The sequence below is a fragment of the Pangasianodon hypophthalmus genome, chromosome 14 (assembly GCF_027358585.1).
Source record: "Pangasianodon hypophthalmus isolate fPanHyp1 chromosome 14, fPanHyp1.pri, whole genome shotgun sequence".
Taxonomy (NCBI): domain Eukaryota; kingdom Metazoa; phylum Chordata; class Actinopteri; order Siluriformes; family Pangasiidae; genus Pangasianodon; species Pangasianodon hypophthalmus.
The window spans coordinates 5,716,356-5,788,444 of NC_069723.1; the positions used below are offsets into that span (position 1 = coordinate 5,716,356).

At 39.2% G+C, this 72,089-nt stretch overlaps 2 protein-coding genes across 3 annotated transcripts; one reads left to right on the forward strand and one right to left on the reverse strand.

Annotated features, from left to right (window-relative positions):
* Positions 1 to 6,803: 6,803 nt before the first annotated feature.
* Positions 6,804 to 35,210, forward strand: c2cd3 (C2 domain containing 3 centriole elongation regulator). Of its 2 annotated transcripts, none has more exons than XM_034310634.2 (33): positions 6,804 to 7,766; positions 8,687 to 8,962; positions 9,406 to 9,563; positions 13,042 to 13,244; positions 13,396 to 13,547; positions 13,665 to 13,797; positions 15,029 to 15,163; positions 15,738 to 15,885; positions 16,170 to 16,240; positions 16,408 to 16,611; positions 16,720 to 16,829; positions 16,920 to 17,038; positions 17,134 to 17,265; positions 17,590 to 18,051; positions 18,194 to 18,345; positions 20,752 to 20,995; positions 21,720 to 21,903; positions 22,150 to 22,333; positions 24,315 to 24,487; positions 25,289 to 25,424; positions 25,693 to 25,946; positions 26,328 to 26,408; positions 26,512 to 27,132; positions 29,580 to 29,912; positions 30,322 to 30,460; positions 30,538 to 30,602; positions 30,749 to 30,954; positions 31,291 to 31,421; positions 32,164 to 32,307; positions 32,564 to 32,652; positions 32,739 to 33,540; positions 33,965 to 34,073; positions 34,893 to 35,210. In XM_034310634.2, the coding sequence occupies exons 1-33, from the start codon at positions 7,715 to 7,717 to the stop codon at positions 35,016 to 35,018; spliced, it is 6,528 nt and encodes a 2,175-aa protein (XP_034166525.2). In that variant the 5' UTR covers positions 6,804 to 7,714; the 3' UTR covers positions 35,019 to 35,210. The 2 variants fall into 2 exon arrangements, with proteins under 2 accessions (XP_034166525.2, XP_026780026.3); XM_026924225.3 differs by having other exon boundaries at positions 6,806 to 7,766; positions 32,459 to 32,652.
* A 20,169-nt stretch (positions 35,211 to 55,379) lies between these two features.
* On the reverse strand, positions 55,380 to 66,102 carry ywhag2 (3-monooxygenase/tryptophan 5-monooxygenase activation protein, gamma polypeptide 2). The gene is made up of 2 exons (XM_026924970.3): positions 65,845 to 66,102; positions 55,380 to 57,464 (listed from the first exon to the last, which is right to left on the reverse strand). Exons 1-2 carry the CDS (start codon positions 65,929 to 65,931, stop codon positions 56,808 to 56,810), a joined length of 744 nt encoding a protein of 247 aa, XP_026780771.1. The 5' UTR covers positions 65,932 to 66,102; the 3' UTR covers positions 55,380 to 56,807.
* Between the last annotated feature and the right edge of the window lie 5,987 nt (positions 66,103 to 72,089).

Here is a 72,089-nt window from a genome sequence, read left to right on the forward strand (position 1 = left end):
AACGAAGTCAGGGTTTCGAAGGACCGGGGAACTTGTTAGAGTTCTTCTTCAGCTCTTCATACGACTGCTCCGACTCCAGTACACCCGGTCTGGTTGGCCCTTCCTGGTGAGATCTGAGAGGGGAGAAGCAATCGAGGAGAAGTTGGGCACAAATCTTCTGTAATACCCTGCCAACCCCAGGAAGGCATGTACCTGTTTCTTGATGGTGGATAGTGGGTACTCTTTTACTGCATCAATCCTTTTTTCCTGTGGCATCAGCAGCCCTCGGCCGATGCGGTACCCCAGGTACTGTGCCTCTGTGAGCCTCAAGTGACACTTTTTGGGGTTGACGGTTAGCCCAGACTTCCGGAGCACCCCTATGACCTCCCTAAGGTGCTGCAGATGGTCTGACCAGGTGGAAGAGTGCATACTGGCGATGGGGCCACAGGACAAAGTCCATGAGGTGCTGGAAGGTCGCAGGTGCCCCATGCAGCCCAAAGGGGAGAACCTGGTACTGCCAGTGGCCTCCAGTGGTCGAAAAGGCTGTCTTGGGCTTGGCATCTGGGCTTAGGGCCAATAGCCCTTGGTCAAGTCGAGGGATGAGATGAACTGGGCCCTCCCCAGCCACTCCACCAGGTTATTGACCCTCGGGAGGGGGTAACCGTTGAACTCAGAGACCTGGTTCAGCTTCCGGAAGTCATTACACAGCCGGATGCTCCCGTCGGGCTTGGGTACCACGACAATGGGTCTGGACCAGGGTCTGGTGGACACCACAATAATACCATCTCGGAGCATCAGGCTGATCTCCTCCTCGATTGCTCTCTGGCAGGCCTCTGGGATCCGGTAGGACTGCTGTCTGACCACGACTCCCAGTGAGGTCTTGATCTTGTGGTGGACCAGATGTGTGAGGCTGGGGCTGGAGGAGAAGACATCAGCAAACTGGTCCACCAGCTCAGATAGTTTCTGGCTCTGGGCCAGTGTGAGCTCCTCTCCTCGCTGGACCAAGGCACGCTCCGATGGATCTGCGGAAAGGCTTGCAAAAGCAGACACAACAGGGGCAGGCTCCATCCATTTCTTAAGCAAATTGATAAGGTAAACCTGGGTGTCTGCACACTTAACTGGCTGTTGCAGGTGGTAGTTGACTGGACCCACCCTCTTGAGGACTGTCACCGAGCCAGGAACTTACAAGTGGCATCTGGAAGGAAGAGGAGGACCTTGTCGCCGGGCTAGAACTCACGCTTTTGGGCTGGACGTTTGTAGGCCCTCCTTTGTTCTCATTGAGCAGCCTCCAGATGTTCCTTCACAATTGGCATCACCTTGTTGATTCTCTCTTGCATCTCCTGGACGTAGTCGACAAGGGAGCAATAGGGGAAGGGCTGTTCATCCCATCCCTCCCGGGCCATGTCCAGCAGTCCCCGAGGTCACCATCCAAAGAGCACCTCAAACGGTGTGAAGCTGGTGGATGCTTGTGGAGTCTCTCAGGTGGCAAAGAGGACTTAGGGGAGTAACAAATCCCAGTTTCTCCCCTCCTCATCTACCACTTTCCAGAGCATTCTCTTTAGCGTCTTGTTGAAACGTTCCACCAACCCCGTCGGCCGGGGGTGGTAGATAGAAGTCCTCAGGTGGGCAACCTGCAACAAACGACACAGATCTGCCATTAGTTTGGACATAAAAGGCGTACCTTGGTCAGTGATGATGTCCTTTGGTATTCCAACCTGGCTGAAGAGGAGTAGGAGCTCACGGGCGATGTTCCGGAAGGTGGCCTTTCGAAGTGGTACTGCCTTGGGGTAACAGGTGGCATAGTCCACAATGGCCAGAACATATTCATGGCCCCGGGCTGACTTCTGAAACTGCCCTACGAGGTCCATGCCAATCCACTCGAAAGGGACGGATGCACATGCTATGAAAAGGGCGTGAAGGGAGCTTATCAAAATTTCTTTTGAGCCTAATAAACTATTGTTAGAATAGGGACAAAGTTTTTCAGTGGAAATGGCAAGGGGAAGTAGTCTAGGTTTTAAAAACACTTTGAAACGTAGCCTGTATTTCTGGTTCTGGTTTCCTTTGGTTTTTCAAACGTGGCATTAATTAGAAATTTTTGGTATTCATTTCACCTGATTTCTTTCCATTCTTACTAATTTTGGACATTATTTGGGGGCTTTTGCTAGTATTTATATAGGAATGGACTTTAAAGGACCATGAATCAAACTTACTTAACCTTATGTAATTCATGCATTGGGCAGATATCTGTTTTCCTGGAGAAGAAACAGTTCTCTGGGACCTTAATTACTGGCCAAAGATGACTGAAACTGAAGATGACTGTTGAATGGTTGCATTTATATCAGTGACACTTAGCAGGTAGTGACTTACCCATAAAAAAAGCCAAGCAAAGAGCTAAGAGCTGACACTGATACAAATGCTATAATAAATGCTGAAAATAAACAAGTGATAGACACTCATATGGCACAGAGTAAGTACTGATACTCAGGAAAGTTATAGTCATAAATCAGCCAGTCAAATCTAATTCAGATTAGATTAGATTAAATTAGGTTTTATTGTCATTCTACCCATATACAAGTATACTGTAGAACAAAATAGTGTTTTCCAATACTCCAGCACCATCACACTAAGCACCGGCACACCTCAGGGCTGAGTGCTCGGCCTTTTGCTGTTATGATGATGCATGACTGTACTGTGAGGCATATCTCACACTGCATTATCAAGTTTGCAGATGATACACAGTAGTAGGACTCAACAGTAACAACAATGAGACAGCATACAGAGCTGATGTAGAGTAGCTAGTGGACTGGTGTCAGCTCAAAAATCTGTCTCTAATTGTTGACAGGACAAATGAGATGACTGTGGACTTTAGGAAGATCAGTGTGCACCACTCAACACTGCTCATCCATGTCTTTCCTATAGAGACAGTGTCAACCTGTAAGTTTCTTGGAGTGCACGTCTGATGACCTAACCTGGTCTCACAACATCATGTCCCTGATCTTACGAGCCAAAGAAGTCTAATTTTATAAGAGTAATATATGTAACAATGAGATTCACAGTAACAGCACACCTGAATGGACAAGGAGGACAAAGAATAAAAGTAGGCAAAATCACACACACACACACACACACACTTAGATAGTAAGTGTGTTTCCGTAACTAAACTATGTGTGTTCAGATTTGCTGAGTCTTAACAAAAACACTTCAATTTACGTTTATTTATTTATTTGCTTGTAGAGTATTACAGAATGTTAAAGGACAGATTTGTTTTGAGATCGTAGTCTGTAATTTTACAGGATTTATTTTTACATTTTTTTTTACATTTTAATGTCATGTATTACATTTTCTTATCACTATAACATTTTCATGTTTCTATGCATTTCATATATGCCTACATGAAGATCTGTTTCTAAAGACATGACAATATAAGAACTCGCTTACAAATTTCTTTGCACAATTATGTGTTATAATTTTTAAAAAAGCAGGAAATGCTTGTGGAAATTAAAGAATCATTACATTTTAATAAATTATACCACAGGTTCCCAACCCTGGTCCTGGAGTACTCCTTGTCCTGCACATATTATTTTATTTATTTATTTATTTTTACCCCTAACACTCCCACTTCTACTCATTTTTAAATTTTCAAATTTGCTGGACAGGGGGTACTCCAGGATCAGGGTTATATAAATGAAGCCCAGGCATCATAATATAGATTACTACTGTAGCTACCACTGACCACCAATTACCAGGAGATACTCCTGGAGCTAGGCCTGGAGTTGGTGTCTGCAGGTGAATGTCTGGTGACCAGGCCACCAACATAATCCCATCTGGCTCAGTGTGGAGCCATCTTGTAGGTTGGGTGTAATGCCAGTCACACAGTAGCTTTACAGAAATTCAGATATAAATTTCTGTATCTCCAAAACAGCAGGTCTTGTGGGGTGTTCCTGGTATGCAGTGGTTAGTACCTAGCAAAAGTGGTCCCAAGAAGGACAACCGGTGAACCGGCGAACCGGCGATATGGTCATGGGCACCCAAGGCTCACTGATGCGCATGGGGATCGAAGGCTAGCCCATCTGCTCTGATCCCACAGAAGAGCTACTGTAGCACAAATTGCTGAAAAAGTTAATGCTGGCTATGATAGAAAGGTGTCAGAACATACAGTGCATCGCAACTTGCTGCATATAGGGTTGTGTAGCTGCAGACTGGTCAGAGTGCCTATGCTGACCCCTGTCCACTGCCAAAAGCACCTACAATGGGCACGTGAGCATCATAAGTGGACTATGGAGCAATGGAAGAAGGTGCCCTGGTCTGATGAATCATGTTTTCTTTTACATCATGTGGAAGGCCGGGTGCACGTGCATCACTTTTCAGGGGAAGAGATGGCACTAGGATGCACTATGGGAAGAAGGCAAGCTGACGGAGGCAGAGTGATACTCAGAGCAATGTTCTCCTGGGAAGACCGTGAGTCCTGTTATTCATGTGGATGTTACTTTGACACCTATCACCTACCTAAACATTGTTGCAGACCAAGTACACCCCTTCATGGCAACAGTATTCCCTAATGGCAACAGTATTCCCTAATGGCAGTGCGATGCCCTGTATGTTCTGACACACTTTTAATCTTAAAAGATGAAGTGTTTAGCTTTTTAGTTCTTTAATAACCATGTAGAAAGACGTAAGATTAAAAGAACTGTTGCCAATCATATAACATGTTAGAAACATTATAATCACTCTAATAATGATCCATTCATAGACTTTTATGTATTTGCCTATTTAAATCTAAACAGCGACTTTTTTTTTGGCCGGGCAGTGTATATTGTAAATATTTTTGCAGTGTGGCAGGGGTCATTATCCTGCTGAAAGAGGCCACTGCCATTAGGGAATACTGTTACGGATGATTGGTGTATGTATGCACACACACACACACACACATATAGTGTTGCTATATGTATATAATGTGTGTGTGTGCGTGTGTATATATACAGTGGATATAAAATGTCTACACACCCCTGTTAAAAATGGTAGGTTTTTGTGATTTAAAAAAAAAAAAAATGAAACCAAGATAAATCATGTCAGAACTTTTCCCATCGTCAGTGTGAAATTACAACATATAAAAATTAGGTGAAAAACAATCAGAAACTTTTTAGGGAAAATTAGGAAAAAGAAACAACTTACAATAACGTGGTTGCATAAATGTGCACACCCTTAAACTAATATCTTGACTTGGCAATATTTTCTCACTCTTTCTTGCAAAAACATTCTAGCTCCATCAAATTGGGTGTAGTGGTAGCTCAGTGGTTAAGCTGTTGGCTTACTGATTGGAAGGTTATGAGTTCAATCCCCAGCACCACCAAGCTGCCAATGCTGGGCCTTTAATCCTCAGTTGTATAAAAAAGAAATGTGATAAATGTAAATTTATGCCAAATGCCATAAATGTAAATTGTAAGGGCCTCTCCTGTGCACAGCCAGCTTCATGTCACTCCACAGACTTTTAGTTGGATTCAGGTCTGGGCTCTGGCTAGGCCATTCAGAAACATTGATCTTTTGGTTAAGCCATTCCTTTGTTGATTTGGATGTATGCTTTGGGTCATTTTCATGCTAAAAGGGGAAATTCCTTTTCATCTTCACTAAAATCGACTGGCCTTTGTAGCTATTCATGATTCTCTCCACCTTGATAAAAGCCCCAGTTCTGGCTGAAGAAAAGCAGCCCTAAAGCACAATGCTTCCACCACCATGCTTCACTGTGGGTATGGTGTTCTTCTGGTGACGTGCTCTTTGCACCAAACATACCTTTTGTAATTATGGAATTATTATACCTTTTGGAATTGGTCTCATCAGACCATAACACATTTTGCCACATGGTTTGGGGTGATTCAGTTGAGCTTGGATTTTTTTATTTTTTGTGAGAAAGGGCTTCCATCTAGCCATCCTACCCCATAACCCAGACATGTGAAGAATACAAGAGATTGTTGTCACATACAGACAGTACTCAGTACTTGTCAGATATTCCTGCAGCTCCTTTAATGTTGCTGAAGGTCTTGGCAGCCTCCCTGGTAAGTTTTTGTCTTGTCCTTTTATACATTTTGGAGGGACGTCCTGTTCTTGGCGATGTCACTGTGGTGCTCCATTTTCTCCACTTGTTGATGATGTACCATGGTGTTCCATGGTACATGTAATGTTTTGGAAATTTTTTTTACCTCTCTCTTGATTGATACCATTCAACAGTGGGACTCTGTACAGGCTTTGTAAGCTCTTAGCAGACTATGGCTACAGCAGTCAGATGAAACCAAGAAGATGTGAAGAAAATCCTATAGAAACAGCTAGTCTTTATTTTGGGTTAGTCAGAATAATTTTATTGATGACAGTTGTATGATAATTACTTTTGAACATGAAACTGAATGTGATTGGTTCATTCTGAACTCTCATACACTTATGCAACCAGGTTATTGTAACTTTTTTATTTTTCCTATTTTTCCCTAAAATGTTTCTGATTGGTTTTCACTTAATTTTTATATGTTGTACTTTGACATTGGGGTGGAAAAAGTTCAGACATGATTTATCTTGGTTTCATTTTTTTACATCACAAAAACCTGCCATTTTAAGAGGAGTATATAAATATATATTTACAGTGTCATGGAAAAAGAACCCATCCTTCCATTCTATGTCTTTATTTATCAGGGCCTAAATAACAATTGTGTGGTCCTCACCAATTCTATAAACAAATAAATAACCTCAGGTGGCAAAATGAATAAATAAATAAATTTAAAAAATAATAAAAAAAAAAGATTTCAATATATAGTCATTTTTTATTTTCCAGATAAAGTAAGCCAACATTCAGAAACCAGGTGGGAAAAAATAAGCACACCCTATAATTTAGTAACATGTAGAACCACCTTTAGCAACAATAACTTGAAGTAAACATTTTCTGTTGGTCCACTTTTCTTTACAACATAGCTTCAGTTCATTGATGTTTGAGGGCATTTGTTTATGCACAGCTCTAAAAACATAGAATTGAAGGAGGGTGGACATTCTTTTTCCCATGAAAGTATATACAAGGTACATTATATGGACTTTGGAAAGTGGCTGTGGGGATTTGTGCTCATTCAACCACAAGAGCATTACTGAGGTCAGGCACTGATGTTGGACGAGGAGGTGAAGTCATCATTCCAGTTCATCCCAAAGGTGTTCAGTGGGGTTGAGGTCAGGGCTCTGTGCAGGCCAGAGTTTAGGATTGTAGTGTAGAAGATGGAACATTTGAAATGATCTACTTTTCACCTTGAACTTTTAAATGTATGTTACAAATTCCATTCAGTTGTTTCCATATCTTGGTGTAATACAGGAATAGTTCTGGGCTAGAACCTATAGTACATTAAACTGTAAAAGGTTTTGAGGGGTACTCAATAAAACAGAGATAACTCTCTACGTACTTACTTAATCATTATTCATATACCATAACAATACAGACACAACACTGAAAAGCCAAGTATTTCTAAAGTCTGCCACAACGTTGAAGTGAACATGTTGACTCGCTCTGTTGTGTATTTTGGTGTAGTGTTAATTCGCGCGTCCCTCTAGGTGGCGGTAAGGAACGAGTCGATATTATTTCCCCACCGTCAGTAGAAGAAGAAGTAGAAGGCGGTAGTTGTGATTGGTAATTTCGTTGCCGAGTTGCGTTATGTAAACAGAAGTTGTCAAAATACTATGATAACCTGAAACTTAAAGTTTACACGTTAAAAAGATGAAGAACAAAAGGGTAAAAGCTACCAAGTTTGGAGGTAAAAGAAAGAAAGGTAGGTTAGACCTGAATATCCTGTGGACAGAGCGGCGCAGGGATAAAAGAGCCGTTGAGCTTTGTTGACAGTTGATCGTTAATCCGTTCGCCATCCAGATACTTAAACTAAACCCCAGATGGACCTCGACTCCAGATCTAACTGCACTTTATATGAAATACGGGCTTCTGTAATATTGTACTGCGTTATCTGGCTAATAACCGCTTGGGATTCGAGTTTAGCTAATTGTCAGCTGGCTAGCTAACGACCCTGCTGAAAAATTCAGCAGGCTGAGCTGGTAGATTATCTCTGCCCATTTCAAATATATATACGATCAGTTTAGTCATGTAGTAAGAAAGCTTGAACTTTGGACCTTTCAGCAGGGAAAATGAAAACATAGTTATATTGATGTATCTTATCAACCTTATAAAAGATTCTCTACATTATGAATAACAAAAGCGTTGTTGTAACAAAATGCTGTGCTCAAAATAGCAGCTTTATTGACTCCGGTTACTATTTGTTGTAGATGCAAATGGATAAATAATAGTGCACTAGGTATGTACCAGGTAAATAAAACTGCACTAAGTGAGTAAGCGGTACACACTATTGTTTCATACAAATGTATGTTAATGTATGTAGAGAGCTGTGGAAATTTTTCACGAACTCCATAATAAATGGCATTTTAAGTAATCAGATAATAGAACTGAGTGGTGTTTTCAAAGCAGAAATATACAAAACAGACAATGCTTCAGGACACTATTAGAGTTTCATCATTATTTCCAAATCTGATTGTGTGCAGTTGACATTAATGGGTTATTCAGCAAATGCATGAGTAAATACACCACCAAGCAGACTAAAACCTATGCTCTGCATATAACACAGACCTGTCTGTGCTATTGCTTTTTTTGCTCCAAAACTGAAGAGACTTTTTTCTTTGCCAGCTGTCAGTGAAGTGGCCCCTTCGACAAGCATTCCTCCTCTTGTGGAGGGCCATGTGCGATGTTTCCTCAGAGTCACATTAAGCAGAGTGCTGTGGACAGCAGCCAAGCCGCCGCCGCCGCCACTGACCCTGATCCGATTACGATGGTGGGGTGAGACAACCAGCGGCACTGTGTTTTGTCCTAGAGACGGATCCCTAGATAGAGAGAAAGATGTGAAATCCACAACCAGATTTCCAGTTCGGTGTGGCCCAAAGCAATTTACTTCATATTTAACAGGTAATGTTATCAGACTTAAAATTTTTACAAACCTGATCATTGTAAGATGTTAAATATCATTGTTATATTAGGGCTGTGTGATAAGACAATTGAATGTTGATAACATGACAAAGGGCATCACACTATACTTTTCTGACAGTATTTTGGGTGACGTCAGTACGTTTATAATATTGCTCCACTAATACAGTTGCAATTAGCTTATAAGAGTGTATATATATATTTTTTTTTTACTGAAGAAGTCAACTCCCTGGTACATTGTTAGAAAAATGAAATAGTTTTATTTATTTGTTTGTTTATTTATTTGATGTATGTTGTTGGTACCATATTGCCTACTCCTAATTCATACTTTCTACTTTTGGTGTGCTTATAGTTCTTTTCTGCTTTTTATGATTCAGTTCACTGTTTTCTTGTGCATTCTTTTTTATGCCTTATGTTCTTTACAGATATGGGCTCACTGGTGCTGGATGTTCTTACAAAGCCTGATCACTTACCCATAGCGCGAGTTCAAATAGCTGGGATTGCTAAATTGTCTCTGTCTCATTCCATTAATGGATATTTTACACTTGTGTCACCAATGTCTGAAAAGCTTGGTGAACTACAGGTGGGTAAAATCCAATTTCAGATGAGCCCTACTGCATACACTATATGGCCAAAAGTATGTGGACACCGGACCATCACACCCAAATGTGCTTGTTGAACTTCCCAATCCAAAACCATGGGCATTGATATGGGGATGGTCTCCTTTTTTCTGTTATAATAACTTCCAATCTTCTGGGAAGGCTTTCCACTAGAATTTGGAACATAGCTGTGGGGATGTGTGCTCATTCAGGTATAAGAGCATTAGTGAGCACTAATGTCAGGCGAGGAGGCCTGGCACAAAGTCGGTGTTCCAGTTCATCCCAAAGGTATTCAGTGAAGTTGAGGTCAGGGCTTATTGAAGGTTATTGGCAACTTTTTTTTATTGGCCAACCTTGGCAAACCATGTTTTCATGGACCTCGCTTTGTGCACAGGGACATTGTCATTCAGTTCAATTCAATTAAATTTAATTTGTATAGGACTTTTAACAATGGACAATGTCACAAAGCAGCTTTACAGAAATATATAAATTCCAGATATAAATTTTAAATTTATAAATTTATCCCTAATGAGCAAGCTATAGGCAAGATTGACAAGGAAAAAACCCCTGAGATGATATGAGGAAGAAATCTTGAGAGGAACCAGACTCAACAGGGAACCCATCCTCATCTGGGTGACAACTGATAGTGCAATTATAAATAATTCCCTTCTATAACTGTGTACTACATGGTCAAAAAGTGCAATTGTGTAACCAGGAACTTATGAGCTTATGAGCAACTTATGAATTGGAGCATCAGAGTTATTTCTGAATTCATTGTAGTTTTAACATGAAGTCTATTTTGTTGAAGTTATCAACTGTTCAGTGATAGAGACTTGAGTACAAAACTGTTCGTAGCAATTGCAGTCCTAAGGCTATTGTTGCAGTTGTAGTCCTAAGCCACCGTAGCAAAACTGTCCATAGCAATTGAAGTCCTAAGCCACCTTTATGGTTTCTAAGTGGTACCATCCACAGTAATCTCATTCATCTTTAGGTTATCCATATGGGGCCACCCTCAGTGCAGCGAGTGGTTTTTAGGTGATGAGAACTCCAACTAGAAGTGAGGCGTCAGAATGGATCAGGCAGGTCCAGAGAGCAGAAAGGGTCAGGATCAGTGGTATCTCAGGAGTAGCATGTGTAGTTCGACAGAGAGAGAGAGAGCTAGAGAGAGAAACACAGATTATGAGGCCCACTCAACCATCCAGATTTGCTTCTTTACCTAAGAAAAAACTATTAACAAAAGGCTTGACTAAACAAATATATTTCAGCCTAGACTTAAAGACTGAGACTGTGTCTGAGTCCTGGACACTAATTGGAAGGCTCTTCCATAACTATGCGGCTTTGTAAGAGAAAGCTCTGCCCCCTGCTGTAGCCTTCGCTATTCGATTTACCAACAAAGAGCCTGCACCTTTTGATCAAAGTAGGCGTGGCGTAACTCAGAGGCCATCCAGAGATACTATATAATCAGAAAGCTTACTTCTAGCTGCATGTGGTCCTAGTAGAAGTACTTCTGACTTCTGACAGAATTAAGTAGAAGGAAGTTAATAAACATCCAGTGTTTAATGTTCTTTACACATTCCTTAACTTTATTAAGCTGGTGTCTCTCATCTGGATTTGCTGAAACATACAACTGTATGTAATCTGCATAACAGTGGAAGCTAATACCATGTTTATGAATAGTAGAGGGTTAGACGTCAGGTTTTTTAATCAGCAGTTTAAGTACTGCTAGTTTAAAAGATTTAGGGGCATATCCAGTGCTAAGGGAAGAATTTATTATTTTTAGAGATTTGATTGCTTCTGGTAGTATCTGTTTGAAGAAAAGTGTAGGTAAGGGATGTAGTACACAAGTTGAGTATTTTGATGAGGAAATTACTGAAGTTATTTCGGTCTCTTGAAGGGGAGTAAAACACTCTAATCACTGATCTGATATAGTTATGTTGTTATCCACCTTGTTAGTTATTGAATTGTCTGGCTTTAAATTTACAGTCTGAATTTTTTACCTGATATTTTCAATTTTGTCACTGAAAAAATTCATGAAGTCATCACTACATATGTTGATTCTATGGTGTATTAAATAAGTATTAAATAAGAATCTAGGTTTATTTTTGTTATCTTATATTAGGGTGGAGAGATACATTGATCTAGTAGCACTAAGAAATTTTCTATTGCTTAGGAGGCTCTCATTCCATGCTGTTTAAAATACTAACAATTTTGTTTGAGGCCATTTATCTTCTACAAGTGGTCTGATTTAAGGTGCATGGGTGATCATTATACCAGGGTGCTGTTTTTTTCTCTTAAGTTATTTTTCTATTAAGTGAAAAACGAAACGATAACGATAAACGAAAAACGATAGTACAACGATAGTACAACGAAACGATAGTACAACGATAGTACAACAAAACGTTGAATCTAAGCATCCGGCCCCATGATCAAGTTCTGTGTGTTCAGACGGTTATCCAGTCAAAGTTGATAACTCTGGGAGATTATTGATAAAACTATGTGCGTTAGCTGACGTGAATGTACAGTTGACGTGGTAGCATGGCAAGGTGTATATATTATGACTAAGACACATTTTTAGTGAGTAGACAATGATCTGAGATAGCTGCAGACAGAGGAAATGTGACTATATTTTTTATATTTAATCTGAATATTAGTATTAGATCAAGAGTGTGACCACCGTTATGAGTGGGTCCTATTATGTTCTGATTAACCTCTATGGTTATCTGATTAACCTCTATGGTTATCAACATGAATATTAAAGCCTCCAACAATTAATGCTTTGTCTAAAGCAACAACCAGGTTTGAGATGAAATTGGCGAAATCACAAAGGAGTTCAGAATATGCCCCTGGGGGCCTGTAAATAATAATTAGTGGAATCAACTGGGTAGAATTAGTTTTTATGGCTACATATGTTAGTATAAAGAACTTCAAAAGCTTTGAATTTATGTCTAAGTTTTTGTGTGCCACCTAGATTATCATTATAAATAACTGCGACACCTCCTCCTCTGCCAGTTAGACGGGGCTGATGTATATAACTATATCCAGGAGGACTAGCTTCATTTAATGCTACATACTCATTAGGTTTAATCCACGTTTTTGTTAAACACAGTACATTAAACTCTAACTTCATTAACAATTGTCATGCTCAAACAGATTTGGCCTACTCCTCTTAGTTCCAATTAAGGGAAACCTTAATGTTGCAGCATACAAAGACATTCTAGACAGCTGTGTGCTTCCAAGTTGTGGCAACAGCATGGGGAAGGCTCACAATATGGGTGTTATGGTCAATATGGGTGTTATGGTATCCACATACCTTTGGCCATATAGTGTATTATTATTCTCCTTTACTTTGCAACGCCAAGTTATAATTCTCTACAGCTTTTTGGACGAAATCTGCAGATTATTATGCCTGTGTTGTAAAGTTTAATTTTTGTAAATTGTTTTTACTTTGTTTTCCCACAATAGGCCACACTGGCTTTAGAGCCACTGACAGAAAACTATGATAGCAGCAGCTCACTACCAACTGCAGACATGAGCAGTGATATAGCAGTTTCTGCTCCAGGACTCGTATCTGACCAAAACATGCTGCTGCCATCTTCGTCCCACTTTGGTTCAAAAATCAGTGGAAATGAGTCAGATCCTGGAGGCAGTTCCAGGGGCACGCCAATGTGTGTTTTACTTTCTTCTTGAATAATTTTAGAGCCTGGATAATGTTTGCGCTTAAATCACAAACATCTACTTCTGTTTTCTCAATTTAAGTAAATAAATAACCTTGCCTTTCTTGAATTAAATGGTTGTACTTCTTACATTATTTTTTAGAGGAAAGGACCACTTATACTTTCAAGAGAAAGGAAAACCACATTCTTTTCAATCTAATGCTGAAATAGGAGTTTCAGTAAATAGAAATTTGCAGGAGAAAAGTGTTGAACCAGATGCCCATATTCCCTCTGCATCAGTGGACCTTCTTTCTGGTAGAGTTCAGAAGCAAGATATTTCTTTCATTACAATCTTTTGCATTTGGATGAAATCACAATTAAAGTGTTTTCTTATTTAATTAATTTAATGATATCTGTCTTGTTTTCTCCTAGTTCTTCTTGAGCGTGGTAGCAAGCTTAGAAATGCCATGGTGGTTTCTGCATTGCAGTCTGATATTGATTCTGACATGGGTCTGCAGGACACTGCCCGGCACCTACCGATAGACACCGGAGCCCGTCCTTTACTGTACACCTGCATGTCTACTTTAAAATTTCATAAAATGTTTAAAAGTTATGTGGTGCCCTCCAGAATTATTGGCACTCTTCAGGAAACGCAAGCATTAAATAAATAAAGCAATACCTGATCATCTGAGCTCACAAAATACAAAACACAAAACGTTTAAGAAGTTTCAAAATTATTGCCACCCTTTGAAAAGAATAAGCATTGTGTCTTATTTTGTAATGCTTAACAAGGTTGGAGATATCTTGGTTCACTCCTCCATGCAGTACATTTTGTGTTTCTTTAACCATTTCTCTGTTGATTTAGAAGTATGTTTGACTCATCATCTTGTTCTTTACACGAGCCCCAAAGCATCACTGATCAAGCACCGTATTTAACAGTGGATATCTGATGCTTTTTTTTGTACGCAGACCCCTTTTGTGAACAAACATGCTGATGGTGTGCATGACCAAGAAGTTTGATTTTGGTTTCATTTGAGCACAACACACAACGCCAATTCTAATGACACTTGGTAAAATTCAGGCTCTGTATTTTGTGAGATACTCTCCTGCAGGGCTTCTAAGCAGTTTGTTGCTATGAAAGTGGAATTTAACAGTTAATTTTGATACTTCACAACCCCGAGAATCAGTTAAACTTTGCAATTGTGAAATTGCAATTGTAAAGCTGTAATCTTTGGGTGCTTTATTCCTCCTGCACCACCCCCCTCACTATATGCTTGGACATTGTGCTCATGGGTTTAATTCGTGGCAAATTTCTAACTGTTTCAGACATGTGAAACTTTTTGTTATGGTCCTAATTTTGCTTAATGATATTTTTTAACTGTTAGTGTATTTTTTTATATCCTTTACCTTCTTTGTACAGGTCAGCAAGCATCAGTTGAAAGTTCTTTGGATGACAAAGGGATTTATTTATACCAGTTCTGACTGAAAGCAAATAAAAAAAGAAAAATTAGATTTTCCAAGAATTATAGTTTGTTTCCATTTATTTAAAATATTCATTAGCAATGGTAATAATTATGGCATATATTAATATTGATAGATTAATGTATTCTTAATAGTGTTATTCAGTTGTTTGAACAGAGACTTTAAATAATTTAATTTAATTAATTTAATATTTATTTTCTGCAATAATGTCTGCTTTTTTTGGGAAGGGTACCAGTAATTCTGGAGTGCAGTCAAACTGTGTCTACTGTCTGCCAGATTTAAGGTTTTTGTTTTTTGTTTTTTTTTTCCCCAAGGCCCCCAATTCCATTGTCAGGGCAGCTGATGCAGGACATCCTCCACTCAGATATTCATGTTCAGCATTCAACTCATAGCCCGGGTCTCCTCAGGCCAGACATGCATGACACATCTGTGGAGCAGCTTCTGGGGAGGTAATGAATTTATTCTATTTAAGGAATATGTGCATGTTTTAGAGCCTAGTTGTCCTGTATTGCACCTGTAGCACATACGCAATTATCATAGGCGATATCAACACTTTTTGTTGTGGTGAGCAAGTAATGGAAAACCTGCTTTATAAGCTTGCTTAGAACCTCAAAATCCTCTCTCTGAAATTAGACTAATAGCTTACTTTACACAATTCATTTGTTGGGGAATTAATCAAATACTTTTCAAAGATGATTTTCACATAAACATTTCTGACAGCTCCAACAAGTGCCTGTCAACTTATTATAAGGGAGTTATGAGTCAGTATGCTTACTGATCACTACAGGGCAATGTGGTTGAGTGACTATATAATGACACATAGGTAGATAGGATTGAAAAATACTGGAGTGATACTTTAGGGTATAATTTGTAATATTTGCATGAAGATACCTACTTTTTCACAGTTTTGGATAAGGGTTTGTGGTAAGACATGTTCAAGTAATATAATTTGATATCATGTGTAAATCTTAAGCTGCGTACACTGTTCAGACATTAGGTACTTTGTAAATTCTTTGTTTTCAGTGTTAATGGGTCCGTGCTTGCCTTATGGGATGGAGAAGGACCTCTTCCAGGCTCTCTCTCTGGTTGCAGCAGTGTACTTATGGACAGTGAGCTCAGTGATCCTCAATATGACCAGAGTCTACTGGAGAATCTGTTCTACAAGTCTTCAGTAAGTTCTATGTAGGCAGTGGTAGCTCAGTGGTTAAGGCATTGAGGCTAGTGTCCAAAAGGTTGTGAGTTCAAATCCCAGCACTGCCAAGCTGCCTTAGGCAAGACCCTTAACCCTCAACTGCTCAGTCGTATCCTGTCTGAATTGTTGGTTGCTTTGGGTAAAAGCGTCAGCCAAATAAATGTATGTCTTACGTTTTGGTGTAGTTTTATGCACTATCCGTATATTACGAGCTCCATTTTAGTTTAGGACTGCTTTGTTTTATGTGGGTTTTCTGATTTCAGATGACTGATGGCTGTTTGGGTACAGGGAATGATGAGCATGAGCAGCAAATGAGTTTGGAAAAAAATGCCAGGTAAACATTTGGATGAGCATTCATTCACAGCATCAGTCGGCCAATTGGCAAAATGCTCTGTGGTTAACAAACGAGCTTTTTGCAAACCTGACATAGTGACAGTCAGAGGAATTTCACCCCAGTCTTTATTAACTGCAGCTTATCCTATTTCCTGTACATCTTTGAAGGCTAGACTTGGGTGTCATGCCACATGAAGGACACAAGAATTCATTCCTTGGGCTAAGTGTGGACAGGATTTCACTTCTTGGAAGCATCAATTTAGCTAGAATTATAGTCATTCAGTTATCAGTTCCCACAGACAATACTTCTAATATACCAAGGAGGCACTCAGGGAAAGGAAGACCACCGCTACCTCTTACTACTAAGAAATGGTATGGCCCAAAGTTCAAAAATGTTTTTAATATCTTACATAGTGTGTAGTGATAGAAATTATTACTTCTGTATACATTTACCAATATTTCATTGTATCTCTTTTCCAGCTCATATTTTGTTGAATATCTCTTTCTATTGCCATCTACTAATAATGATACTGGGAAGGCAATTCCTGTAGAGGTCACACGAGTTGTCTCTAATAAAGTTGTGGGTGGAGGTGAGTGTTTTTTGTATCCATGAGTTATTACCAGAATGGAGTGTAAATAATAAAATGATACAAGAATGAATCATTTTCTTTCTTTTTCAGTGGTGAAATTTCAGCATCAGAGTGTCTTTTCAGTGCGCTTCAGTGGCTCCACTATCAAACAATGGTGGGACACTAACCTTAGCTTTACAGTCTACTTGAGGAAGAGTCATCAAAAGAAAGTAAATATGGGTATCTGTAATCTTTCATTGTAGAATAAATTATGTCCACTGGTCAAATATAAGGAGTCTCACTTTAATCCCTCTTTCTGCTTTAGCCTGTTCAAATAGGGACAGCTGTATTCCCCTTACGAACTTTGCTTCAGAGTGATCGGCTGAGTATCACCACTTCACTTCCTGTCCAAAGACTTGACGGAGACTTCACCAATCAGGACATAGGGCCTCTCAAGGTAACATACCCTTCAACTATTATAACTTTTGGAGGACCTTTTAAGCATCTGTTCCCAGTGTTGTAAAATTGTAGTTTAATGTTGTAAAATATTTAATTTTTTGATTTTATGATAATTTCAACAGCCTGCTCAGCTTTGCACAATTAATCAAGCTTATTTAGAAGATGCCTCTATGTATCAGTTTAGCTAGCATATACTTGTTAAACTGTTTGCACTTTATGTAGTCCTGTGTGCAGAACCCATCTATTGTCCTGAAGAGATGATATCACTGTATGTGTGTATATGGATGAATAACAACAGTGAAGTCATTTTTATGCCCCAAAGGTCTCACTTGAACTAGCTGCAAACAAGAAAGACTTCACTTCCAAAAGCAGATTAGGGAAAATGGCAACAAGTACAGGCACATCTCCACTGAAAGCAGACATCTCTATTGGACAACCAGATGATGGAGACGCTACTGATTTTCCACATGTTACTAACAGTGCTCCCAAGAGAGACACCTCACCCATGGCAGTTCATTCATCCCCGAACATCCTGATGCCTGAGGCCAGGTCTGTTTCACCACAGAGAGCCCAAAACTTTCCCCATAAACCTGCTCAACTCACAGAGGAGGAAGAGAGTCATATTTTGTTCCATATCCTGCTCATGGTGCCAGATGGAAAAGATTTCAATTGTGCACCTTTGCAGCCCAATGTCTACTTAAACTGTAAGCTCTTTGGATCTGATGGGACGACTCAGTCTGTGGTCAGCTGGGGTCAGACACACCCAACATTCAGCTTGGTTCAAGTAAGTGCACTGAGGTAGAGTCTGTATTTTGGAAAGAAATTTAGAAAATAAATTTCAAATATAGATGGTGCACCAGTTTGCTGATGTGTATGCATGTGTCTGTGTGCGTGTGTCTGTGTGCGTGTGTCTGTGTTTTCTGCAGGTGGCACCCGTGCCTCTCTCTTCCAAACTAATAGAGAGGATGAGAAATAATGTGATGGTCATAGAGGTTTGGCTTAGAGCAAGCTCTGCACATAATGATAAACTCCTTGGGCTGGTCAAACTACCTCTACACCAGTTTTATATGTCATTCAGGTTGGTGTCAAATTTATTATGGCATTTAGCTCACAAGTTTACTACAGCATGTGCACCATGTCTGTAGCATAGGGGCAGTTACTACAGCCCTTGAATTTCAGGACCTTGCCCTGTACTAAGAAAAGCACAGAACACCTATTTACTGAAAACAGCTGTGTACTGGAAGTTTTGTTGAATTCTGACAATAAATTAAAATATGCAACAATATAACACTAATGAAAAATTACACTGCCTCTCTATTTATCCAGTCATTTGCTTTTTATATGATGTTTGTTGGGATTTGCTTATGGTGAATTAAAAAGTATCCCCTTTATAAAGCCTTCATTTACATAAAGCTACATTGACCATTATAAGAGAAATTCTGTTGATTGATGAACAAAAAACCGCCTTCCTATAGTCAAATGGTAATAATAAGCTGGGCCTACGTGTTAAACCTTCCAGAAAGACATGACCCCAGGCCTGCTTTCATTTTTTTGTTGACCCATGCTTCTAAGATTGGGTGTGCTGAACAATCTAGGTTTCTCGGATTGATACATACTCTTACCCCCTAACACCCAAGCTCTTTACCAGAAGTCACATCATAATAAAATCCACTTTGTTCACTTCAATGGACACAGTACACAAAAATGGGATTCCCTTCTATTATAAAATTCATATCTAGATGAATCCAACAATCTGAGATGCATAGGCCAACAGAAAAAGAGTGCAGACCAGGGTTTACATCTTTTTTGAAAACTCTTATTACTGTTTTGCTATGTCAAGAACAGTTTTCTGCTCATCAACATAATTTCTCTTAACAAGCAACAAACTAGCTGCTTAGCTGTTTAAAGAACCAGTACTTTTCCTCCAGAAGGACATCACACAAGAACCACTCGTCATAGCCTGATTTTGCTCCACCCTATCCACCTTGAAATTCACGAGATAAACATCTGGTATGACCGCTTTAGGATGAGATAAGGAGAAACTCATACCAAAGTTTTTCTTTTTACAGTCCTGTATTTTAATATGAGCTATGTTTTCTATGCGGTTAACAATGACAAATTCTGAAAAAATGCTCCCATCTCTAAAAATACAAATTATACAGATTTGAAGCTTAATTTACAATTTATTGATTAAAGAATTCCTGAATGCTTTCTATAAAAAAATATGTTTTTGTATCACATAAACATTTATTGATGGCCCTGACCACTGCACTTAGGCTTCCATTATAAGTGCGTAGTAAGTGATGGGTGAGTTTTTGTTTTCAGTACAGGACATGCTGAACTTCTTGTCCATAATCACATATAATTCAGAGATACTGTTCCTTGAAAGTGGTGGACAAATCATAAATTCCTTAGCTCCAGTGTGTTGCCCAGTCCCATGTTTTCCTGGGCCAGAAATCTAATGGTCTAGACTAAAACGTGGTAACTAACATAATGTAATATTGTATGATCAGCTAGTTAGCAAGTTAAGTGCATTAACACTGGGTAAAATCTATGAATATCTATGAGTATATGATCATGCAGCATGTGTCAAGGAGTGAGACCGATGTGTACCCATGGCAAAAAAGATATTGAGAAACAGTTTGGCTATGAAATATGGTGTTCTGTATGAAATGTTCTCACAGTATACACAAACTATATGATTCTAGTTAGTGTCTTTATCTGCTTTGTATAATCACGGGAAAAAGAAAGTACACCCTTTTTCAATTCTGTGTTTTATTTATCAGGGCCTTAATAACAATTGCACTGTCCTCACCGACTTCTATAAGCAAACAACTAACCTCAGGTGACCAGAAAAAAATAAATAAATAAATAAATTATTAGGAGGGTAATTAGTGTGACCACCTCTATAAAATCAGAACTTCTGGCAGTTAGATGTTCTGGGGCACAAAGGTATGTCTACTTCATGCTAAGAAGAAAGGACATCAGCATGATCTCAGCCATGACCTTTTGTCAGTGTTTCCACATACCTGCATGATCCTGAAAAAAAAGATCATATGTTATCTGTGCATGCTAATTAATCCGCTTACTGAAAAACATTCAAACGTCAATCCGAGCACTCCTCAACCGATGTGTGTAGTTCAGTAGACAGTGGGATTCAGAGCAGACACTTTTCCCCTGGACAACTATGAATTAAAAAAAAATTAAAAAATAATTCCCAGATACGAAATCTGCTTGTCCTGGGTGATCAGGAAAGTGATTTGTCCACTCCTTGTATTTATGTTGAAAAATACTGTAGTTTTCTTAAAAACTTTTATTCTCAGTCTTACTTACCTGTTCCCTTCTTCTGTTTGTACTTTTAGTGCTATTTTGTATTACATTTTTTTTTATCATTGGATCATTTTTTGAAATACACTGTTTTGTGAAATACACAATTGTTAGTGGATAATAATGCATCCTGATGTCACTCAATCCCCCCCAACAGAGACCCCAAAATTTGCCAGCTTCTTCTGCAGGCACAGTATCCGGTGGTGGCAGTGGACAGCTATATGCCCGTAGTGGACATTTTCAGTGGTGGAACCCGTGGGAGTCTGAGGGTGTTTTTGGCGATGGGCACGTCCCAGCAGATCACTGCTCTGCAGCGCATGAGAGACGAGGAACTGAGCTCTGTGTCTCAGTTGTCCAGACCAGTCCACTTGCTAGACCACAGACCAATGGAAGACATGAAGGTGTGTTTTCTTTAAATGTTTAAAAGCATGTGTGTCACAGTCTAATCCAGGATGGCCACAGCATGAGGGATTTTAGGTATTTTCCTTTAAGTAACACCCTGATATAGCCCCTCATGATAGGCATCTGCGGCTATACACTGTAAATTCTGAATTGGTCAGGATCATGATTCAGCATTACTGATTTTATGCAGTGTTTACTCCATTTAAAACTCATTTTTACACTTGCAGTGACAAAGCAATGACATCTACAGCTATGGCCTCAAAAAAGTTTTTTTGTCATTATCGCAGTGAAAATAATGAAAATAAAATAATAAAACGTATCACTTAAAATTAAATTACTTGCCCAAACAAGTAGTTTTATTTGTGCTTGGCGTATTTGGGAACTTTAAGAAAAGCCTCCTGACTGAAGCTCCCTCATAAAAATGGTTGAGAAGATATAGAGTGTGCAAAGGTTTACCAGGAATTCTGTTAAGAATTTAAAATGTGAAATTGTTTTATTTTACAGATAGCACATGTGTGCTATTTCATAGTGTTAAATGTCTTCATTAATATTCTAAAATAGTAAAAGGAAGAAAACCCTTCTATGATCAGGTGTTTCCAAACTTTTGACTGGTAGGCTAAGTGAAACAAATAAAATCACAGATCTCATAGCCATACATCAAGGTCCGTAGACTTTACTTTGAGAACCATGATGATAATGCATTTTCCAATTTTCTTTGTGCAGGTGAATGCTCCTTCCTCTGCCCAGGCTATGGATGAGCATGTGTTTTTGCTACGGATTGAGAGAGTAAAGGGATTAACTCCACTACAGTCTACTATCTGGGGAGAAGCAGATTGTTATATCCAGTACTCATTTCCCACTCAGGAGGAGGCCTGGCAGGACATGGACCCACATGTTGTGGAAAGCCGTAAGCATCTGTAGCTTGTCAGTTGCAATGAATGTTTCAACCAAACATTCTAATGTGGTCTAATCATGAATGCCAGCTTGTAGAGGTTTCTTAGCATCCTACTAACCAGAACCCATTGGCTTTTTTCATGTCAGCATTTTTTATTGGAAAAATTGTGTTAACACTGTACCCACATTTAAAGGGGGGATTTTCATTAATTTTTAGTTTTATTTTTTGCAAAACATAATTTTATTTCTTCTTACTCAGATGTACATCTGAAGTCATATCGTACTGCTACTACACTGGGCATGCCCGATCCCATTTTTGGCCACTGTGAGACGCATGTGCTAGTGGCACCCTCTGGTGTTCCAGTGCAGAGACTGTTGCTCAGCTCTCTGGCCAGTCAGGGTTTCAGCAGTGGAGGAGGAATCCAGTTTGAAGTGTGGTGCAGGTAAAGAACTGTGCATTCTCCCTCTCAGTTTGTCCATAGAAACTCAGTTCATCAGAAAATACCCTATTCGTGAACATCAGACTCAGGACTGAGATTAGTGACAATATTATAGTTGGGGTTACATTGCTAGATTTTGTGATTGGTACATTTTATACCCTACATGGCCCGTGCATAACAAGTAGGTTTGATTTGGCCTCACTGGCCACTTGAGTCTGGTGTTGCCCAGATGAGGATGGGTTCCCTTTTGAGTCTGGTTCCTCTCAAGGCTTCTTCCTCATGATGTCTCAGGGGGTTTTTCCTTCCTTGCCACCGTTGTTTCTGGCTTGTTTATTAGGGATAAATAAAAAAAAAAATATATATATATATATATATATATATATATATATATATGTGTGTGTGTGTGTGTGTATATAACTTTTATAAGAACACCTGTACATCTGTTCATTCTTGCAATTATCCAATCATGTGCCAGCAGTGCATAAACTGCACTATTGAAGAATGTCACTGGTAAGTCATGGAACCTGATACGCTCCAATGCTGTTGTAGCCAGTCTGCCTCAAGGTTCGACGAGTTGTACATTCTGAGAAGCTTTTCTGCTCACCACAGTTGTAAAGAATGGTTACCATAGCCTTCCTGTCAGCTTAAGCAGTCTGATCACTTTCCACTGACCTCTCTGAACAAGGTGTTTCCGCCTGCAGAACTGCCACTTAATGGATGTTTCTTCTGTTTTTCGCACCATATTGTATGAACTCTAGAGACTGTTTTATATTAAAATTCCAGGAGATCAGCAGTTTCTGAAATACTCAAACCAGTCTGTTTGAGGAAAAATGCACTGATTAAATACAATATTGATAAGCTTGAGGATGCACTGGCTAATACTGGGTTCTGCGTGGAATGCCATAGCCAGTTTACAAACAAGACAAACACTGATCAAGAACAGAGGAGAAAAGATTTGTATTTAGCATGACAAAAAAAATCTGCTTACACTCTACCTATGTAATGTAACTTGCTTATATGCTTTAATAAGAAAAGGGCATTATTATTATCATTATTATTATTATTAACAACATCAACCTATAGCTAGCAGTTTGCTCAGCTTACTAATTGGCAAGCTAAATATAGACTCTAGATCCTCCCAGGCATGAGAACTGGTGGAATAGTGCAACTAATAGCATTAACTGAAGCTCTTAACCTGTATCTGCATGATTTTTTGTATTGTGCTGCTGCCACATGACTGGCTGATTACTAAATGCATGAATGTGCAGGTGTACAGGTGATCCTAAGTGAACAGTGAGTGTATACTAAGCGTAAATTTATAATGAATCAAATTGCATACCAAGCTGTCTAAATTGGATTACATGCTAACTACATGCTAACACAACTTTCTGTTTACTTCTGAGGTTTGCCGTACTAATGGTGTTTTGCTGGGGGAAAAAAATGGGCGTGACCGCTGACTGGTCATTTTGTTTAGTAGCCAGTGGAGATTGCCTGATTAACTTTGAGTTATTATAAAGTTTACGAAACAATCACCACTGCAATCACACACGCAAAAAAACCCCAAACAGTATGAACCATTTTTTTTCTCAATTCTGATCCAGGCATTGATCAGCTTGAATACTAAGACACATAGCGACACTCGGTCAACCATCTGATGTTTTATTCTTGTTATATCTTACATTTTGTTCATTTTTACAAAAGGGTGACACTACTGGAGAGCACTGTACAGGGGTAATGCATGTTTGTAATGATCTGACAATCAGTAAAGGTATTTGCACATTATATGTACTAAACTAGTGCAAGATAGTACAGAAACTTAATCCTCCTCTCCTTGAGTGCTGCACCAGGTGCAGTTGTGGTGTGCTACACAAACCATTGCTTCTGATGTTTTTGCACAATTACACACACCGGATTCTTTTGATAAATTAACTCTATTTACTGAACAAACAAACATGGCAGTGCTGTCCTTGTGAAACATTGGCAGGTATTATTACCCGAATGTGCGTGAGCAGCTGGTAGCCAGAGGACTGCTGCCCATGGCCAAGCTGTGTGCCATGGTGACAATGCAGAGGCAAGGCCAAATGGAAGCACAGCTCTTCTGTCTCCCACTTGTTCCAAGGTCTGACAAGCCTGCCGATGTCCAGACACAGCCCTCAGGTACACTTCATCAACACATTCATTAATATACAGTCCTGTGTAGGCATTTAAGCAGCCTGTTCAAATTGTTGGCTTCAGGATCTCTAAAGTCACACTAACTTTATATAATGTGTTTGTTACTGAAATCAGTGGAATGAGTAGACCTGAAGTGTTAAAATTGACATGGCAGTGATTTTGCCACATTCTTTCATGGGAGCTAGAATCTGGATTTCTTGATTGTTATATGTCATATGCATTAGCTGCTAGTATATAGAGAACATTATCGGATCATTTATGAGTATATTTATTTATTTGGTAAAATCTAATGATAGATTATTAACTTACAGCTCACTCAACTGCTTATTCATTTGACTATAGAAAACTAAAAGTTGCACGACATTATGGCATATAAAGAATACAAGTAATTTTTAAATGTAAAGTGGCTTTATACCTGTAACTGTCATTATAATAGCCCATTTAATCAGCCTGTAAGATCATATACTTCATACCCTGGGCAAGTTGGTAAATAAAAACAAACAAAGAAAATGGAGAAAATTTGTGTTTTTTTGAAGTATTACCAATATGAAGTATTCATTGACCAGAGTTTAAAATTTTGTATGACAAAGTGTGAATCTCTTAAAAGAAAATAAACTTTGCAGTAATATATAAATGAAATACAAATTTTAATCATTATTTATACAGTTTATTCTGTTTAAAACCCTTTGTGAGGTACACTTATGCATACTTCTTTCAATCACCACTCTAATCACTGGGGTTGCTAAATTTATAAGCTTATATAATATCAGTTGCACTTGCTCTTAGGTCTGCTTGAAGTGAGTGTTCAGTACAAGTCCCGGCCGGTGAAGAGAGTTAGTTTAAAGGGTGGTATTGTGCCCTCCCGCGTGGTGAATCTGGTCGTGCAGGTGCACAGAGCCACTGGCCTTCAGGCCGCAGCACGGTGAGTTATTTGCCTTCTTATGAGTTTACTCTCTCCTCATAGCACCCTCACCAAAGCATCAAAACTCAAAATTAGAAGAGTTATATGTTAATCAGAATTACTTATGTGGCTAAAAGTTAATGGCAGCTGAAGAAGATGAGTTATCGTGATTATTTTACTTTATGCTAACTGTCCTGTGTTTTTTAAATAATCAACAGTGTTTATATTGACCTTGATAAAAGTCTAGGCTGTATTACCCACAGTCCATCAGATTTGTCTCTCCACACAGGGCCATAGGATTGCAGTACTACTCAGAGGTGGGAGTTAACTCGTTCGTCACTCTGCAGCTCTCATTCCTGCCCGAGAAGGAGAGCAGGAGGACACGAGTAGCAGCCAGGAGCTTTTGTCCAGAGTTTGAGCACCACACTGAGTTTTGCTGTCAGCTGCTGGTACAGAGGAACAGCGGAGAGAGTGTGAGTCTAGCTGAGGTGCTACAGGAAGCTATGGCCATTTTCACAGTTTATAACAGAGATACACACAAAGGTGAGCAATCTGACGACAGCAACAGCAACTACTACTGGTTAATCATATATGTTGATCTAGCTGTCATTTTTAATAATCATGGAAATATTGCAGTATTACATTACCCCTGCAGCATTCATTACACTGAAAGCCACAGTGTGTAATTAAGCATCTTAAATAATAATCCTGACCATGAAAAAGGTTTTTGGTGAGTGCAGAATGTTATGATGAATTAAAGGAGTAGCTGGTAATATAGCCTTCTGTTACCCGCAGTGAATACACTGACTTACCCTATCCTATTCTTCACCTCTGTTGAAACTACTTCTTTCATCTCATGACCTGGAAACTGATTAAACATTTTTCATGCTTATCACTGATTTTTTTACAAATCTTCTCACTCAGTGATGAATGCATCAAGATCTGAAGACAGCATTCTGGGATCAGTGAAAATTCAGCTAGCTGACCTCCTTTATAAAAGAACAGGTGAGAGGTGTGCTGAATAAGGAACTTTAATCTTTAAACGTTAACTATAATGTAGTTAAAAACTGGTGGTTTTTTTTTTTTTTTTTTTTTTTTTTTTTTAAAGGTATATCTGGCTGGTATGGTCTCTCCCTCCCTCCAAGTGCATCTTTACATCACAGCCTAACATCAGTTGGAGGGCTTGAGCTCTCTATAAAATTCAGCCATCACACAGACCGGGAGCGTGTCCTAAGTTCAGGACGGATCCTGGGGTGGGAAATCGAGAGTGACAGCAAGGAAGATGGTGAGGATGAAGAGAAAGGGGACACTCCTTCAGAAAGAATGTGCACAATGACATTTTCTATTATTATGCCCAGAGCCTGGCTACCTGTCCATTGCCTGCTGCTCCCGGGTCACACAGAGCTCCAGAGATCTACCTATTGTTACTATAGATACAGACTGTATAATCAGGAGGCCTTCTGCTCCGAGCTGAGACATCCAACTCTGGAAGATGGTGAAGAGGGTGAGGGCATGGCTACAGTGGCATTCACGGGGACCCAGGTTATAGAGCTGAGAGTGGGCCAGCCACTGATCTGGTACCTGAGGGAGGAGAGGCTAGATGTACAGGTGTGGGTATCCTTCGGTAAGGAGAAGCGGATGCGGCCTCACAAGCTGGATCGCCTGGTGGGGTCTGCCTTTGTGGATCTTTCAGCCCTCGGAACACCAAAGCACAAGCAAACAATAAGTGGTACAGTAATATTTATGTTTATTAGGTACATGCAGCTTATTCCTACACCTGCTGGATATTTTATCAGGTGCACCTACCATAGAGACTGGCTGTATTTTTTAAAATTATATATCAGACTTCTAATTGAATAGTAGAACATAAAAAGTATGTATCTTCCAAGTGATATTACACAAATTAATTTCTGAACAACTGTTACTTTCTGCAGCTAAATCTTATTCTGTTTATATTCAATTGAGCATATAGCACACTAGAAGCACATAGAAGGGGTGTAAACCTCAGACTTTTACATGATTTGATAATAATTATTCCAGAAAGGCACAGCCTTTTGTGCTGTATGTATGCTGCTCATAAATTGCTCTACCGATCTCACACTTTCAGTGAACTCGGTGCAAATTTTAAAGCAGTGCTTTAAAATGAATGAAGTCTTTAACTGGAATGCCCAATAATACAGTTTAAGATCAGGAACTCCAACAAAACCTGATTGCTTAGCTCTCTGTAATGTTTTCATGCAGATCCTAGGTCTCTTGCCTGCCTATATAAAGTGAGAAATTAGAGAGTGTGATCTATTAAAATAGTCAGGTGGTGGGGAGGAACACGGAGCATAAAAAATAAAAAATGAAATCGGAGGAATACATTCATCTTCACAATAGATATCCGACCCTGTAGAGAGACTTTCAGGTGATTCCATTTATCCAAGTCATGGTTAATGTTACATATAGTGCTTATGAAATTGCTTTAATTTTAAATGTGGTGGGGTGTATTCTAACACTAAGATAATTGAGTGAATTACAAACTGTTAGTTTGGGTGGGTATTGTATATTTCTAGCAGCTGTGGTAGGAGGCATGAGTGTTGATTTTATGAGGCCATTAAACCTTTGTAAAAGGTTGAATATGTTTTTAAAGAAAGTTCATACTTTAGATAAATATAACAAAAATATCATCAGCATAGAGAGACATATAGTGCTTGTGTTCATCAGTGATGATGGGATAGATTGATGTTCTCACTGCTTGTACAATCAGCACCATTGTTAGAGCAAAAAGCAGCAGTGAAAGAGGGCAGCCTTGTGTAGTTGAGTTGTAATGGGATTGGAAAAGGCCATAAGGTGCCAGTCTTTAGGCATTAGGTTGTGATGGCAAAATAAAGCTATCTGAATCAATTAGGATTTCCTCCCAAATGTTTAAAAAAAAAAAAAAAGGCTTCATTACTTGAAGCTTTTCAACACAGTGTGCGCTAGTGGTATCTAGTGGTTAAAACGGTGAAGTACAGCTCGTAGTGGATCTGGAGCTGTGCATTTTAATACTTTGAAAACGCTTTTATTTTTTAACAGTAAAGTCAACTTTTAACATTAGGTAATGTTGTGTATTGCATAATATAGAATATAGCAATCCCTGCATCGATCCAAATTATCTGATCGTCACACCCTGACTGCACTGGTTCTCGAAAGCTATTATGTATGCTATGGGTGTCTAGTGTCCCACCAAAGGAGAGAACAAATAAATGTCTTGCTTGTTCAGCAGATGGCTCCTATCTGTCACAGTGTAGGAAGACTTTTTCGAGCCTAAAGTTGGGGCGTGATGATGTTGGATGTATCTGAATTGGCATATAACGGTATATGTACAAATTATGGGGGGCATGGTGGCTTAGTGGTTGGGGTTTGATTCCTGCCTCTGCCCTGTGTGTGTGGAGTTTGCATGTTCTCCCCTGCTTCGGGAGTTTCCTCCAGGTACTCTGGTTTCCTCCCTCAGTCCAAAGACATGCGTTGTAGGCTGATTGGCATCTCTAAATTGTCCATAGTGAGTGAATGGGTATGTGAACGTGTGTGTGATTGTGCCCTGCGATGGGTTGGCACCCTGTCCAGGGTGTCCTCTGCCTTGTGCCCCGAGTCCCCTGGGATAGGCTCCAGGCTCCCCGCAACCCTGTGGTATAGAAAATGGATTGATGGATGTACAAACCCGTGCACCTGACACAGCATAGACTAGGAATTACTACTACAGGATTGTCAGAGTGACTCATAGCAGCTCAAGAAAATCATAGTGTTTTTTTTCCTCCCCTAACTCAGTAATCATGTTTTTTTTTTTTTTTTTTTTTTTTTTTAAATTAAAAAAAAAATTCTGTACAATTTAGCTTTATAAATGTGCCACACACTTCATCAATGCATAAGGTAGCACTGCTGCTGAAATTAGTCTTGTCTGTGGCAATACAAAGTTATAGGCATTAATATTCATTAATATTCGAATTCATTCAAATACTAAATATAGTATTATTAGTTAAAATAGTTGTTAAAATTAGAATTCAAGTCTAGCCCTTCTATGTATAGAAAAAAAAACAGATGGTACTTTTACTGTATTTTTATGTACATATGGGTGACAAAGGAAAAAAATCAGTGGAAATCAACAAAATATGTGTAATATGTGTAATACGCATGATATTTCTGATGCCTGTGTAGGTGTGTATCCTCTCTTTAAGCCTTCTGCTGCTGACCTGGGTGGAGCCGCTCTGAGAGCCCACATCACTGTGACAGCAGGATCCATTCAACACACACCCATGACCCAGCCTCTCACGGAGGAGGAGGAGGTGCAGCTGAGCAGTTCAGGAGAGGAAGAGGAGGATAGAGGACCTTCGTCTATACAATCCCCCACTCCAGTCAGTCCGTCCAGACAGTGTTGTGTGTCTAATAGACAACACACTAAATCAGTGCTAAGCTCAACTGTGATCACCAATGACAACACCTTCACCGCAACTGTCAGTGTAGAGCGAGCTATGCACATTAGTTTGAAAGGTAAGATATGTGATCCCTTGTAGAGGCAATTAATTTTGCTTTGTTCCTCAAAATTACCCAGAACTTTGTTCAGTTAACAGAATTATGGGATTGCCAAGCGGGACACACTGCCACCTTCACATTAAAAATAACATATGCAGGCTTCCAAATGGTCAAATTTTTTTTTTGAGAGTGCACAACTGCTGCCCAAAAATTCTGTCCACCTAGGCAGCTGACTTCTAATGGACTGCAGAGATAGGATATTTAATAGGTATTGGTAATCCAATTGTTATACTACAATACTTGCATAACTTTTAGATCCTTTCCATTTCCAAGTTTTCAAGCTGTACTCTTTTAGCTTCCAACCTGATAACTCTATCATATATTGTGTCTTTTATTTTACATATATATGGTGTTTTTTTATTCACAGGTTGCCCTTTAGCTGAGCAGAGTAACAGCCTCCCCAGCTGCTGGGTTTCTTATGTAACAGCTGATGAACCTGCTACGGTGAGCACAGCTGCAGTACAGGACAGTGACTGCCCAGTGTGGGACCATCAGCAGGAATGCAGGTCTGCAGGTCCACATGCACACATAAGGAGTCAACTAACTATATCATATATGGCTAATCAACTTACATTTTTCTCAGGCTTTCAAAGGAGCTACTCTTAGATCCACAGCAGTCTCTGGTGTTCAAAGTCTGGCACAAAGGAGGTATAGTCTGTGCACATGTAGTCTCATTTAAATTCTGTTCTTATTTGGTCTTTCTTTTGTGCTATCAAATTGAGTAACTGGTGATCTTAAATAAGAATTTCACCATTTACAGTTATGGTTCCTTTTCCTCTTTTCCTGTTGAACAGAAATAGAGCGTGTGATAGGCTTTGCCTCAGTGGACCTGTCCCCACTTCTGTCTGGCTTTCAGTCTGTGTGCGGCTGGTACAACATTACAGACTTACGTGGGCAGTGTCAGGGCCAGATCAAAGTGTCTGTGTCTCCTCTAAAGGGTGTGCAGGAGCTCCGTGCCCAGAGACAGGCCGTGTCTGAGAACATTGCTGCAGAATCCAGTGTATGTGTGTTACAAACTCCATTTATTTTTATGTACTTTAGTTATCCTCAGTGTTCTCAATGTCAGTATCCTCAGTGTCCCAAATTGGAAGAAACTTGCCTCTCGAGCAGTTGAGGATTAAGGGCGTTTCGGGATTTAAACTCACAACCTTCTGATCACTAGCATAACAAAACTTTCAATAAGTTAAGTCAAATTGAAATCAATGAAAGCATTTTTTTTCTTAAGGTAATATTAAATTAGTGTACCAAGCACAATTTAAAACTAAGAGGTATTTTCTTTATAAGGGTATTTGGTGCTACTGGTGGATATAGAGAAATATTCCTGTCCCTGTTTCAGCCTCTGTTTAGTGCCATGCCGCTGTGTTATCAAACCACAGCTGTGTACAGCAGCTTCCCCAGTCACATTAGCAACTTCTCTGAGCAGAGGATCAGCACTCCTGAACAGGGGGATCGAATGCTTTTTACAAGGTATGAACCTTAAAAACAATAGTTTATTTTCTAAGATGGCTTATATAAGATAATAGTGACTAACATATGAATAAAATGAAAATTGCCACATGAGTCATTAATAAAATGATATTATGATTAATGTTATTTATTATAATTAGTTGTATATTAATAGTGGTAGTAGTAGTAAGAGCTGTTGAACTGTTTGGAACATGCCTTACTGTGTCACAAGATCTTGTTTCTCTTTTAGAGGTGCATTTTGTAATCTGTAAAAGTGTTTCTAGACCTCTAATAGTCACATAATTTCAAAGATGCCTTGGAAAAAAATGTGAATTGCTGTATGACCATGCAGTGGATATTGCTAGTGTTACCAGCAGTAAAATATCTCGCCCAGTCAGAACAGAGTTGCTCGTCTCTTCTCTGTTTCCTTAAAAGGCAACTCACAAGGCACATGTGGTTTCCAATGGGTGGTGGTGTTTTTTTGCATGGCTCTGAAAATTACAAACTGCTGCTTTAAGGGGATAGCGCTATGAAAAATATCCTAAAATGACTAGTGACAAGATAAAATTTGCTAGATGACAAATGGTAGCGCTGGGTTTTGTTTACTGTTAGCCAAATCAGCACTTTTTAGCGTAAGCATATTCTCTTTTAAAGGGATAGTTTAACTAAACCAATCTAAATAGCCTAAAGATTATTTGAGAAGCTTATTTGCAATGATGGGATACATTACTGAGTTGATCTTATTATCTTTTTTTTTTTTCAGGTCTAGCCTGGCTGATCATCATGATGAGAATAGGGACAACATTTGCCAGTTGCATAAGACTCTGTCGGAGAATGAAAGTGCCATGCTGAGTAACTGTGCTGTAGACATGCATCCCTCTAGCTCAGCACTCTTCTCAGCCCTCAGGTATCAATTATCTTTCTGTTGCTCCTACGAATTAAGGTGTGAATTGTGATAAACATTTTTTCTGGGATTAAATTTGTGCTTAAGAAGACTAGAGAGATGCACTGTGATGAATATAAATAGAGTTTGTGATTCAGGTTTTATGGTCTTTCAGGAAAAACCTCAGTGAGCTGGATGATATCCGAAAGTACTTCAGCCACAAGTTGTCTACACCTGTGTTCTCTGTACTGAGTGAGCAGAATCAAAACTCTTTTTACAGGGAAGTGCACAGGAATTCAGAAATAGACACGCAACAGCTACTGCTCAAGTCCAACCAACTGGCGGGAGAGGTCAATGATATTATTAAAAGTAAGCCCGTCATCAAAGCTGCTGTTTTCTCTAATACTAGTTGCTAAAACTATACATTGTGAAAATATATATTCATGCTTTTACAGATCTAAGTCAACATCAAACCAAAGAATCTTCCTCAAACACGCTTAGGAATCCTTCCACACCAGCTGAATCTGAAGTGTGTGTTTTTGTGGAACGTGTGGAACGTTCAACACTAACAGAGTCAGAGAACTGTGACACAGAGAACTTTAATGAAAAAGTCCCAGAAGCAAAGATAGAGGACATCTCACCCCTCATGTCTCTTACTTCAGAAGAATTTGATTCTAGGTATGAGGAACTCCACCAGGACGGTCTCTCCACTGAGGATGAGGTGGATGAAAATGATAATGGTGAGTTTGAAGAGATATTGATAGAACCTCGGCCGCTCAATGAGGTCACTTCAGCCACGGACAGGACAAGCCCCTGGACTACTGTACTGTCTGATCCTGAACTTGGCTCTTTAGAGAGTCTTGAGGCAACAGAGCAGCCTGTAGACCTCATACACCAAAAGGGGAGAAAAACTGCAATGTCTCCACCAGTTACTACCTCTAAACCAAAGAGAACTGCTACTGATTCAGATCTTTCTGCTGGGACTGAATTATGTGAGAATGCAGGAGATGCAGAAGGAGATGCAGAAGGAGATGCAGAAGGAGATGCAGAAGGAGATGTGCATAATATTTGTGTGGAACATGGAGATGAAGAGGTGTTTTCTAACAAGGATTCCACACAAGACACCAGGCAGATGACAGACCATGGTCAGCATGACAGCACAACAGATACAGAAGATGACTCACCATTATCTTCTAGCTCTGGATCTATCACAAAGGCAAACAGTGAATGTGAAAAAGATGAAAGTGAAGTGAAACTGTATCCTTTTTACCTGCAATATTGTCTGTGCAATTTTTTCAGGACAACAGTACCAGATCAAGTTAGTCCTATAGTCATTAAGAGGTTCTTCATGCATTTAGATCTGTACATGTATGATTCATGGTGATGATATGGAACATGTTAGGCTAACCCTAATCCTTGGTTCAGAAGACATTGAAGGCTCCAGGGTAGATACACTATATGTGTTTGTTATAGGTCACATCCTCTGTAAAGGGACCTTAATGGGCAAATGTAAATGCGTGCATCTTTGTAAAATGACTGCAGATCTCCAACATGACTGGTAAAGATATGCTGCTAAGGTTTAGAGTACGAAATCACTATAGACAGATAGACAGACAGAACCCTAGAACATCATAGAGCTGTCCTTTGGCTTCTGCTTTTACCTTAACCCATTTTCTTCTAGCTGTGAAACTGTAGAGATTCCAAACTTCTTCCTTCCGTCTCACCACTTGGAGGCATCTATGAGAATGCTGCGTTTAGCTCCTGTTTTTCCCTCAACCTCCCCTGATCTTGTAAGTCTTGCTGCTATATTTCTTTACTTTTGAACACTATGGCAAATCTGTTGCATATCTTCAAATCATAAAGATTTCAAAGATGAGAGCAGGGACACAGGAAGGTGTTTTACATTGGGGTGTTGGAATTTTAAGCAGCATATATGTGGCATGAGCTATGATGCCACACCTGAATGATAGTCAAATCATTTTTCTTTTAACAGAGATTGTGTGTAAATGAGATTTTCTTTTAACAGCTTTGTAAAAGTCAGTTTCCTAAGTTTGGTTCACTCACCAGCCTCTCATTTTCCCTCTCTTGGAGTTAATGAGATGAAAAATGCTGCTTGTTATGAAACAGAGAAACCAGAAAGGGCAAACTCGTCTGTCCTTTGAACTGTTAAAAAGTATGATATTCATTAATAAATGACCAATTTTAATCATTGGTAAATCACTGTGGTATAAGAGGAATACGGACATACAAACTCCTATATCTCTGACAAAGAAATTCAAAAACTTTATTTATTATTATTATTATTATTATTATTATTATTATTATTCCAATTGAAGCTGCATTTGCAATTTAAGGAATCATCACCCCTACTTCCCTCATCCTTGGATGACAGATATTTACTCCTCTGAATTTCTTTACTTTTGAACACTATGGCAAATCTGCTGCATATCTTCAAATCATATAGATTTCAAAGATGAGAGCAGGGACACAGGAAGGTGTTTTACACCTTGTGTTTGTGTTTTTAATTTTTTCAATTCTTATTTGTGTTATGGGTATTTTATGGTTTTTTGCGACAGTTCTCCTTATGTTTTTAAAATAATCTGTTTTAGGCTTCTGGAAAATCTGAGTTTACATATCATAGAGTGACTCGGCCAAGGCCCGGTGTTCCTCCATCATCAGAAGAAACAAAACGAATTGCAAAAATCTTCGCTTTACGTTCTACACAGGGAAGTTAACAGTTTTGTAGATTTTTGTTGACTTTTTATACTATTGCCTTTTGTGTGGTGCAGCCTTTCTGTAGAATAACTGGATGACTTTATTTATATGATCTTAATTATGTGAATGAGATATTGAATAATGTGAGGAATAAAATATATTTTGCTCTGAAAGTATTTTAATTTTTTTCTGAATAAAGACAGTTGTTTTTCCCAGTGTGTTTATTTGAACAATTACACACATAAATGAGATAATTAATTTTGATCATATTCCAGGTGTATAAATGATGAATGCTTGCATGCCATTTAGTTCTGTTTTCCAATATTGCAGCCTGCAGCAGACAGCAGTGTAGCAAAGAGCCCAAGGTCAGTAAGCATGTGGCTGACAGATGAGAAAATTGCCCAATTTGAATTGCAGGGTACAATGACAGTCACTGACAGCGATGTAACTGAAGTCTTATCCAAAGGCAAACAGGCAAACAATGTCTCCACTCTCCCCCTTTCTGTGTCTCTATATCTCCTCTAATTAGAGTTTGATCAAGGAGCCGAACCCCTGGCTGAACTTCACCTGCATGGGGTGAGTCCGGTGACATAAAGTATAATTTAGGGAGGGAATCTGCTCAATGAAAATGAATTAAGTCCATGTAATAGCCACTAATCATAGATACGACTTGGTACCAGCAACAAATGGCAGTGGGCTTGTGAGCCTGATTACTGAATCAGTGGCATGAAAAAATTCCCTTGAAACCCTGAGAGGAAGCAGAATCAGAAGGGAAGCTATCCTCTTTTGGGGGATGAGAATACACACACTTTAAATATTTATGTAGCTCTGCAGAAATCAAACTTCATGGTGCATGGTCTCTAGATTTCTTGTAATGTTGTAAATGGGCTTCAGTTTGTGGCCATGTAATCTTAAATTCTTGTGAATGCCCTGCATTATTTTTGTGCATTAAAGGCATCCAAAAATCAGAACCTGAATAGTGGTTAAGACGAGGTAGGTATGGTGGTTTAACGGAATGGCCCATTAATGGAAGTACAGAACTAGGGAGTATGATAGATGGAGAGATGGTATAGAACATATTCATTACACTGGATGACATCTGGTCACTTGAAAGTTCTTCTTTTCTCCAGTTTCTGTTTGTTTGCATGTGGACATCCTGCATTTTCTCCAGCTGGACCAGGTGAGCATGGTAGAACTTCTGAATGCTTTGAAAAGATTCCATAAAATCTACCAGCAACATTTTACCCTCCAAAAACTTCTGCCATAGACTCTGAAATGGTAGAAACAAATGTTTGAATCTTTCTTTTTACATTTAATCATATATAAAATATGAAACGCATGTACCTCAGATTCATCCTTAAGATGAGCAAGATTGTCTTTTAGAAGCTGAAGAATTGCCTTAAGGCTCAGTCGCCCATTCAACTCGCCTATATGTTTTAAATTTAAAAACAAAATTATAAGAATGACAGCTAAGCAATTCTGGAACTGCACTCATTAAATATTAGTGCACTAGGTTGGAAAACGTACTTAACTCCTTCTGTTTGTGTCTGACTGACGTGATAAGCTGGCCAAGAAGTTGGTATCTTTCTGCAAGTAGCACTTTGCTGTATTTCAGATATGGCTGATAGGATAAATTTTGCTCTGCAAGCTTGCGGTTTGAGCTGCACAAAACCTCTTTCTGTCTCTGAAGGTCCTGGAACTGAATGTGAAAACACAGAATGAAGGAATAAAACATGACTGGTAGGCTTAATGTTATTTCAACCATCTGCAGATGAAGCGCAAAGACATTAGATTGAATAAATGATGCTTACAATTAATTATAATTGCACATTGCAAGGAAATTCCAATCAAAGGAGATCCCAATTAAATTAAAATTAAATAAATTCACCAGATAATGGGTAACTGCAGTATAAATACTGTACTAGTACAGAGACACAGAGATTAGCATATACAGAGTAGCTCATACAGGAGCTTATCCTACAGCTTCTGATTATTGTTATCATTTTTTATTTTATTTTAAACATTCTTGATTAAATTAATGATTTTAAACTTGTTTTACAATAAGAAACCCTACCTTTGGGTTATTCCTGGCAGTGCACTGCAGAGTCTCATCATCTCCCAACAGATCCCACAGCTGCCTCTTTTTTAAATACTTGAGGGACTCAATATGAATTTTGGGATCCCATCTATGATGCATTTGTGTCCTAATATTTCAGAAGTTAATATGCAGTAACAAAGTAGAAAGACAAACGCTTTCTGAAGCTCTACTCGCAAGTGTGTTAGGGTTGTACATTAACATGCTTGTTGTCTGCCCCGTGTTTCAGCCTTGCTGAGGTTTTGGGTTTCCACACAGATAAGCGACCATGTTCACCTGCCATTCATTTTCATTTTAAAGGAAAAATACTCTGCATCTGCACGAGAACATCACTTTCACTGGAAGCTACTTTCTTTTGGAAGATATTTTTGTTTGCAAAATAATCTTGTTTTGCTAATAGCTGAGAGAAATGAAATCTCTTTATATTCATTTTTGTTTATTGTCATAAAAGGTAAAATTTAAATGCAATTATTCAAAATGACTGCTATGAATGGAATCATAGAATCTGAGGCTAATGGAACTGGAATCTGAGGCTATCGTGGGCACAGGCTCAACCAAACTGGACTATGATAATTATAATTCAGTGGATATAAAAAGTCTATACACCCCTGTTAAAATGGCAGATTTTTGTGAAGTAAAAGAATGACACTAAGATAAATCATGTCAGATCATTTCCCACCGTTAATGTGAAATTGCAAAGTATACAAATAAAGTGAAAAACAATCAGAAACTTTTTAGGGAAAAAAGAAAAATAAAAAACTTACAATAACCAAGTTGCATAAGTGTGCACACCTGTAAACTAATAGTCTTTCAGCATGGCACATCTTGACTCGACAATGTCCAAAAACACTGATCTTTTGGTTAAGCCATTCCTTGGTTGATTTGGATGTATGTTTTGGGTCATGGTCATACTGAAAGGTGAAATTCATTTGCAATAAGATCGGCTGGTATTTGTAGCTATTCATGATTCCCTCCAGCTTGATTAACCCACAGTTCTGGCTGAAGAAAAGCAGCCTTAAAGCACGATGTTGCCACCACCATGCTTCACTGTGGTTATGGTGTTCTTTTGTTGATATGCTTTTTTTTTGCGCCAAACATACCTTTTGGAATTCTGGTATTATTATATCTTTTGGAATTGGTCTCGTCAGAACATAACACGTTTTGCCACATGGTTTGGAGTGATTTAGATGGGCTTGGATGTTTTTTGCGAGAAAGGGCTTCCACCTACCCACCCTACCCCATAACCCAGACATGTGAAGAATATGAGATTGTTGCCATATGCAGAGAGTAATCGATACTTGTTAGATATTCCTGCAGTTACTTTAATGTTGCTGTTGGTCTCTTGGCAGCCTCCCTGTTAAGATTTTCACTTGTCCTTTTGTAAATTTTGGAGGGATCTCCTGTTCTTGGTGATGCCATTGTGGTGCTCCATTTTCTCCACTTGTTGATGATGGCCTACATGGTGTTCCATGGTATGTCCAGGCTTAGGCTCCTATGGTTTCCCTGTTCCCTTGTGTTTTCTTGTTTTTCCCTTTCCTTGTGTTTCCTGGTTTGTCTCTCCCTCACTTCCTGTTTGTGTGTGTGTGTGTGTCTCCGGGCGGGGCGCTCCACTTTGCATTTCTTCCTAATTGATCAGCGAAAGCACCTGCTCCTCATCTCCTCATCAGACTGCACAGCGCATAAAAACCCCAGTTCTCCAGTCACTCACCACCAAATTGACCCATCTACCAGTGTGGTATCACCGCTAAGGCCATCTCTGATTTGTTTATTCTGCTTTGTTAGCCCTTTGATTAATCTTGTTTTTCCTGTTCTTTTCCAGGTTCATCTCTCTCTCTCTGTCTGCCTGCCTGCCTGCCTGCACTCCGCTACCCCAGCCCTGATTCGTCTTCTCTGTGACTCCCAGACTGAGCAACTATGTCCACGTCACCGAGCTGCACTCAAGCCCCGGTGTCAACAGTACGCTAAGCCACGTTTCCACCTCACTCTTTCTCCCCCATGGCAGGGGGCAGAGTGTCTGATCCTCACTGTGCTGACCCAAGTTCAAGCCCCGGCCTCAGCAGCTGTTCCATAACCCTTCAATAAAATTCGTTTAACCTTCCTCCCCGGCGTTTGTGTTCTATTTTTGGGTCCTACTCGCCATTGGTCGTAACAATCTAATGTTTTGGAAATTTTTTAGACCCCTCTCCTGATCGATTCCTTTTGACATTGAGACCCTGTACAGGCTTTGTCAGCTCTTTGCAGACCATGGCTTCAGCAGTCAGATGAAATCCTACAGAAACAGCTGGTCTTTATTTGGGGTGAATCAGAATAATTTCACTGATGAAGCTCTATGATAATTAATTTTGAACATATGATTGGTTCATTCTGAACACAGCAACATCCCCAATTATAAAAAGGTGTGCACACTTATGTAACAAGGTTATTGTAACTTTTTTAATTTTCCTATTTTTCCCTAAAATGTTTCTGATTGTTTTTCACTTAATTTTTATACATTGTAATTTCACATTGAAGGTGGGAAAAGTTCTGAGATGATTTATCTTGATTTAATTTTTTTCATCACAAAAACTTTAACAGGGGTATTGTAGGGGGTGTGTAGACTTCTTATATCCACTGTAACTAACTGGACTTAAGACACGCAAAAATTGTTAAAAATCATTAAAGTAGTCTACATGAAAAAAGATTGGCTTACAAGCCTATTTACATTGTCTATTAGAATAATAAGTTTAGAAGCTATACATGCTCTCGTTTCCATAACTCTTACCCTAGCATCAGCCCCCATGACTATAAGTGTAATAAATAAATGCAAATATCTTTAAAACTCTACTAGTCCACGGGGGTAGGGGGAACGATTGGCTTCCAATCCCATTGGCATTATTATCTGGTAGAAAATTAAGTTAGAAAGGTGTAGGTGCTCTGGTCTCTGTAACCCCAGCCCCAAAACCTATAGGTGTAATAGATGTAAATATTGTTAAAAATCATTAGTAAGTAATTAAATATTACTTATAAAGCACATTTACAACAACAATAGTTGCCCAAAGTGCTGTGCATACATAAGAATAAAATTGAGACTAAAAAACAGACAGCGTACAATAAAAATTCTAAGAGATGAAATAGTAATAATAGTAGTGACAATAACAAAAAATAAAATAAATAGGAAAAACTCAAAATGCAAGTGTGAACAGATGTTTTTAATTTTGATTTAAAAAAGGCAACAGATGAAGCACTCCTGACATCTAGGGGTAGGCCGTTCCACAACCTTGGCACAGCAGCCATAAAAGCACAGTTACCCTTTAGCCTCAACGAAATCATGGAACAGCCAGGAGTAACTGATCAGAAGACCTCAGAGGCCTAGGAGCTGAGTGCTGAGAGAGCCGGTCCACAATATATAGTAGAGGGGTAGCCAATTAAGAGCTTTAAAAACACATAAAAGAACCTTATATTGGATCCTATATTGGACAAGGAGCCAGTGAAGAGAGGATAAAACCAGAGTGATGTGATCCCTTTTTGACAGTAAGCAGTAATTGAAGTAATTGAAGGTGAGCCAGTGCTCACTTATTGAGTCCCATGTACAAGGAACTGCAACAATCCAGGCATGAAGAGTGAAAGTGTGAACGACTTTTTCCTATCTTGGTTGGAAAGGAAGACGACTGAGTTAATTTGTTGGTCAAATCTGAAGTCAGGATCAAAAGTGACACCAAGATTTTTAATCTGAGGCTTTAAATACGAGGAGAGCTCCAATATTTGTTAAACTGGCTAAGTTTGGAATAGCTGGGGGGAAAAACGATGTCCGTTTTCTCTTCGTTGAATTTTAAAAAGTTGTTTGCCATCCATCATTTGACATCTTCCAGACACTCACTGAGATACTTCAGTGAGCACAAGTTATTGGGATTCAAACGGAGATAGATTTGTGTGTCAACAGCGTAACAGTGTAAACAAATTTTATACTTCTGAATGATGTCACCCAGTGGAAGCATATACTGTATACTGGAAAAAACAACAGATGAAAAACAATTGCTTTTGCAATTGCATTGTTCTTTGGCAGTCTAGAACAGTCCTCTGAAGCCCAACCGTGTGCTCAAGGCATTCAATAAGAATTTCAAAAGGTCTAATAAGCATTAGTACAGCACAGTTACCAGTGTCAACAGCAAGCAGTAGATCATTTGTAGTAAGGTGGACTCTGTGTTATGAAGTGCTTTAAAACCAGATTGTAAGTTCCAGGTATATCATGTTTGTTCAAATCAGGCCAGAGCTGAGAAATAACCACCTTCTCTGTAACTTTGGACAGAAAAGGTAGTTTTGAAATAGGGTTAGGGTTAGGGTTAGGAAATTATTGAGAACCTTTGCATCAAGGTTGGGTTTTTTGCATGTCATTTGCATGTTTGAGACACGCTGAGACAGTGCTATAAGTTAAGCAATTGTTTATGATGGATAAAGGCCTGTTATATTAAAGAGGTCTGCGCAAAACCGATTGGCTTCCAAACCCACTGGAATTGTTATCTGCTAGAAACGTATGTTTGGAAGCTATACGTGCTCTTGATTCCATAACCCTAACCCTAGCCCCAGCCCCCCAAGCCTATATGTTTAATACATGCAAATATTGTTAAACATCATTAAAGTAGTCTACATGAGAAACCATTGGATTCCAAACCTGACTTCTTGGCTTCTTTACAACTGTGGTGAGTAGAAAAGCATCTCAGAACACACAACATGTTGAACATTAAGGTGGTTGGGCTACAACAGCATAAGAACACATTGAGTTCCACGCCTGTCAGCCAAGAACAGTTATCTGAGTCTACAGTGGGAGCAAGTTTGCCTAAACTGAATACTGAAAACTGAATACCTAAATATTCAGACTGGCCCATCTTGAACCAACAACCAGTCATGGTCAAAGGAATTGAGATCACATTTTTCCCCATTCTGATGTTTGATGTGAACATTAACTGTATCTGCATGATTTTATGTGTTGCACTGCTGTCACACTGGCTGATTGCATGAATGTCCAAGTGCACTGGTGTTCCTAATAAAGTTAGTGTTTTTGCTACAAATATCACTTTTTCATGCCATGTCATGTCTTTCCTTTTCTCTAACTTGCCTTGTGCACATCCCAGACCGCATGTAGATCTTTGAGCTATCCTGTGCACCTTGTGCCCATGGTCAGAGCTACAGTTGTTCAGTCCATGAAATGATCCTGAAGGCTACTATGTGTGCCTTGTATGCTCTAAATATGTTGTGAGCCCAATTGGAGCCCTTGGACCCAGGTACTGCTCAGTACCTAAAGTGATAGCTTTTTTCAAGGGCTGCTGGATAGCAGCGAGTCCCTCTCTGTGCTGAAAGTGTATGTGGTGGCTATTTTGGTTCACCACAGCACAGTGGGAGGCAGCTTGCTGGGTGCTCATTAGCTCAAAACAGCATTTCTGGAAGGAGCTAGGTGTCTTCATTGTGCTCCCCCAAGATCTCAGCGTGGGATCTCCACCTCGTGTTGGAGTCCCTTATGACTTCTTCCATACAAATACATACAAGTGACTAGGGCGACCTTGGGGCCAAACCCAGGGTTCCTGCCTAAGGTTATTCCACTGAAATTTTTTGAAATTTTTTACATTTTTTAAAATTTTTAATTTACAGCATTTAATTTACAGAATTTTCCCTACTTGTCCAGTACATGCCACATGGCAGCTATTCTTTCACTCAACTGATTAATATGTCACAGTGAAAATACATTTGTTCCCCTATATACGCTGATCAGCTATAACATTAAAAGCAGGTGAAGGAAATTAGCTGTTTAGGTTAAGCTGCCCGCATTCTCCACCAAAATATGTAGGAAATTATCAGATCAGCTCAGAAGGGAAATTTTGCAAACTTGATATTTTAATAGCTGATCAACTATTCATCCAGCGATAAGTTGAAATTAGTATATTTATTAATTGTGCCTGGGATATTACCTCCGTGGCCCCCAGCAATAATATCCTAAAACCAGTCTTCCCACCTGACCAGTCTTCTCACCTGGACAAAAAATGACAACTATGTAAGGATTCTGTTCTTCAGTAACGCATTCAACCAAATTATCCCAAAACAACTGATAAGAAAGCTGAGCCTCTGCAACTGGATCCTGGACTTTTTTTACCAGGAGACCCCACTCTGTCTGTGATCAGCAACGCCACCTCCAGCACCATCACACTGAACACTGGCGCTCTCCAGGGCTGTGTGCTTAGTCCACTGCTGTTTACCCTGCTGACTGATGACTGTACTGCAAAGTACAGTTCAAATCACATCATCAAGTTTGCTGATGACACTACAGTTGTGGGCCTCATCAGCAAGAGCAATGAGTCAGCATACAGGGAGGAGGTGAATAGCTTGCAGAATAGTGTAGAGACAACAATCTATCTCTTATTGTTGATAAGACTAAAGAGATGATTGTCGACTTCAGGAGGACCGAAGTGGACCACTCACTACTGCACATTAATGGAACAACTGTGGAGAGTCAAACGCTCTAAGTTTCTTCGTGTGCACATGACAGAGGACCTCTACTAGACTCTAATCACCACCAGCATAGACACTACCATGGCCTGAGACTGACCTACCAACCAAAGACTGAATAATAATATTACTCTACCCCACTCAGCAAGTGCAATATTATTATTACAATTCTATGTGCAATAACTTTATATACTTATTCACTTAGTAGTGAAACAATGTTCATACATTACATTTTTTTTTTCTTTTTTTTTTAACAGTGTCTATCATCCACCACTGCTGCTACACTAATATATATATTTCAATTAATATATATATATTAAATGAAAGCCTGTGTTTTTTTTTTTTTTGGATTCTCCCTTATCATGCTGCAGCCATGTGTACACTCATTGCACCATCAAAGGTAAAAGGGATCTCTGTCCAGCTGTTATTGATTGTCCTAAAATTGGACTGAAGCAGCAGCTAATTAAGTTTCAACAATATTAGTTTTATGACCATGTGCACTAGTGTCAATCAAAAAACTGCTTTCATGATCATTCACAGTGATTATCACATACAATCTGTTATCCTGCTCATGCATAATTGGCTGCAACTAGGCTCTCACAGTGGACATATCTAAAAAAGAACATGCAGCAGGAGGAGGGGAAGGCAGACGCAAAGCATCCGAGTGGTGGGAGGCACGTTGTACCAGCTGAATTATTTGCCCCGCCACCTCTGACAAGATAGTCCCACCCAGCAGGTCAGGCTGAGAAGCTCCCGAAGTTGGAGCGTGTTTCCCACTCTGCTTTTTCAAGTCAGCCTTCTTCTTATGGCATGCACCCTTTCACCCTGCTTATGATAATACCGGCACTCATCCCACTGAATTGAGCATTTACCACATTAGCAGTTGTTTGCAACAGTGCAGACACATGCATTTTCACATTCAAGTCTCTCTTAGACGCCGCGAGGCTATCGGCCAGCTCACGAAGCCTTGCCTTATGCCAGTCGGGCTTCAAAATTGGTAACACCTTACATAAGTCAGCCTTTAGACTATCAGCCCATTGACTAATGGGAATGCAGTTTCCAAGAACCTCAGAGATGGAAGTCATGTTGTATCCTCCATACAGCATAAACACCTAAGCATAACACCGGGTTTATTCAATCAAAGTCTCATTTCTTTCCCTGTTGACAATCAAAAACTTTACGCCAACACTGTCCACAAAATCATGAATGATGTCGAGAAGGCCATTGGTACATTCCTGTACCGAAGTGAGCGAATGCTGATTTTCACAGGTATTATAATAATCTCTCAACTTCTCCACTTCAGTAGGCAGAAATATCTGAGAGCATATGGCAATGATATCCAAAGGATGCAAGGTGTACAACTGAAATTTACCTGTCATCTGAGTCAGGAATGGTCCCATGCCCATTTCTCTGGGATGTTTAAAATATTTTGCCATACGATCTACTTGCTCAGAACTCAGGGGCCTCTTCATCCTTTTTGACTTTATCTCTTTAATTACCATTGGCACTACCCCAGTGGTTGCTGGATCTAAGCCAGGGTCATTTGAATCATCATCGGAGGATGATGAACCAAGGGACCGTTTTTGTGTTTGGCTATTAAGGCTTTTAAGAGATGGATTGGAAACAGCTTCTTTGCTTTAGTCAAAGGCAGTGTCTGTTTTTCCAAAACCTCAATCTTGGCTTTGAAAGAGTTATTAAATCAATTCAATTCAATTTTATTTGTATAGCGCTTTTAACAATGAACATTGTCTCAAAGCAGCTTTACAGTACATAAGAAACAAAAAAAACATGCAAACAGAAACAAAAACATGCAAACAGTCCTAGATGTTAGACAAAATTATCCCTAGTGAGCAAGCCTGAGGTGACTGAGGCGACTGTGGCAAGGAAAAACTCCCTTAGATGATATGAGGAAGAAACCTTGAGAGGAACCGGACTCAAAAGGGAACCCATCCTCATTTGGGTGACGCTGGAGAGTATGATATGAACAATGTCCTTTCTGCATTTATGTATAGTCATGTAGAATTTTATGTGTATATTAATTTGGAGGTTGTTGTCTTCCTCAAAGTCCACATAGGGTTGGCAGCATTGCTTTGAATACCCAAATCCTCACGAGGCAGAAACCAGCTGGAGCAGGTCCATCTCTGGATGCCTCAGGATCCTCGAAGGGTTGGCCTCTGTGTACTGGAGCTGGCACAATCTCTGTGTGCCTCGGGATGGGTAGAAGAAGGGAAACAAGTGGAAAGGAATTAGTGTAGCTGCTGTTCATAATATTAGCAAGCACTAAATCATAATGTGCAATTAATCAGATGTACTGAAGTACAAGGTTATGGTATGTATTAAGTGTTTGCCTGGCTAAAGATATATGTCTTTAATCTACGTTTGAACTGGGAGACTGTGTCTGAGCCCCGAACACTGTCAGGAAGGCTATTCCAGATAAAATGTTCCTAAGCTTGGCAATGTATCTAAGGTGGAAGAAGGCTGTTTTAGTAATATTGGAAATATAATTTTCAAAAGACAAGCTGCTGTCTAATATTACGCCCAGGTCTTTCACTGTCGAGTTAGTAGTAATAGTACATCCTTCTAAATGCAAGTTGAATTGTAAGAGCTTTTGTGTACTGGTTTTTGGACCAATAAGTAATACTTCTGTCTTATCAGGATTTAGTAATAGAAAATTATCAGTCATCCAATCTTTTATATCTTTAACACAGTTAATCTAGACAATTTATTTATTTCATCTGGTTTTGATGAGATGTATAACTGGGTATCGTCAGCATAACAATGGAAACTAATCCCATGTCTTCTAATGATGTTACCCAAGGGAAGCATGTAAATTGAGAACAGCAGAGGTCCTCAAACTGATCCTTGTGGAACCCCATATTTCACTGGCATTACACTGGATAGTTCTCCATTTAAATCTACAAAATGGTATCGATCAGACAGGTAGGATCTAAACCATTTTAGTGCCTGTCCCTGAATAACTGTGTGATTTTGTAAGCGATCTACGAGAATGTTATGATCTATAGTGTCAAATGCAGCACTAAAATCAAGTAAGACTAATATTGAGATGCAGCCTTGGTCCGAAGCTAAAAACAAGTCATTTGTGATTTTTACTAGCGCAGTTTCTGTGCTATGACGGGGCCTGAAACCTGACTGAAATTCTTCAAGGATATTGTTTTCCTGTAAGAAGGAGCATAATTGAGCAGACACAACCTTTTCTAATATTTTAGATATGAATGGAAGGTTTGAAATTGGTCTGTAATTGGATAATTCATTAGGGTCTAGTTTAGGTTTCTTAAGAAGAGGCTTAATAACTGCTAACTTGAGAGGTTTTGGGACGTGACCTAAATATAACGAGGAATTAATAATGTTGAGAAGAGGCTCTCCAGCTGTATGTATCACTTCTTTCAGCAATCTAGTTGGGATTGGATCTAACAAACACGTTGGTGAATTAGCCATGGTGATAAGTTTATAAAGCTCTTCCTGTCCTATAGCTGTAAAGCATTTTAGCACTAAGTGTGGAGCTTTAGGCTGGACTAGATCACAGGATGCTGTCAAAGGTTGAACATCCAGTATTTTGTTCCTGATACTATCATTTTTTTCTGTGAAGAAATTCATAAAGTCCTCACTACTAAACTGTAATGGAATACTCTCTTCAGATATCTGATGTTTTGTTAGTCTAGCCACTGTACTAAATAAGAATCTGGGATTGTTTTGGTTTATTGCTATCAGTTTGCTCAGATGCTCGGACCTAGCAGCTTTTAGAGCCTGTCTATAGCTAGACATACTGTCTTTATACGCAATTCTAAAAACTTCTAATTTAGTTTTTCTCCACTTTCGCTCGAGGTTAAGGGCTGCTCTTTTGAGGGCGTGAGTATGACTATTGTACCATGGTGCAGGTGTTTTATCTCTGACCTTTTTTAATCAGATGGGGCAACAGTGTCTAGTGTGCTGGTGAAAATAGTGCCTATGCTGTTAGTCACTTCATAGAGATCATCTGCATTTAGGGGTCTAGTGAGAAATTGAGACAGATCCGGCAGATTACATGTGAATCTGTCTTTAGTGGTCAGAATAATATTTCTACCGAATCGATAACGTGGAGGGACATGGCTAATATGTTCTACAGGTAGAGTGTACACTAAGAGGTGATGGTCTGTGATATCATCGCTTTGAGGTAGAATATCTATATCAGTGGCATCTGTTCCATGTGATATAATTAAATCTAGCATATGATTAAAATGATGAGTTGGTCTAGTAATGTTTTGTTTAACCCCAAATGAATTTAATAAGTCCATAAGTCGTTATTAGCATCGTCAACATGAATGTTAAAGTCTCCTACAATCAACACTTTGTCAAAATTAATCAGCAGGTCTGAGAGTAAATGTGCAAACTCTTTAAGAAAATCAACTTATTAGACTTATATAATATATATACTCTAATATACTTATTAGAGTATTGAGCAAAGCTCACAAGCTTTCTAAGCAGAGATAGCGGTGCATTTGTGGTTGGCACATTCCTGTGCCAGCTTAGCAACCATTTCATCACTCTCACGCTTTGTCTTATCTCTATCTTGTATTAGGAAAGCATGCCACTGAACACCTGCACCGCTGCCTTGATGCATTCACCCAAAGTAGAATAACATTGCTCTCTATCCCACTCTGTCTGTTCTAGAAAACCAAGCTCTTTACATAATTTAATCTTTTTCTTTCCACAAAACTTATCTAGCATTTGCCCTAGCTCCATCTCAAAACTGAGATTGTCAGCAAAAGGCTAGGACAACTCATAAACTGGTGAGGAAAACTCTCCTACACCTTTAAGATCCTGATTACTCATTGCCATACTTGTATGAAAAACGCAACACATTCGGTACTGAGAAACTGCGACTGAACTCCTATCAATCGAACTCTTATTTTAGCTAGCATCAAACTGATTCTGTCATCAAGCAAGTTCTTTGACAGGATAACTCACTCACCCGTGCTGACATATGTTTGTCACAGGACCACAGGAACAGGATCACCAGATCAGACCAGACAGGGGATGATGTCCATCATCTGGGTCATCACAGCACATGAATGGCATCACTGTCCCTTCGTGGTTGCCAAAATTGTTGTAAATCTTTGTGGATTAGTTTCACCAGAAGTAACATGACTGAAGAATCAGGAGACCAAGAGCCAGAGTGTAACAAAAGAGATGGTTTATTGCATGCATGCGTAAAGACAGCCTGGGTGCTCTATAGTCTAAACGTAAGTTGGACACTATCGACTTTTATGCTAATGGGTACATGCAAAGGACACCCTCAAGACTATATAGATAATACCCAAGTTAATAAGAGGAAAACGTAAGAGAAAAACCTAAAAGAAAAACATAATCATGTAAAAAAACATTGTGTACATTATGACAAAGGACAGACACGTATGCATCAGGAGTAAGCGAAAATCACATTGAATTTATCTTAATTGATTAAATCATGTATATTTGTCACTTTGTGACCTTTTTGGAAGGTCTCAGTATGTGTGTGAACATGCAGAAGAAGGGATCCAGGTAATGTCATTTGGGAGGTGTGAAATAAACCGCAGTACGCTGTAGCTGTATTAACGTTAGCTTCCTAATAAGGCACTCACACTGTCTCATATGAGGATAAACAAGAACACCTTAGTGTGTAGTGCATTTGAGATATACAGTACTGTGCAAAAGTCTTAGGCACTTGCAAAGAAAAAATACTGAAATTAAACATTTCTACATGAAAAAAATGATAAAGACCAATAAACAGACTAATAAATTTAAAGTCAATATTTGGTGTAACAAGCCTTTGCTTTTTCAAAATGCATCAGAAGTCTCAGGTAGAATTTGTGCAGTTTTATAAGGAAATTACCTGGCAAGGTTTACTGAGCATCTGAAAGAATCTGCCACAGATTTTCTGTAGGCAAAACCAAACAGACTTCATTATGTTTTTTACATAAACATTTTTCTGTAGCATGAGCTCACAGACAAAGCTGCAAAAGCAAGATTGGGAACAAACCATTTTATTCAATTACGGCATTATTTTTGCTGTCCTAATTGATTTGTATTTTCATGCTTTTATCCAGGCTGAAATTTTATGAGGCCTCTTGTAAGTCGTGAGAAAATCAAGTTCAAGTCCGAGTCAAGATGCGAGTCAGTCAACGTGCGACTCATGTGAGTCACAAATTCGGGTCACCATCTCTCGGACAAATTAAAGCCATCTGCAGAAAACAAACAAAGCCCACCTTAAATTCTGTGAAGTATCTTAAAGAAAGAGATTAATAAAATCTGCAAAAATCAATGCATGTGTGTTCACACAGGGAAACTCACAGAGATGTAGTGCACTATTAGTGATGTACTAAATATTGTACCAAGGCAGGACTGGGACATAATTTCAGGGAGTCTCACATTCATCCAGGCCACCCTATACACCCACAACAAATTCTGAAACCACTGACAACCCTATTTTTGCTGTCCTAAATTCAATTTCTCACACAGTATGGCCATCCCATGAAAACATAAACAAGCAGCATAGAGGTAGTGAAGCAGTCCTAATTTATATCAGCTTATATGGGTCTGCACAGAACATTATACCAAGCACTTAACAAACACCAGAAGTGCAAAGCTGCCAGTAACTCTCTACTTCTCACTCACAAAAGTACATCAAATGCAGAAGAGAGGTAAACAAAGGACTTATCTTTGAAAGTCAGCAGGTGGCGCAAGACATCACTGCTCTCAGCAACTTTATCAACAATGTTGTCAATGTCAGTTCCAACAAGTATCTCCCTCTCTGTTGGCATTAACATGAAAGCCTCAAGGTGTTCCTGATTAATAGAGGTCCTAAGTCTGTTCTTCACAAGCTTCAATGTGGAGAAGCTTCTCTCTCAGGCTACTTGAGTCACATACAATAATGTCAACAAAAACTTGCCCCAGTGATATGGTAGCAGGACATGGCAGCACAGTCCTTACAAACACTGCTCACCAACTCCAAGCCCTCATCAGCATCTGGAGGGTTGGCATCTACTCCAGTGCCAGGTTCACTCTCTCCACCTTATTGTGAAACATAGGAGAAAAAGAGGTTTTTTTTCTTCAACCTCAAATATGGCAGACATAATTTTCTAAATTGCCTAAATATCTGTATAAGATTAACTATATCATGACAATATCTTTTTAGAAAAATCCTACTACTGAACATGATATTGCCTTAGCTTGGAAAAGTGTTTGCTGTTGTTGTTGTTGTTGTTATTGTTGTTTGCTCTGTATTTGTAATTTCAACATTTAAAATAACAGCATGGAGGACTCCCTAAACGTACTGTACGTCAATATGGATATTTGTTTACTAAATTACTTCGTATTATAACTACAGTAGATATACAGTAGATATATAGTAGATATACAGTAGATATACAGTAGATATATAGTAGATATACAGTAGATATACAGTAGATATATAGTAGATATACAGTTGATAATGCTGTCCTTTAGCATTGAGTGACGATAGTAATAGTGCTAACGTTTGCAAATTGTAGTTAATAGTTGATTAGCTAAGTTAGAGAACACAAAGCAGCAGTATTTACAGATGAGACTGAGCTGCACTTGAAGCCCTGAACAGGTCAGTTATTTTTGCTACATTTCGCTGCTTCTTCAAGGAGGACTTTCCTTATGCGTGCCCTTTCCCTCTCCGCTCCCCCCGGCCGCTTCCTCTCCTTCCCCGCTCTGTGTGAAACCGCTCGCCGGAGGTGAGTCAAAAGAATAACAGATTTATTATCCATTTATTATCGAATTAGGAAATGATCCCTTCAGTACATCTGACATACAATAATATAAAATGATAATGATTAAATAAATACATTTTAAAAACAACAACAGCAGCAGCAGGACACGGGGAATTCTGCAGTCCGGGCCTGTGTTTGTTAACAGAAGAAATAAGTGGGGACAGTTCGACACCTTGCACAAGGGCTCCCGGCCTACTCCACGCAGGAGAGGGGCGGAGCTACAGAGGGGCTGCTGTTTAGATTTTGTGACAGCGTGAGGACTCTGCTATGTCGTGCAAGCAAACGAGGAGTTAAAAATTTAATCCAAACATTTTGCATTTTAATAGTGCTCTTGTTCGTGTGGAGGCTGTTTAACACTGTTCAGTTATATGAAGCAGCATGCGGGAACTTTTCATTTTCATTTAGTCCAAAACGTATGTGTCGGATTTCAGATGGCACAAGCAAAAAATGATGTACCACATACTGAATTACCTACTTTATAGTATGTCCTATTTTGCATAGTACACCATCTGAGACACATTTTATGTCTCTCTTACATATCTATAGTTTCCTCCCTTTTAGAAAGTCTCCTCATTGTGGACAATGTGCAGCCTGCTGACTGACTGACTGAGTGAAAAGCCAGGCACAGTTATAAGCGCACCTGCCCCCACCCAACACACACACACACACACACACACACACACACAAGAAAAAGAAAGCCTTTATTTGTCACATGTACATAGGACAGTGAATTTCTTTTTTCTTCACATATCCCGGCTTGTTAGTAGGAGTCTGGGGTTAGAGAGCAGGGTCAGCCATGCTGCAGCTCCCCAGGAGCAGAGAGGCTTAAGAGCCTTGCTCAAGTGGCAGCTTGGCTTGAACCGCCATCCTTCTGATCAGTAACCCAAAGCCACTGAGCCACCACTACACGTGCGTGGTGTGTGGGGCCCAGGTTGCCTTAATCGCTGAATTATATCTCAAGGGCTATGAATGCATATATATATATATATATATATATATATATATATATATTCATAGCACTTGAGATATATTTCAGCGATATATATATATGTATATTCATTATTATGGAATAGTATTATCTCCAAATATTCAGAGCCCATCAGTTTTTGAACATTTTATTGTTATAGATGTCATTTAAAATGGATTAAATATACATTTTGCCATTAATCTACATACAGTAATCCATAATGACAAGGTGAAAAGGTTTTTTAATATGCAAATGTATTAAAAATCAAAAACTGAAATATTGAGATAAGTATTCAGACCCTTTATTTGGTACTTTGTAGAAGTACCTTTGGCAGCAATTATTGTCATTGAATTTTTTGGGTAAGTCTCTACAAGTTTTGCACACCTGGATTTGGGCAGTTTCTCCCATTCTTCTCGGCAGATCCTTGATTAGATTGGAATCTTCTGGTAATCTGGTAACTGGTAATCTGGTAACTGGTAATCTTCTGTGAACTGCTATCTTCAGGTCTTTCCACAGATATTCAGTGTGGTTCAAGCCTGGACTTGGGCTGGGCCACTCAAGGACATTCAGAGACTTGTCGTGAAGCCACTCCAGCATTGTCTTGGCTGTATGCTTTGAGTCATTGTTGTGCTGAAAGGTGAATTTTTGCCCCAGTCTGTGGTTGTGTGCAATCTGGAGCAGGTTTTCTTCAAGGACTTCTCTGTATATGACTGCATTCACCCTTCCCTCTATTCTGACCTGTCTCTGACCATCTCTACTTCTGATTAGCACCCCCATAACATGATGCTGCCACCACCATGCTTCACTGTAGTGATGACATTAGCCAGTTGATGAGCTGCATCTGGTTTTCAACCGAACTAGTGCTTGGAGTTCAGCCCAAAGTATAAAACATCCTGGTGGTTCCATACTTATTCTATTTCACAGTGATAAAGCACAATATGCTCCTAGGAACATTCAAAGCTTTAGAAATTGTTTTATACTTGCCTAGATCTACACAACTTGATTGAGTTTCCACTAGACTCCAGTGACGTTCTAGAGACATCTCAAGATAATCAAAGCAAGTGGTGAGTGGAAAAGCATCTCAGAACACATATTTTGAAACTTGAACCGGAAGGGCCACAATAGCAAAAGATCACATTGGTTGTCACTCCTGCCAGCCAAGAACAGGAATCCGAGACTATAGTGGGTACAGAATCACCAAAACTGGACAGTTGAAAATTGGAAAAATGTCATCTGGTTTCCAATTTTCAACTGTCTAGTTTCAATGAGCCTGTGCATACTGGAGCCTCAGATTCCTGGAAAATTTCACCCCAGCAACTTGGCTTGTGAAAAAGTGCTAAGGAGAAGTGTGCTTTAGGCTCCTGTAAACTCCTGATTCAAGATAAAGAAGAAGCTACTTTTTCAGAGGCAGGAGTGTGGACTTGATTAAATTTTAAAATTTATTACACCTCAGAGGGGGCATGGTGGCTTAGTGGTTAGCACATTTGCCTCGTACCTCCAAAGATTGGGGGGTTCAAATCCTGCCTCCGCCCTGTGTGTGCAGAGCTTGCATGTTCTCCCTCTGCTGTGGGGGTGTACTGCGGTTTCCCCCCCCAGTCAAAAGTCGTGCATTGCAGGTTTTTCCAAATTGTCCATAGTGTGCGCAATTGTGCCCTGGGATGTTTGGCACTCCGCCTTGTTCCCTGGGATAGGTTCCAGACTCCCCTGTGACCCTGTGTAGGATAAGCGGTATGGAAAATGGATGGATGCATTATACCTCACATAATATGTGGTATTTTAATGATGAATAGTCTGCTTTATTATGCAGCCATTTGAATGCAGTAAGTGACATATTGAATCAAGAGCCTTCTATTTCTCAATTTTACATATATACTCTGGAACCCACATATCGATCCTTGATGGTGATTTTAATGTTCTCTCTGTCTCCTTTTATTAGCCAGCAGGTTGTTCTGTGTTTCTATACAGTGTCAATGGGAAATGCTTCTCCAGCCCTGGCAACAGGCTATCCATTGGCTGACCTGGAAGCTCAGACGGTCTACTATTGGCTGGCAGTACAGGCTAATTTAAAGAGAGAGATTCATCCCTGCACAGCTGGGTGTGTTAGTGCGTGAGGCTGCAGCTCAGTGCTCCACCCTTCGCAAATTATTCTTACTTTGATTTGGGATAATAACTAAACTGTGTGGAAATACGCTACAGAATTTCATTTTAGGCTACAGTGAACAGTGTTGCATTGTGGATTGTTATATTAATGACAAGCGCACTGATAATTAGTGCAAATGGAAGCAGTAATCAGCACTCAATAATACATTCAAATAAACCTTTGCATTCCATATGCAAATGTGTATCACCAATGTTTAATGCTAACTAGTTGATTGCATCTGTTGAGTCTTACATATGAGATGACAGCCCCATATTGTCTGACTGTATACTCTGCAGCACAGTCAGAGTCAGATAAATGATCAGTTATAGATCAGTTCGGATTGATATTGACAGACAAAGACACTGACACTGTTATGGGTAGAGCTAGAGGAGCACTCTCTCTTTTTTTTAATTATTGATTTCTGGTACCATTTAAATTTTTTAATTATGTTCAGGACCAAAATGAGAATGAGACAAATAAACTCTAAATGTTAATTGTGATTATTTATACACAGGTTTGGCATTCAGGTTTAGTTTTTCCAAGTATGATCCACTTCCCTCAGGTACAGGTTTCTAGCATGCTTTTTCATCAAAAAAATGAACTAGTGATAGACTGCAGAAAGCGGCTTTTGGTGTTTTGGTATATCCAACCATGAGCATATGGAAAGGAATATGATGCACCCTGTATCAGTTTAGTGGTGTTGGCTAAATGATAAAGTTCTGCTTTAGTGTACAGTACAAATACACATGAGTCTAAGAAACTTAACCAGCAGAAGTTTGCATATTTCTGATTGGATTTGACTGGATTGTTTGTATTATGCAACTATATAGATCATCTAAACAGTTGCATAATATATAATATGAGTTTTTTTAACTTGCTTCAGAGTAATGTCCCTCACTACACATGACCAACATAGAGGCAATACATCTATGACCACTTTTTTTTCTTTATTTATTTACTTTTTTTTCATGTCTCATTATTTTGGCTCTTGTGCAACTGCTACATAATTATTCACATTCAAGATAAGTGTTACCCAGACAGCTAAAAGTTAAAAAAGGAAACAAAAATAAATATATGAATGAAAAAATTAATACTGCCAAATACAATTTATGGTCCATGTTCTGATTGTGTCACAGAAACACTGATTCTGATACTCCACTGTAGCTCAAACCATACATGTTGCATTGTGCATAACATGACAAAAAAAAAGCACTCATAAATCGCTGAGAGCAGAAACATTGTTAAACAATGTCATGATATAGTTTAGTGAGGAAAAACACGTGCACAGTTAAGTGATCAATAGTGTTTTTCAAATTTCAGTCTAGCTAAAGAAATAAAACATATTTCATGTCACAACAGCAACGCCCATAACAGATCAATTTATTCATAACAATCACAATTTTTAAATTAGCAAATCAAAAAAGATAAATAAGAAGTAATCAATATGAAGCATGTTTTACTTCTCAATCATAGGAATACATAACATCCAAGGTATAAGTTAATAAAGTCAAGCTATTGTATAAATACATCACCAGCATGCACAATATTGAATCATTGATAGTATCATTATCTTACACTGACAAAACAGTATAGTTGGCAAGTGCAAAAATAAATTAAACACAGAAGTAAACCACAAACTTTGAAGCTGCAATATTTTTCTTATTTTCTATTTTTTTAAGTCTGCCTCTTATCACATGTGACCTTTCAAAATAACCTATGGTTCCAGTAACATTGGACTATGATGGCCATAATATTTTGTTTTGTTACTCTATATGTGATTATTCTGGAGGTCAAAACATTAGAGTAATCTGATTAAATATGCCATGTTTATTTTACTGCAGCTGCTAAACTCACAGATTTGCCTTATATACGTTAATCTTTTTTGTGACTAAAACTGGAACCATTTAAGGCTATTTTTCAGACAGTAAATTCAAGTGGTTTTTGTTTGTTTGTTTTTTAGCTCACCCTCTTTTTCAAATGCTTTTCTACTACCCAGAAACATAAATCAGCAACATCTCTTTATCTCTTTGAACTACATCAGTCCATATGCCAGTGCGTGGCTGCAATTCCAAACCAACGACGACCCCTTCCTGGCTGATTGACTGACATTTTCAGTGGTTTGGCAAACGTCATAGAGAACCGAGACAAGGGCGCTTTCAGCTATTATATATTTCTGTTTATCCTCAAACTAAGACTTCAGCCCCCACCCCTTTTTAACTGCCCTCAATATTTTTTTTCTTTTTGAATTCATGGAAAAATAAAGAACTGCCGCTGCAGAGGAAACCATGGCGAAAGCTGCTTGCCAAAGTCCACCAGCCATATTTCTTAAATCATTTTTCTGCACAGAGAAAGAGCTACCACTTAGTTGTTGCCCTCGCCGCCCTCGTCATCCTGCTGATCGCTCGTCCACAGTGTCAAGTTGTCTCGGAGCAGCTGCATGATGAGCGTGGAGTCTTTGTAGGAGTCCTCGTTGAGGGTGTCGAGCTCAGCGATGGCATCATCAAATGCTGTCTTGGCCAGGTGACATGCCTGCTCTGGTGCATTCTGGATCTCATAGTAGAAAACCGAGTAGTTGAGTGCCAGGCCCAGGCGGATGGGGTGTGTGGGCTGCATGTGTTCTTTGCTGATCTCATGCGCCTCATTGTATGCCTTTTCGGAAGACTCCACCACTGTGGATCGCTTCTCGCCTGTAGCCACCTCTGCCAGGTAGCGGTAGTAGTCACCCTTCATCTTCAGGTAGAACACCTTGCTTTCATGCTGTGCATCGCTGCAGTTCTTGATCAGATAGTTGTCGAGCAGGCTGAGCACATCTTGGCACACAGCCTCCAGCTCTTTCTCAATCTTCTCACGGTAGGCTCGCACCATCTCAATCTTCTTTTCGTTGCCGTCAGCTGAGGTCTTCTGCTCAATGCTAGAGATCACCCTCCAGGAGGAGCGGCGCGCACCTACCACGTTCTTGTACGCCACAGAAAGGAGGTTTCTCTCCTCATTAGACAAAGCTTCGTTCAGCTCTGTTACCTACAACACAAACAAAATAATGCCAGGTGAATAAAATAATTAGGGAAATGCAAATTCTACCAGTGTCAATTCTTCTTGTTCAGTCCCTGCTACAGCATACATGGCACACCCTGTGTTGTTTTTCACGTCTTCATTTTCACTTTGCATGTGTTTAATTCCATGTTGCTCTAGTGAAATTAAAAGCTCACTGAAGTAATCAGCACCACTTTAATAAATGCTCCAGTCAGTGTGAGGAAAGCAGCTTTGCAAACACTAACTTATTTCACTGAGCAAAAAACCTTTTCTGGTTGTTTATTCATGTTCAGTAACCACTTTATCCTGGTTAGGGTTGCAGTGAATCCGGAGCCTGTCCCAGGACCACACTACGTGTGAGGCAGAATATTCCCTGAGTGGTACAATGGATATAAAAATGTTACACATCCCTGTTAAAATGTTAAATCATGTCAGATCTTTTCTCACCTTTAATGTGAAATTGTAAAGTACACAAATAAATTGAAAAACAATCAGAAACTTTTATAGGGAAAAAAAGAAAAAAAAAAGTACAATAATCGAGTTGCATAACCCTAAACTACAGCATGCCCCAAAAATCTCCATACATATGGGAAATTAACACTTTTTAGCAAAATGTCTTCCAAAATAATTAGTTTTCTTTTTTTTCAGAAAGAATGCCTTTAAGAATGCCTTTGACAAAAGAAGAACGTACTGAAATCTCACGGCTGGATTAGGAAGCTGTCGGAAGGTTGTGATGGACTTTAACAGGAAACATGACAAGCACATCACACACAACACTGTTGCCAAACTTGGAGCCAAACTGGGAGAGATGACTGTGTGTGTGTTTACAAAGAAATGGTAATCATGTAGAGGAGGTTTTGTAAATGAAGTTATATTTTGCTAAAAAGTGTTAATTTTCCCTAGGCATGGAGACTTTTGAGACATCCTGTAATACTTTTTTGAAGCACCTTTTGATTTTGTTACAGCACTCAGTGTTTTTGCGTAAGAGTCTATGAGCATGGCACACCTTGACTTATTTTCGCACTCTTTCTTGCAAAAACGTTCTACATCTGTCAAATATTTCCTGCGGACAGCCCGCTCCAGGTCACCCCACAGATTTTTAGTTGGATTCAGGTCCGGGCTCTGGCTAGGCCATTCAAAAACAATGATCTTCTTTTGGTTAAGCCATTCCTTTGTTGATTTGGATGTACGCTTTGGGTCATTGTCATCCTGAAAGGTGAAATCCCTTTTCATGATGCTTCCACCACCATGTTTCACTCTGGGTATAGTGTTCTTTTTTGATGTGCTTTTTTTTGCACCAAACATACCTCTTGGAATTATGGAATTATTATAATTTTTGGAATTGTTCTCATCAGACCATAACAAATTTTGCCACATAGTTTGGGGTGATTTAGTTGAGCTTGGATGTTTTTTGTTAGAAAGGGCTTCCATCTAGCCATCCTACCCTATAGCCCAGACATGTGAAGAATATAAGAGATTGTTGTCACATACAGAGAGTATTCAGTACTTGTCAGATCTTCCTGCAGCTCCTACAATGTTGTCGTTGGTCTCTTGGCAGCCTCCCTGGTAAGGTCTTGTCCTTCTATAAATTTTGGAGGGACATCCCTTTTTATAATTTTTTAAATTGTTTTTATTATTTTAAAATTAGGTTACCCATTCAAGTTTAATTGTAATGGGGACAAGCTGGTAAACAGTCATACAAACCTTCTGCTTAAATTGAGCGCTAAGAAAAGTTCAAATAAATGATCTCCATCTGTGATTCTGGATAATCTTGCTGTAGCAAAAATGACAATGGACAAAATGTGCACTTTCACATAACACTCCTTGCTGTTTGCTACACATCCCCTTGTTCGGGCTCCCTACTGTTCTGAAAAAGTATATAATGTTTTTTTGTTTTGTTTTGTTTTTTTAAATTCAGATGAAATATAATGAGCCCTTAAACTTTTTTTTATGAAATACCCTAATAATGGAATATTACTTTTGTTAATAGTCAGAAATGACCAGAATGCAATTTAAGACCATGTCTTTGTTACATTTTTCATGATATTTACTGCAGTTGCTCTAACCTGCAAAGTGCTGCTTTGAAAGGACAATATCAGTATTTAGATTAAAATGACAATTCATTTTCATATCTACTTTGAAAAAAGCTGAGGATGTTACAAAAGTAACCTGTTTTATCTTTACAGTAAACTTTATAGTGTTGATTTTTACAGTCCTGTAAGTATGTCCTTACTGGGACATATAAGGTTCCAAATATACCATTATTAATATACACAATGGGCCATATTTATCAAACTGGTTATGAACAAATTTATTTCGTAAATGGGTCATAGGAGCATTTACACAAGAAATTTGGTGTTTGGAAAATCCTGTTAGTTTGGAAAAACGTTCGTATCCTACAATAGCTCCTGAGTTTACATATAAGGAGACTCACTGACGTGAACCTCAATCAGCTTGATCAACTTCAAATCACATAATTCACAATTGGTCACTGCAAATGTAAACACAGATTACACTATCAGGTTCATACAGCTTATTTATTTCAATTTACATGCACAAATTTAATGAAAATTTTGTGAAGCCCGGTCTGTGAGCTTTGCCTTTAATGGAGTTGAAATCAGCTGTAGCATGAACCTGCCTATTACATTCATCAGCACATGCATGAGTACAAAATAAATCAGTGTTACCCACACTTTTATAAATCTGACAGAAATTTGTAATTGTTTGGCCTATGAAAACATTTGCACACAACTTTACTAAAAAAACTGATAAATGAGGCCCAGTGCTATTTTAATGCAAGGCAGATAGCACCAAGCCATAAATCCTTGGTTGCGTAACAGTTATAATCACACTGGTCTCCCTGAATGTGACTGCACAGGCGTAGAGATGAGCAAGAGCTAATGCAGTTTCCAGTTTCCATGGCAATCATCTACTTTTGTACATCTGAGAATCTCTAGCTGCTGCTTTGTGAAGCTGCAGAGAACTACTACTGAGCATGAGGAGCTAAACTGATGATGATGATGGTGTGTGTGTGTGTGTGTTTCGTGTGTATTTGTATGTGAGAGAGAGTGAGAGAGAGAGAGAGAGAGAGAGAGAGACAGGCAGATAGACAGACAAAATGTTCTCATGAAAAGTCCTGCACAGCTGCACTGTAAGTTAAGATGACTAGTACGTGGTGGGTCACCTGTTACACTGGCCTTTTCCCTGACCTTTCTCTAAACCCTGTCAGGAGCACTGTATTCTATTTCCACTACTGATTTTAAATTTCAGTGCCATACACAAATGTTTTTAATTATATAAGATCATCACTTGGTCTGGTTTGCCTCTGCAAAACCAATTTCCAGCTATAGTAAATGAAGAGCGCTTATAAAACTATGCCATATAAAACCAACAGAGATGTGCATGGTGTTTCTGTGGCTCCTCTGCCTTTGGTCCATTAAGTCATGTCATGTTTTAAGCCATATGCATAAAACTCCAATCATTTAAGTATAGAGAAAATAAGATCACAACAATGCATTTTCAGGTCAATCAATTTATAATTGTTGTGTGTGTCTCTTGGGCTATAAGCACTGTGTTAATGCACAAAAAGTAAGCAATTTCTATGGCTAAAAGGGCTTTTATCATTGGACCTGACATTTTACAGTTAAGCAGTTTTTAGATGTCCCTCAATAAGCAGCCAAGCAATTGTAAATGTTTGGGATGCACAATGATATATCTCTATTTGTACTGATAATAAGATGCATTTTTATGACCAGTGATCCAGATCAGCAGACAAGGCTCTTCCATACAAAACATAATTTTCATAGTTCATGGGTAGTTTTGATTATTCAAAAAGCATATTTTTGGAGGACTTTTCCGTCCAAATTATACAAAAAGGTTGGTCCTATCCAATGTGCTTTGCTCTGTGTCTGATTATGTGATAACACCATAAATCAGGAGTCATTCTGTGAGTGTGTACAGTCTTCCCCTACTCCTTTACAAACTACTGGCTACAAGTATTGATAATGTGACTGGAAAAGAACAATAATTCCTTAAGTAAACTAATAAAAATCTGATTTGCAGATGTAGCTTAACTAACGAGAGACAAATCAATCCAAATGATACAACCCTCAACCCTACTCTACGATACAGCTTACATAGCATAACTGGAGCTGAACCTGAGTACTGTTGCAATAAGACACACTAATGTGTGTATGTATGTATTGTGAAACGCAGAGCATCATAAGATGTAAACTTACATCTGAATAATTTTAAGAAGAGCTGACCCAGTACCAGAATGCACATGTTTAACTGCATACAATTAACTGTGGTGAATGGAAGCACCAGCAAAGAAGTAAAACTTGCTTTTCAATACTGATGGGAACGATTAGTCAGACAGAGGACTAATTATACCTAGCACTATACCTATTGTGCAAAGTACAATCAATCAATCAATCAATCCTTACTGCACAACTGCAAACATGCAGTTGAAAATCAGAACCCCACACAAATTCCGAATCCCACACAAATTCCTATTTAATTAAAACAATTATACTGACATTAAAACTACTCTTACAAATACAACTTAATTAAAAAAGTTATGTATACAAAGTCCCCATTGCTTGACAGCAAGAGGGCTGTCATCTTAAAACCAAACTACAGATGCGCATCCATACTTCGTACCAATTCCTCTTAAAGTACGTTATGGCTGCTTGTTGTTTTTAACATTATACCCCACAGTACTCATCTTTTTTACAGTTTTATAATTAATAAAAGTGTATCTCACTCCAGGGTCCCTGGTTCAATCTTGGTTTCCTTCCACCTCCCAAAAATATGCCAGTAGGTGGATGTGTTAAGAAAAATTGCCCCTAGTTGTGAAAGAGTGTGTTAATTTGTGTGTGCATGGTTCCCTGCAATGTGTATTCTCCCTGTATCAAGGATGTATTCCCACCTCACACCCAGTATTCCTGGGATAGGCTCCAGATCCACCGCATCCCTGACCAGAATAAACAGGTTACTGACAGTGAGTGAGCGTGTGCTTTAGCTCTGTGTTCCTGACCTAATTAGCTCATCCAAATCTAGAGTGCCAGTGCAACTCTGGTGCACACAGCTGCACACACCTAATGCAGGTTAAGCGGCACAATCGTTTCCAAAATTTAAGGTGTTTTTCTTTTTTTTCTTTTTTTTATCACAGTCTTAGAGAACACGAATAAAATGCTTAGTGTAAAGCATGTCAGACAATTACTGTGTCTGAAACCACTTTCTCACTTGTTCACTGTTTCCTCACTCGTTCACTAAATTCTACTTTTATCTAGAGCATTATATAGGGGGCAGCTGTAATTCAGTCATTATACTGAACTCAGAAAATACTTACTAGCATGTGCTACAGAAACACATCTTTGTAACAATTCAAATATTACAAATTGCCTAGCAACCTGAAAGAAGCAAAAAAAAAAAAAAGTGATTATTTGCATTAAATACACCACTAGCAAGTAACTACTTAATGACTACTGGTCATTAAACAACACCATTATTTTACACATATACTGTGTCTGTGTGTGTGTTGTTGTTGTTTGTGTGAGTGTGTATGTATGTATGTTTGTGTATATATATTACTAATACTTTCAAATGCAAGGTCATTGCATGAGACAAAGCTGATGACAATACTCATACCATTGGCTGAAAATCTTAAAGAGGAACTAAAAGAGCTCATCCATGTGTTTAGCATCTACATGCTGCTGCACAGAGAAACACATGTAGCACAAAATCGCCAAAAAAATTTTACAGGTCAACATGCCAGACGGAGATGTTTCAGCTCTGACATGCTGTCTAGTGGACCTCAGGTTTAATCGTACTGTGTACAAAATTAGCCCTGTTTTATTTTAGTATTTTAATCAGTAAAAGTCATCATAGTATATTGTTCTAGCATTGAAATTAATTTCAAAACTTATTATAACATAGTTATTCCCATGTATCGAGCCTAAACTAGGCAAGCCTAGGCTTGAAAACCATTGGCTGCATGACAGTTTTGTGTCCGTGGTGGATCTAAGTGGATTTAAGGAAATCTCTAATGGGAGGGCAAAATTTGATTGGTCTTCAATGTTCTTCTGCTGAGAACAAACAGCAAGCTTGCTAAACAAATAACAGTCTGTAGATGTTTGATAAATAACAGCTGAGAAATATATTGCAGTATGAGCTACATCATCATCTGTTTGTCAATATTATCATCATCTATTTGCCATTTTGGAATGATGAAACACCGTCCTCTCTGTGCATTATTTAAGGCACACTGTGCAGCAGACACACAAAGTTATGCTTCTTGACTCAAAGCATTGAGCAAAGCATATTATGATTGGCTTGATTGAAAACTCACATCTGATTGGCTAAAGAGAATGTCCTTTAAAAAAAAAAAAAAAAGAAAAAACACTAATTTGTGAATTGGAGCCTGGCAGGTAAGTCTCAATATAGGCACACAAAAATCCAACTCACAGGTAAGGATATGCAAATGCAGATTCCACAATTAATTCATAAATGTAAAAACATTCAGAAATTTACAAACATACTTGTTTAATTATGAATTGTGTTTTTAATTTGTGAATCATACATTTGTGAATTACTGCTGCTGTGCTGTATCCTTACAAAGGTAACAAATTCTACACAATACCTAAATTTCAACCCCAGTTTGCCAAAATATTGCTGCAACAGAAGACAGACTGTCTGGACAGATAATTTTTCAACTGGCAGTACTTTTGTAATTTCAATATAAAGATCTGATTGTTATTTAACTGTGATTTATTTTTACATTCATTAACACTTATTCAGAATAAGAATGCTAATTATGCTTAATCATGCTTATGTGTATGTGCAGAATTTTTTTTTGTGTGATTTCAGCTGCAGGGCTGGACAATGATGAACAAGTATGGCTGCTTATTTTTATGTTGCTTAAAGTTAATACATACCAGAATTGAACTGAACTGAATGGCAAAATGCATTCAGTGGTATTGACAGACACCAAAAGCAGATATTAATTATTACCCACTGAACTTAAACAAGCACTGCTGATGCAATGTGTCCACTTTACAACTTGCTTTTGAAAACAAAAATACAACATGGAGACATGTTAAATCGAAAGTTTTAAGAAGGGAGAAAGAACACACCATGGCAATAAAGACATGATGTCAACTGTAAGGCAGAGGCGGGGAGGGCCTCTGCGCCTCTGTGTCTGTCAGTGACGCCTCCTCGGTGTGTGTGCAGTGAAAAGATCAGATTAAAATCCATGTGTCCTTGCCTCTTTTTTTTTTTTTGCCTGAACAGAATTGGCACAAGACGCTGGCAGATGCGAATCACATCATCTAAATTCCTCTAAAGGCCCTGAATTGAGAATGTCTTAATAAACTATATAGCAGAAAAACAGTGTTTAATGCTGTGGATGATAATAACTAGTCACTCATTAAGTATGTTCCTTTATATATATATATATATATATATATATATATATATATATATATATATATATATATATAGAATAGCATGGAATAGATATAAGCATATACTGACATAATAATCACCAGAGCTAAAATGAGAACGTAAGGGCATGAATGAAGAGAAAGCAATGCTGGGCCCCACTGCAATATGACAGCGATGGAAGCTTCGAGAAGGATTTCTGCCGCCTCTGACGTTGGCTTAGAGGGGAAATGCATATTTGTGGGAAAATAACACACACAAACACACACACACAAAGACATAAATACAACATTGGTGAGGATTGTCGTTATGGCCATACCAATTTAGACATGATAATACTAATGACAGAAATGTGTGTAAGATTTATCTTTGTATCTTTTGTCTTGTCCAGATGTGGAGCTTTTTAAACGTTAAAGCTTACTCAGTGATGAGAATGAATGAATGAATGAATGAATGAATGAATGAGCTATTGGCTAGTAAGCAAACACTATCAAGCAGTCTTATATGGTGAAACATGTCCATATTGTCCTTTTTTTTTAAAGAATTAAGGTGTCTCTGGAGCACATTTGGTTACATTTTGTGTAGCTGTGTTCCTTCATTCATTTGACTGTAAGCTAGAAGACGGAAGGCACCGCCCAAGCAGCAGCTCTAATCCACCCTGATATAATCCACCCAGCCCGTCTCACTGCTCTGCTCATCAGCTGAAAACAACATGCACAAGGACACACATTTATAGGCTTATATTTTTGAAATCCCATGTCATATAGCCGGGATCTAAAGGGAGGATTCTCTGTCCATTCTGTAGCTGAGCATCGGCCAGATGTCCTAACAGCTTACACAGATCGACACGGACACTTGTGTGACAGTAAAAAGAGAGAGAAATGGTCGTTGTTATCGCTGTCAGAAATGAAACGAGGTGACTTACCGATTTCATGGCTGCTGCCATATCATCATATCTCTCCGCCTGCTCAGCTAGTCGAGCTTTTTGAACCAGCTGTTCACGGTCAACCATGTTTAAAGTTTTGGTTTGTTTAATCTACGGTATGAGTGAAATTTTAAATATACTGTTTTTTTGTTTAGTTTTTTTTTCCCTGTCTCTTTTCTCTCGTCACTGTAATTGGGTGAAGGAGCACCGCTCTGCAGCTGTTCCTCGCCGTCTGCGCCGGTGCCGACGGGGCCCCTTCAGCCCCTCCCATTCTCCCCCCCCCTCCCCCCTCCCTTCTCATCCCACTCATCCCTCCTTCTCGCGCGCTCTGCGGCTCTACGTCAGCGCCTAAACCTGGCGCGCGTGATGTAAGGCTCCCTGTATGGAGGCTCGAGAGCTAGTAAAGCACTGCGCCTATCAACCAATCAGAGCAATTTATTTTCCAAAACCTCTTTACTCTGTTTCTGTTTTAAACATTGGTGATTTTGTAAGATATCTAAGTTGATTCTGATATGTTTCTTTTACATTTGCCCACTGTAGCCACAGATTCCTGTTTTTTGCTGATAAGAGTGGAATCCATTTATATATTCAGCATATAGCAGACACCCTTATGCAGAGTGACTTACAGAAGTGCTTTGTAGTCTCCATCAAAAACACACCCCAGTGTGGTCTTCTTCTGCTGTAAGCCCATCTGTCTCAAGGTTTGGCGTGTTGTGCATTCTGCGATGCTTTTCTGCTCACCACGACTGTAAAGAGCTATTTGAGTTACTGTAGACTGTCAGCTCAAACCAGTCTGGCCTCTTAAAATCAGGCCTCTCATTGCATCTCACTTGATTTTTAAAAATTATTTATTTATTTATTGTTGGTCTGTTCAGCGTAAATTCTAGAGATTGCTGTGTGTGAAAAATCCCAGGAGATCTGCAGTTTCTGAAATACTCAAGCCAGCCCAACTGGCACCAGTCACTAGGTTCTCATTTTCCCCATTCTGATGTTTGATGTGATTGATTAAATGAAAGTGTATCTTGAGCTGTATCTATATACTCATATACACATATGATGTCTGACAAAAACTGATTATTTAAGGTGATTTTAGTGGCTTTTTTCTGCAGCTTGTGCCTATTCCTAATCACAGCCATGCCAAGAGTTAAATAACAATAGCTTTGTCAGTGTCCAAATATTTATGTACCTGACTATAGCTACACTGCTTGTACTTACACTGTCCCTTTGTTTGACATTGCCAATGTTTAACACACCCAAAGTAGTGTAAAAAACCCCAACCTGTGGCAACCCCGTTTGCGAGACAAAGAACACATTCTTTAATATGATGCAAATAGCAAACACACTAATCTCTTTTTTCCCCTATTGTCAGTGGTTTGCTCCAGTAGCCCAACCTGAACACTGCCTTACTGAGCTCCAGATTAAAACCATATTTAATGGTTGAAATATGTACAAACAAAAGAACAAGGAAAAAAAAAAAAAAAAAAAAAACTATTGTAGTGTTAGTTTTTGAGAAGTTAAAAAAAACTAAGATAATTCATGTCAGAACTTTTTCCACCCTCGATGTGAAATACAATGTATAAAAATTAACTGAAGAACAATCAGAAACAATTTAGAGAACAATTCTAAAAGGTATAATAATTCCATGAATGAATGGATATAATAATTCCATTATGAATAGCTACAAAAACCATTTGTCGATTTTAGTGCAAAACCTTCAGGTGTCTGCCAGTAAGATGAAATCCTCAAACCAGCCCATGTGGCACCAACAACAGTGCCACAGTTAAAGTCCCGGGCTATCAGAGAGGCGTGCAGACGCTCAGAGAATCCACAACCATTTTAAGGCCAGCAGAGACCAGCGCATGTGGCAGGGCATCTAGGCCATCACCAACTACAGGACAACATCACCTGGCTGTGACAGTGATGCCTCCCTCCCAGATGCACTGAACAACTTCTATGCTCAGTTCGAGGCACAGAATGGCGTGACGGCAAGGAAGACCACCCCTCCACCCAATGACCAGGTGCTGTGCCTAACCACGGCCGATGTGAGGAAGGCTCTACACAGAGTCAACCCACGGAAGGCTGCTGGACCAGACAACATTCCTGGCAGGGTGCTCAGAGGATGTGCAGACCAGCTGGCAGATGTTTTCACGGACATCTTCTACACATCCCTGAGCAGCACCATTGTTCCGACGTGCTTCAAGGCCACCACCATCATCCCCGTGCCAAAGAAGTCTTCAGTGTCCTGCCTCAATGACTACCGTCCTGTTGCACTTCCACCCATCATCATGAAGTGCTTCAAGAGGCTCATCACGAGGCACATCAAGACCCTGCCGCCCCCCTCACTGGACCCCCTGCAATTCGCTTACCGCCCCAACCCCTCAACAGATGACGCCATCACCACCACCCTCCATCTGGCCCTCACCCACCCGGACAATAAAGACTTTGGTTCAGCATTCAACACAATCATTCCTCAGCACCTGATTGGAAAGCTGAACCTGCTGTGCCTGAACACCTCCCTCTGTGACTGGATCCTGGACTTCCTGACTTGGACCAACACCACCACACTGAGAACTGGGGCCCCACAGGGCTGTGTGCTCAGTCCACTGCTGTTCACTCTGCTGACTCACGACTGTGTAGCAACGCACAGCTCGAATCACATCATCAAGTTCGCCGATGACACCACCGTCAGCATACAGACAGGAGGTGCAGCGGCTAACAGACTGGTGCAGAACCAACAACCTGTCTCTAAATGTGGACAAAACTAAAGAGATGGTTGTTGACTTCAGAAGAGCACAGACTGACCACTCTCCGCTGAACATCGGCGGCTCCTCCGTGGAGATTGTCAAGAGCACCAAATTTCTTGGTGTTCACCTGGCGGAGAACCTCACCTGGTCCCTCAACACCAGTTCCACCTCTCTTCCCTCCATCACGGATATTTACACCTCACGCTGCATCCGCAAAGCCACCAGCATTGTGGATGACCCCACACACCCCTCTCACACACTCTTTACCCTCCTGCCATCTGGCAAACGATACCGAAGCATTCGGGCCCTCACGACCAGACTGTGCAATAGTTTCTTCCCCCAAGCCATCAGACTCCTCAATACTCAGAAACTGGACTGAAGGAACACACACACACACATACATATATACACACACAGCTGTACATCCTCCATCCTCTTTGCAATTTTTTTGCAAGTTTTTGCACATTACATTATGCTACTACAATACTTATTATACTGTATACTGTTTACACTATTTCAGCTACTTGTATTGTACTCTTTGCACTATTCTCACTGGATTCACTTTCTAATAGAACTGTGTACTGGTCGGCGCTGCACTGGGACGTACTGTGCCCATTGTCTCTCAGTAGTCATTGTACTGTCTTGTGCTGTCTGCACATGTTTGCACTTTATGTATAAATTATGTAGTCCCTTGTAGTTCTGTGTTGTTCTGTGTTTGTCTTATGTAGCACCTTGGTCCTGGAGAAATGTTGTTTTGTTTCACTATGTACTTGTATATGGTTGAAATGACAATAAACTCCACTTGACTTGACAAAGATCACACTTTATATATATATATATATATATTACTGTAGTATAAGCATCAAAAGACTGTCAGGTCAACAGCAGCATCAGCAGTGTCTGCCATGAAGCATGTACATGAGTCCTGAGTTTGTGCCCATTATTATTATTATTATTATTATTATTATTATTATTATTATTATTATTATTATTTACAATGGGTGACAACATTTCAGGATTTTGATTCAATCACTGAATCACATAAAGGCCACTACCCCTGGGACTGGCTTATATGAAACGCAGCAGACAGGCGTTGGTTTTAAGGAGCGTCTCAGCCCTGTGTGCTGTACAGTGGCGCGTGCAGAACGCGGGAGGTCGCTAGGCAACAGCTTCGGAGTGAAGCTCCACACAGAGGGAGAATGATGAGAGATGGCTCTCAGTGCTGGCTGTTGTTGTTTTGCAATGTGGCGCTATGAGAACTGAGACGAGGCAGCAGGCCGTTGTCCAGCGATTGTTGAGTTTGATACTTGTGATTTAAAAGATTATATAATAAATTTCTCTGTAATCTCTTATAGCCATCATTAATAAATTCCTTTTTTGAGCCACCTTCCCAGTTTGGCTGCTCTTTGACCAGGACCAGGCTGTCACTGAAGATGAAGGAATGAGTGATATAATTTGCGATGTAAATATTTCATTCTGCTGCAAGCAGTCTACTGTACATCTTAAATGTGAAGGTAGCTCCATATAGTATAAGTCTTTGAATAATAATTGATTGTCTCTGAATATTAATTGGGAAGTGTGAGAAAGGGTGAAAGAAGCTAAAATATCCATAAAAAATATTCAAGAAAAACCAGCTGAGATGGCATTATAAATGCCACCCTCACAGCAATAGGTTTATCAAATCATACAAATTTGTTTTAATAATCAAACGGTGTGTTTACTGACCATAATTGCAGGTTGAGTTTTAATATACTGTCACACACACACAAAAAAGTTTAATTCTTCATTTAAAAAATATATTATGATTATTATTATTATTATTATTATTATTATTATTATTATTATTATTTAAATGACAGCGTTGCAGCCATCCTATCAGTATGAGAGGGGGCAGTACCTTACACACATAATGAACAGTTTGCTGCCAGTAGACCTGAGTAATTTATGGCAGGATCATGTCCAGTCTCATGTAAGAGATTCATCAAACTGTAGCTCAGATCACATGAAAAGTAAACTGGAAAAGGTGACAAAGACAAGTAAGGATTATGCAGCATTAATAAACAGCTAGTTCTATCCGCCTTAGCTAACCTTAGCTACAGACCACACCAAGCTATCTTTCCTGAACTGAGAATTGAAATTTCACTTGAATTGTATAATAATTTAAATACTGGAAATGAGGCGCCAGCTAATTATGATATCAAGAAATAGGCCTAATAGTAGGGGAAACAGCTGTTCTGTTCTAAAATATTGTAGCATCAGTCAGTGAACCACATAAACTGAAGCTTTAATGTACATTCATATCCACTACTAGTGCATAACAGCACAGCCATTCACAGCACAGATTAGCCTCAAGGGCTAAACTATATGTCAACGCAAGACCACTCAGTGCTTTATAGGTCAATAATAGTATTTTATAATCAATGTGAAATTTGATTGTGAGCCAATGCAAGGTAGATAGGGATGATGTGGTCATATCTTCTGGTTCTAGTAAGGACTCTGGCCGCTGCATTCTGGACTAACTGGAGCTTGTTTATGCACCTACTGCACATCCATACAGTAATGCATTACAATAATCCAACCTAGAGGTAACAAAAGCATGAACTAGTTTTTCTGTAGCAACATTACATTTCTTATCTTAGCAATATTTCTGACATGAAAGAAGGCTATCCAAGTAATAGTATCTACATGAGCTTCAAATGAGAGGCTGCAGTCAATAATCACACCAAGTTCTTTTACTGCTGCACATAATAAAACAGAAATAACATCCAGAGATGCTATGTAATCAGAAAGCTTACTTCTAGCATGTGGTCCTAGTACAAGTACTTCTGTCTTGTCAGAAGGAAGTAGAAGGAAGTTAATAAGCAGAAGGAAGTTAATAAGCATCCAGTGTCTAATGTCCTTTGCACATTCCTCAACTTTATTAAGCTGGTGTCTCTCATCTGGCTTTGCTGAAACATACAACTGTGTGTCATCAGCATAACAGTGACAGGCTGGCAGGGATTGTAGTGGGGGGAGTGAATGACCCTTCGCTCTCTCCCACCCTCAATACCACGACTGAGGTGAGACCCTTGAGCAAGGCACCGAACCCCCAAACTGCTCCCGGGCGCTGCAGCAAAAAAGGCTGCCCACTGCTCCGGGTGTGTGTTCACGGTGTGTGTGTGTTCACTACTGTGTGTGTGCACTTGGATGGGTTAAATGCAGAGCACAAATTCCTAGTATGGGTCACCATACTTGGCCACACTTCACTTCACTTCACTAATACCATGTTTGCGAATAATTATACCCAGAGGTAACGTATGAAGAAAAAAGTAGTGGGCCTAAAACAGAACCTTGCAGAACACCAATCTTTACCTTAGTATGCTTAGAAAAGTCACCATTTACATCTACAACCTGATAGCGATCAGTCAAATCATAAATCATGACACAGATAACAGTGTTATGAAACTGAACAAAGCAGCTGGTTGGCACAGTGGTTTAGCACAATGAATCAAAGAACATTTT

Coding starts and splice junctions, on each gene's coding strand:
- c2cd3 (XM_026924225.3), top strand. CDS start 7,715: ATGAAGAACAAAAGGGTAAAAGCTACCAAGTTTGGAGGTAAAAGAAAG. Junction 15,164..15,737: donor GTGGAGCAGCTTCTGGGGAG/GTAATGAATTTA, acceptor CTTTGTTTTCAG/TGTTAATGGGTCCGTGCTTG. Junction 27,133..29,579: donor GCACAAGCAAACAATAAGTG/GTACAGTAATAT, acceptor ATGCCTGTGTAG/GTGTGTATCCTCTCTTTAAG.
- ywhag2 (XM_026924970.3), bottom strand. CDS start 65,931: ATGGTTGACCGTGAACAGCTGGTTCAAAAAGCTCGACTAGCTGAGCAG. Junction 57,465..65,844: donor TGGCAGCAGCCATGAAATCG/GTAAGTCACCTC, acceptor TTTGTGTTGTAG/GTAACAGAGCTGAACGAAGC.